The sequence below is a fragment of the Dipodomys ordii genome, unplaced genomic scaffold (genome assembly GCF_000151885.1).
Source record: "Dipodomys ordii isolate 6190 unplaced genomic scaffold, Dord_2.0 Scaffold46, whole genome shotgun sequence".
NCBI lineage: Eukaryota > Metazoa > Chordata > Mammalia > Rodentia > Heteromyidae > Dipodomys > Dipodomys ordii.
This window is the reverse complement of record NW_012267262.1, coordinates 16,169,585-16,241,673: the sequence shown is the minus strand read 5'-3', so window position 1 is coordinate 16,241,673 and position 72,089 is coordinate 16,169,585. Positions and strand designations below refer to the sequence as shown.

Here is a 72,089-nt window from a genome sequence, read left to right as displayed (position 1 = left end):
CCTGTTTGAACTTTTGGTCCTCTGTTGGTAAGGACAAAGGTCGAATGTGAGGTTTGTGTTTCAGTTTGGGCCAGGATAGAGGGCCAGTCAGGAAGAGAGATAGTTTGTAAAAAGGTACAGAATAAGATCCATCTAGTGTTAGTATACTTGGTATTGAGTTATTATGCCATGTAATCCATTTAACGTAGTATTTATTAACTATGTTGTTAACTATGTAGTATTAACTATCTTGTTAATCATTTTTCTTACTCCTTTAGAGACTATCTTAAGTCCTCCAAATTAATAGGCAGAACTAAATTTAAATATTTGGATCTATTGAATCTGACTCAGCCTTTCTAATGAGAGAGAGAAAGCCTCTAGGAATGGAATTTCCCAATGATTGCATTTCCTCACATTAATGAATATTTCAATCGCCCTTATTCCTTTTCCATCACTTGAGGATATGAGAAGGGGCTGGCCACTGAGGCCATTATAAGGGACAAGCTGACTTTGAGTGCTCATGGGCTGTGTTTGAGTAACCAGCTCTGTGTACCGCTGCCCACTGTGGGCAGAGCATCATTTTCCTTCCTTGTCTTTCTCATTGCTCATTTAAGTGCCACCTACACGTTCTCATCTCACTCCTTATTAAGCTCTCTCTTTTCATGGTTGGGTAAGAATGGACCAGAAATGGATTTGTTTAACTATTCAATTACCCACATTATCTTGCTCAGTTGTTAGCAAACAAAGCTGAACTAGCTTAGCTGTCAGATCATGAAGTAAGATAACAAGTCCTCTTAAACTTAGCTTCTTATGACATCTGAGTTTGTCATCTACATGAAAATAAAAAGCTTGTCCCAAAGCACATTCCCTGTATGAGACATTAACCCTACCTAGATCTTATTCTCTCGTGTTTCTAGCTGGCCACATAGGCATGAGGAAGGGAAACAAGCCCTACAATTTGCAGTGTGCCTTTTCTTCAGATAAAGCATAGGTAAAACATGGAACTTAAGTGTCAAATCACTGAAGACAAAGGAGGAAAAGTTCACATAACTATTTTGCCTTTCCTGTCTTTATTACTGTCAGAACAGGTTAGTACTATGATAATAATGAGCCTTCTTAGTTTGAGACACAGACAGAATGTGTTTCAGGATGATCAATCAATACAAAATAAAGTATTATCCATCTTCTAGGACACATCTTCTAGGACATCTTCTAGGATGTGTCTATGTAAACTTACTTGGCCAATCATCCTTTATACATAGGATAAGTATATACCCCCTTTGTGGGAATATTAATGAAAGCACACTAGTAGCTATTAGAAATAAAAACTACCATGAAGGAATAAACTTTCTTTGTCTAGCTATGACAAATAATTGGCTATTGAGTCCTCTCTCCTTGCCTCTTCTCCTCTCACCTTCTTCCCCTCCCCTTCTCATCTCCCTTCTTCCCTTCCTCCTTTAGTCTCCCCTTTCTTTATAATAAACTTATTTCTCTGTTGTATGAACAAGCAAATTAGGAAACTTGGCTCTGGGCCTCCTTGCTATTTCCCACAATCAATCAACCCCTGGCCTCTGGCAGCCTATTGCTTTCCTCTTTAACTTGTGATTGCTTACTTACACAAACATTGCCTTTCAGAGAGCTTGTTAGACATACCAGGGAGGACAGAGATGGGAATCAGATGAGATGAACTTACCTTTGAGGCTTTGAGGCGTGTGTAGTCGAAGGAGACAAGATAAGACAGGTACATATGTCTGAAACGTTCGAGGTAGAAAATGATAAATCTCATTTGAGAATACAGACAAAAGGCTATGTGTATTCAGAAAGAGGGCTTTTTTCTGTTTTTATGATGAAATTACTGAGGGAAATAATAAATTTATACTTTCCAGGTATGGGAAAGGCTGAAAGTCTTAAAGGCCTCTGTTATTTATTTCCAATAAAGAGTATTGTGTAAAGGCTGAAAGTCTTAAAGGCCTCTGTTATTTATTTCCAATAAAGAGTATTGTGTAAAGCCACTGTTAAGCACAGTGGATACCCTCTGCCCTGTCCTAATATTCCTTATCTGGCTCGCTCTCTTCTTCCCTTTCTTCTTCATCTTACTGTAAAATTGGGCTCTTCCAATACTTCATTTTTTAAATTACTTTTATGACTAAACACTCTCTTTTATATTCTATGTTATTCCACAGTACTTATACCACAGAAAATAAAATACATTATCTTATTTTCTTCTCAAAATTATAAAAAAAAATACACTATTTTCACTATCTAGTATTGCTTTTAGAAAGAGAAAGGCTTAGGGAAATGTCAGTGACTTGCCCAAACCTACAGGAGGAGTTTTATCAGAAGCACAGTTTGAATCTATGTCCATCCATGTAAGTTTGTCCTTAAGCACAAAACTTCAGCTCTTATCTGAAATATTGTTCATCGTTGAATTTTCTGTGCTGCTGGTAGTCAGAGGCAAGACACTATCCATGTTTAATCTAACTCTTTTTTTTTAATTTGGCTAATGATGCTATTCAACTAAAATCTACAGAGGCTTTATGAAAAATTCAAAACAAATGTCAGGAAGTCATTTCCATTGAATAAGGTGCACCAAGCTGGACATACATGGTACAGCAAACAGATGAACACATGCACATCCACCCATGCACGTATCATGAAATTCAGTAAAGGAACCACCACTGCAGGGTACACTTTTTGACCATCAGAAGTGAAGTGACAGACACAAAAGGAGATCTACTCTAGGTAAGACGAAAGAGGAAACCAACAGAGATGAGACAGAACTAGGGCTGGCTGAAGTCCAGCAGGAAATTATCCCTAGAAATGGGCTCTGTGGTATAGTCCATCAGTTCTATTGAATTGGTTCGTGACACACATAACAGACTCCTGGCTATGCTGCTAGAATCTCTCCTACTCAACATATGTTACCTCTTACTACAGACCAGTGGATCTCAAGCTGGGAAAGGCTATGGTAAAATCTGGAGGGTTTTAAACTCTACGTGTCTCTCCACCTAAGCAAAATGTAGAAACAGCTAACATCATCATCATAGTCGTTTTTACTTTCTTATTTTCAGATGAAAAGAGTTAAAATTTAAACCAAGTGCTGGTGGCTAACACCTGTTAATCCTAGCAATTCAGAGCCAGCTCAAGCAGAATAGTCCGAGAGAGTCTATTTCCAAAACAATTAAGAAAAACAAAATAAAAGGTGGGAGGGGCGTGGTTGGAGATGTGAAGATGTGGTGGAGATCACCAGTCTACTAAGTTTGGTGGAGGCCCTGAGTTCAAACCTCAGTAGCAACAACAGAACAAAAAAAGAACACGACTTACTTCCATTTCTAATGTGTGCACATGGAAATAGATTCATTTTACCCAATTAAGTAATTCATTGGTATAATTTTTAAATGTAAATGATTTAAAAAATATTAGAAAAGGAATATGTTTCCATAGACTCAACGTGAGTCATCTCTAGGATGAGAATGACAAGGAATTTAATTCTAGCAGAAGTTCTTTCTGACGTATCCTGGAGGGTTAAGTTCAGTACTTGGGGCTGACTCACTGTCCCAAACGGAACTGTGTCATTTAGTTTACTAAATTACATATAATTTCCAGGTCATGGTTTACTGTCCTGGGTGATAAGTTAAAGGTCTATTGTATCAGGAACTGTTCCTTGACTCACCTCAGTCTGCAACAATGCCTATCCTAAGTCCTTAGGTGAATGAGATATTTAGTAAATCCATCTTGCCACGTCAGGGAAGTCTGTGAAACTCTCAGCTCCAATTAAGTACCAGAAAACTGGTAGAACCTTAGCCTTTAGGAAAAGAGCTCAAGGATAACTCCCAGGCTCTAAGTTCAAGCCCCAGGACTGACAAAACAAACAAACAAACACAATAAACCTCATCCTGTGACGTTCTGTGACCTTAGTGGGCTGTGAAGGTTGGTTACAAAATGTAATTACACTATTTTCTCTCAGATAATTGGTTATTCTATTCCCCATTGCTTATGGGGTATCTGCTACTACCTATCATTCCCCCCTTCAAGGACCTAAGACCCTGAAATGTTTAAGGAAAGGGGAAGTGCAATCAGTCTTTGACCACTTCCTGCTGGTGTGAGGCAAAAGCTTTAGTCAGGAATCTCTAGCCCTTGATCTCTGTGGATGAAGATAATCCAGGTATGTGTTCGAGGAGGGGCTGTAGAAGGAGTATATGCTTTGGAGAATCACAGTCAGTGGTAGTTGTGTTTGGGGAGGAAGAGTCAAGCTCTTGAAACAAAGTAGACAACAGATTGGGTCTGGTTTGACACAGCAGTAGATACAGTAGCAGTCAGTGAAGATCCTCAATAGATGATCATAGCCAGAAACCATAGTGAATGAAGCATTGGTGTTTTCTTTCACCCTATGAATGAATGCAGAGGACTAAGCAAACAACACATTCCCCAAGTTCAGACATTGCATTGATCTGGGCTCAGCTATATTGGCTGAACTGTCTGAAATATGAGCACAACAGTTAGTTCTTAACCAGTGCACCAGTGGGGCCTTGTGTGATTGCTAAGATACTAAGGGCCATTCTGTTTCCTCTTGTTGCTGGTCTTTTCCATGTTACCTCCACATGCAGTAGAGTTGGTCCTTAAGCCGCTATCCCTTGAAGTTTTAATTGTACAACTAGTGTTGTTTATAATAGATTTCTATTATTTCGGTCCAACACATGAATTAAAGTTATTTAAAAAACATCTTACTGGATTTAAATAGTCAGACTTAAGCTGCTGAGTTTTAGAAATCATAGGCTCCTTTACTTCAATCTACCCTTTAGTCCATTGAAGTTATGTTTCAGGTTATAAGAAATGGGCACTGGATTGGTATAAGTGTCTATTTAGCTAGTTGTCATTCATTTCCAGAATGTCATCTTTGAGGAAAACGTGACACATAACTGAGTATATCTCTCTTTATCCTCTCTCTGTCTTCATCTGTGTTGACCGATCATATCTGCCCACTCATCAATCTATGTATCATTTATTTATGTTCTAACACACACACAGAGTTTCTTATCTCTGTTGCTAAGCAGATATGACTGAAAATATGAAAGAACTTTGTTTTTCTAATTCAGCTTCTGTATTCTAATGAGAGCATCTTTATCATAATCTTCAAATACTGGGGATGCCTTGTTTGGAGTCCTGTTTCTTTCCTCTCTGCGGCTGGTGTATCACACTTGCTCAGTTATCATTTCACTGACACATCCAGGCCAGCTTCTAGATGCTCAGGTCCTTGTCTTTGTTCCTCTGGTCCTGCCCTTGAGGAGCCCTCAGCTTTTCAGGAGGGGAAGACAAACAAGCAGATGCTTACATTGCACTCTGATAAGTTGCAAGCAAAGCAGGCCAAGAAATTCATACTGTTTGGACATTTTCTTTCAGGTCAGCTACCTACTGCTAGGTACTTTACGAGGGTTTCTCATTTTAATAGCCTCAGTGGCCCTGGGTGGTGGATATAATTTTTACTTACTGGGATGAAAACTAAGCATCAAAGAATTTATTGTTTCAATGAGACCTCCATTGCTAGCATATTCCAGTTAGTATAATTCAAAGAAAGTTAAAGAACAGAACACAGTTTCAAATATGTGGATGGTTTATTGAACCACAAAGGTTAAATAAGTTACTTGGGGCTAGAAAACAAAGAGGTATTACTGTTGCCTGGACAGACTCTAAGGAACCAGGAGCCAGAAGGAAGAAGTTACCTTAAAGCAATGGATTTATATGAAGGTCACAGAGGGCACAGACAGGAAATACATACATGACCTGCCTTGACCTCAGTAACTCCTTCCAAAGTACTGCCTACTCCCTTCTCCTTCCGGCACCCCCCAAACTTAGATAAAAATTATTCCAAACTAGAGGTGGGGTGAGTGGCGCAAAAAAGCTCTTAGATTTTATGGTGCGAATTCTGGAATATAAATTGAGATAGGGAATCAACATAGAAAACTTTGATATGTGCAGAAAGTCATATAGCAGTTTCATTCCTTAAAACTACATGGAAGAAGTTGTCCAAGATCTACCTTATATCTGTCCTAGCTTCCCCTTAACGTAAGCACCAGATGGGTAGATAGGTCTGCTGTTCTTATTACCCAGCAGCTGCAGTTTTACCACAGTACCTAACACTGAGAACCATAGATTATTTCTGCTTCTCTTTTGTCAAGCCACCTTACCTGGCTTAACAAGCAAATCCCACTTCTTGTTTTGTAACTGTCCATGATCTACCTTCATTAATATCTAGCTTTGGTGGGAAGAATTGCCACACTGAGAGTATCTGTCCACATGTGTTCACCAAGGGACTGGTTCCAGGGTTCTTAGAACCTCCTCTTATTCTCCTTTATTCTTTCCTGCCATTGGAGAGCACAGCATTATAAATTCATAGCTACATAGCTCCAGGATCTAGTTTAGGTAGCACACTGGCTGAATTCATGTTTATGATGGTAACAAGTTGGGTAGTGAGGACACATTGTGTCCTTGTTCGAATAATCCAATATTCATTACAACTCAAAAATCAACTATAGGGCTCCTACAGTATATGTAAGGCTCATGATTAAATGTAAGCATTTGAAATAAAAGTAGAAAGATGTCTTATCTTGTTTAGTGAGGGAGGGAAAATGGAAAAACAAAGAGAAGTATGAATAAATCAGATACACACTATATAACAAGGAAAAGTAGAGTTACCTTAGGGAGAATGAAGGTGGGGGAAAGTGTAGTATGAAGTTTTGAACAAAATTCTAGGACAAGGCTTATAAGAAAACAGCCTTTGAGTCCAAACTGGAAAGAGATGAAGATGAAGCCTCAAGGATACCTGGGAAAAGACAGAGTCAGCAGATGTATAACTTGGGCTATTTATGGGGTATCAGGAAAATTGTGTGGCTAGAAGGGAATTAGTAAAAAAGAAATACAAGGATAAGATAGGAAAATCTGAGGTAGCAATGTTGTAAAACAATCAAGGCCACCCATAAACTTTAATTTTTATGTAACATAATCATTCAATAGTAGGCTTTGATCGGAGAAATTGATCAAAACTTTATAACTTAGCTTGTATCTTAAATAATTATCCTTTGTGGTTTGTTAAGAAAAGATTATGACCAGCTAGGTACAGAAAGCATGAAACACTCATAAAACAAGTTGTGAGTGTGTGTGTGTGTGTGTGTGTGTGTGTGTGTATTTACAGCAGTTTTGTTTTTAGATTTTTTTTTTTGCCAGTCCTGGACTTGAACTCTACGTCTGGACATTGTCCCTCAGCTCTTCAGCTCAAGGCAAACACTCTACCACTTGAGCCACAGCGCTACTTTCGGCTTTTTCTGCTTATGTGGTGCTGAGGAATCGAACCCAGGGCCTTATGCATGCAAGGCAAGCGCTCTACCACTGAGCCACCTTCCCAGCCCTTTTACAGCAGTTTTAACCCTGGAGGAAAGAATCAAGGAATCAAATAGATTGTCTTCTAAAACACCAACCTAATCACATTTTCCCTGTTTGATCATCAACTATACTTAAAAAAATTCTCATCATCCATTTTTTATTCATATAGTTATTTGTTAAAGTTTATTAGATAGTTGCCAAGTGTTAGGCACTGTTGTAGATGATGATTTATTAAACTGAACAAAGCAAACTGATGTTATGTTCCATGATCGTACATTTGACAATTTGTAAGGAGTTAGTCCCTTGGCTATGCAGTGACACTCTGTTTTCTCTCATCTGCTTTCCATCTTTTTTTTTTTTTTTTGTCGATTGTGGGACTTGAACTCTGGGCCTGGGTGCTGTCCCTCAGCTCTTCAGTTCAGGGTTAACACTCTACCACTTGAGCCACAGCACCACTTCTGGTTTTCTGGTGGTTTATTGGAGATAAGAATCTCATAGACTTTCCTGCCCGGGCTGGCTTTGAACCATGATCCTCAGATCTTAGCCTACTTAGTAGCTGGGATTACAGGCGTGAGCCACTGGTGCCTAGCTAGTTGCCATCTTAAACCACATGCTGTCCTCAAAACACATCAGGCCTCTTCTTTGAACCTGAGTGGATTTAGTCACGAAGTGTTAACTGACATACTTATATTCCACTGGCTTCTTTCTCTACCTTGGAATACCATGTCAATTATCAGGTCATTTCATTCTCTCCAAGGTATATATTCCTGCCTCTAGCATGGTTTCTATGTCACACTGATGTTAAAAGTAAGAGGGTCTCCATCACCATCTTGGAAACTGGTGAAGGAAAAGGCCTCTTTATTCCAATGATTGCCTAGCTCCAGGATCTAGCTTAGGTAGTACATTGAGAGGGGCGAGTGTTTGGTGAGTTAAAATAAATTAAAATGAGTCAAGACTGTGTTGTTGAAGAGAATGGGAATATTTAAAAGATAGTATATAACAGAAGGATTAAATGTTATATAAATTCTAAAACTCTTTAGAGAAGGCCTTGCATTCTAGATGATCTAGGAGAGGCTCTGGTTATCTGTAAGATCATTTTGGTCCCAAGATCATTTTGGTCCCTGATGCTGACACAGGGCAGGCTGGGCTTTGTATTTAGTTCATCTGTAGCAATGTGAAAGGCTCAGAATCTGCACTACCTGCTATTATCCGGCAGAGGAGCAATTGGTCTCCAGTTTGAAGTTGCTTTGGTGAGATACATCTCCAACATTCCTTAAAATGTTGAATTCTACCTATGATATGTCTTCAGGTGGCCCAGGGGCATGGACTGGACTGTATTTTATCCAGATAGAAGAAAATTCAACTGTGATTGAATTTTCTGGAACATTTCCCAGAGAAAAAGCAATTTGGTATCCCACCGTCATTGGAAAAGCAGAATATTAAAGGAGCAAAACTACTATTTGGTACAAATTTTAAAAAATATTTAGATTATATAGTCAACTTTAATTATATATGACTGAGAGACTCCTGGTGATAAGTTCCTAATACCAGGTAAGTTTAACCCAAGAACTTCTGTTTATATAATTGCTGCAAGTTATAATGGAAGGAAGATCTGCTGTTGAAAAATGCCAGATTTACCAAAACCTGAAGGATAGGGAGGCTCTGTGACTTTAATCAAAACAGTCGATCTTGGATCCTTTTACTTGAAATTGGAAATATTACTTATTATTTTTTTACCTGTCCTCTGGGAGCAGTAAGTGAGATAATGAGTAGGAAAATATTTTATAGAGTATAATGAAATAAAAAAAAAATCAATTGGTTGTTTTCCCCTTGACTCTGTGTATTGTATTTTCATAGGGCCAAATAGGAGGTGGCTGTTATGGAGGTAGAAAGAAAATTCACATATATGTGCATGCATGCATGAGAGTGTGAGCGCACACACACACACACACACACACACATACACACACACAGAGGATTCTGCTTCTGAAAAATGGCTCCATACCGGAAATACACGTACACACATATAAACATACGCAGTATCAAGATAATATCTCTTCAGAATCCTAGCTTTCTAATGGGCTCCAGTTATAGTTTTAAGAATAAATTTCTAATGTTTCTTTAAGACTCTAAGGCAACTCAATTGCATACAAATTAAACAGCTCTGTTGATATGGCTCTCATCTGTTAAAGTGACTTCTATTCTTCAATTCCATTTAGATCAATAAACCTTAATCAGTAGCCAAGGTCAACAGAAACAAAAAATAAGTTTACATTAACATCTGTAATATTTCCTATGTGTGTTAACAAATCCATTTGAAGTTTCTATTCTGCATATACCAGAAATCATCAATCTTTTTAGTGTTTCCTGTGATCAGTAGGCTTTTAACATAATACAGTAATGATGTTGGTGCCTGACATTTATTTCATTTTTTTCTCTATTCCAGGCAGTATGCTCATACCAGGCAGGTATCATTATTAATCTCCTCAACATTTTTAAGGTAGATTCCATTGTTCCTTGTTTTTTTTTTTTTATGGCAAGTAGAGCAATCTGAGGCTTAGGAAAGAATGGAATTTGTAAAAGATCATCAGGTTGTTAACATCAAGTTCCTCAACTTCAGGATTCTCTGCCTTCAGGTCCTTTACTTTGAACTAAAATATTTTTCTGCCCTCCTACTTCTTCCCAGCCCCCGCCTCCAAGGAAGAGATGAAGACAGTAAATCTATTCTTCTTAGCTTTGTTAGAAAGCACTATTTCATTCATGAATGCCATTCTGAGGACTTAATTTCTTCTCAAAAGTCTTCTCTCAAGCCAAGACAATAGGGCTTCAGTTTCAACATGAATACTGAAGAGTACACCTTCAAACCTTAGGACTGGTAAAACCAGTCAAGATCAACTATCTAGTTAGTAGGAGAAGTGAAGCCTACATACAGGATTGTCTGAATCCGGTGGGGAAGCTGGCACTCAGGCCCATGTGGAGATGCTAGGTAACAGAGAACAATGCCTGGTAAGACTAACAGAATGAATGCCCTTGGCTCAGTTGATTAGATCAGAGACAGAGGATTAAAGTAGATTTGCTGGAATGCAAGGCCATTCTGCTACCTATAGTAGAACCACTATAGGAAATTTCTTGTAGGTTTCCTCTCCTTATTTTCAGGAGATAATTTTGGTTATTCTTCTATATCTAAAATATTAATATCAATCATGTATTCAAATAATTGCTACCATTGGTTGCTTAATATGTGACAAGCATAGTGGAAGCCATTTTATTGACTTAAAAGAAATCTTTTAATGGATATCTAGCAAACAACAGCTGTATGTCCACACAGGTCTCTAATTTGTTCTATTTGTTTATAAATATTTTGACACTCTGTCCATGTTTCAACTTAATTTTGTGTGTGTGTGTGTGTGTGTGTGTGTGTGTGCTGGTCCTAGGGATTGAACTCAGGACCTAACACTGTCCCTGAGTTTATTTTGTTCAAGGCTGGCACTCTGTCACTTGGACCACAGCTCCACTTCTAGCTTTTTGGCAGTTAATTGGAGAAAAGAATCTCATAGACTTTCCTAACTGCAATCCTCAGAGCTTAGACTCCTGAACAGCTAGATTTACAGGTGTGAGCTCCAGACACCAACATACTAAATTTTATTTTCATTTCATGTACTTATTTATTTATTTGGGCAGTTAAATATAATTTTATTGTTGTTATTAAGGAGTTAATAAAAACAAATACATTACTTGTTAATACATTTATTAACCAGCATTTAATTACTTTAAAACTCATAAGTTATAAGGAGTAGTCTTTAGTGTAGAGAAGTCTTTTGCTCTATATTCTTAAGATCTATCTATTTTATTGTATTAAATTTTCTCCTTTTTTTGTTTTTGTATTTATGCTGGTCCTGTGGCTTGAACTCAGGACCTGGATGCTGTTCCTGAGCTTTTTTCCTCAAAGCTGGCACTCTACTACTTGAGCTACAGCTCTACTTTTGGCTTTTTTGGTGCTTAATTGGAGATAAAATTCTAGTGGACTTTCCTACCAGGGCTGGCTCTGAAGCATGATTCTCAGATTTCAGCCTTCTGAGTAGCTAGGAATATAGGTGTGAGCCACCAGTGCCAGGAATACATCTTAATTTTTAAAACTAAATGTAGTTCTGAATATCTAAATGATTTCACTGCATAGATTAATAAATCTCAACATACAGAAATGACAAACAGCTAGCCTGAGGAATCAGTTTCTGATCCAGTTTGATTCTTTAATTACTGAACTCAAACACTTTAAAACTTAACCCATAAAGTCATCCTTGAATAACTTTTTCAGAAGTTTTAATAACTTAAAAGTAGCTGTTATTTTAAGCAAAAGATATTGCTAGATGTCTTAAATAGAATACAAACTCAGATTTTCCAAAAATTGCATGATTCCCCTCAATGTATATGCTGTGCATTTCCCAGGTTGAAAATGGTAAGATTCATTAGTTTGTGGAAAAACTTCTAAGTCTTTCAGAAACAGAGTATATTTTAAGGTTTACTCCCTTACCCATTACCCCAAGCAATATGGTCTTGACATTTTCTCTGGGTTATCTATTACAACAAGAAGAGAAATACTTTATTTGTTACTCAAGTACTGGGAAGATAAAATGAGCCTGAAATTTTCAAAGGCAGAACTGTCAATTAGTAGCTAAACTACCACTTTGTGAGCAAATACAACTTGGATTTCCCACAGCATTTATTTACCTTTGGAGACATTCCTGTTTCTTTGCTTTTGTTGGACCTCAGATATGTCTGTGGCATGTCTTCCCTTCTCTTTTATCCCCTCCCTTCACATCTTTTTTTTTTCCTTTCCTCTCTGGTTATTTTTGCATTTTCTTCTCTTTCATTCTTAATGTAGCTTCACACGAGAGCTTAGTTCGCTACAAAGAGTAGCTTACTTTCCCTGAAGGTGTAATTTGGAGGCCTTGATTTAAATTAGGCACTGCAGATGTTTTCTCAGAGTGAGCCCTTTAAAGCATCTCCTTGGGTAAGCAAGGTCCTCCGCCTTCGTGTTTACCAGTGGAGCATAATTAGCATCCAAACCAATGCGCAGCTATGACTGCACTTGAACAAAACAGAACTGTGTGGTGACTCCCTGGGTGAACTGCTTTCTCATTCTTCCAAAGATTCATATGTGTATATTGGGTTACAGGAGGATAGTCACAGATATTCAGAGGGAGAAGGCCACTTAGTTGGACAGGTCCTTTATTTAACATTCTAGCACTGTGATGACCCACAGCCCAGAATAAATCTGTGCTGAATAATTCTCCAAGTTCTGGCTGTCTCTAGGGCTACTATATATTTTATATTAATTTGAAGCCATCGTCCTTGAAAAAATATAAATGTGCCTCATAACTAAAAGTCTAACATTTCTTGATATCTGTGGATGAGAAAGCTGGTTACAAAATTCCAAAATTATTATTCTGGTCATAAAGCAGTAACCAGTGCTCTTCAGAGGCTGGCTGAAATATAATGATTCTATCTATCTATCTATCTATCTATCTATCTATCTATCTATCTATCTATCTATCTATCAGTCATCTATCCATCTATCTACATATCTACATATCTACTTATCTGTCTATCTATTGAGTTCCTATGAAGTAGAAGTCTCATAAGTGATAACACAGTGTATCTTTTCTTTTTTATAAAAATCGTCATGGTCTAGAGTTATAAAAAATGAAAAGAGTTACAAACTACAATTCAAAATAAATGTTAGATTATAATTCTTCACAATAGAAAGTAATAAAGAATATCAAGCAACAAACATGTCTTGTTTATTTTTCCCTAAATATAGATATAGCTCATAGAGACAGTCTTTATCACATCCAAGTATTGTATCAAAATATATGCAAACATAAGTGAACTTTATATGCACTCGTATATATATATTTATATATATATATACACACACACACACACACACACACACACACACACATACATGACTAAAATATACCAGAATGGAGAACTTTGCTTGCTTTGTCATTTAATAAATTTCTTCCAGTTTATCTCAATTCCTTAGGATTGATTTCTTCCCCGCTTAACGCATCTTTTCAATTAGAGATTTTGTAAGCTATAAAAATGGATCCCCTGGGTAGAGTTTTAAGTAGCACTTGCATGAAAGGATTCCTTGAATTTCCTTCTAGGCCAGAACTCCACTCTCATTGAATGTATTGAAATTATTTTTGGTGGAAACAATTTTGCATACTGAGATTGGCAATGAAACTAGCCCACAAGATCTATGAACCATTTGAGAACTCTGAGTTCCTGTTTAGATCTAACCATGTCTTAAATATATCTCAGTGTTGTGTATCTTAACTCCTCATATAGAGGGTACCTAAGTCAATAAACCTGCATACTCCTTCATTTTTATGGGATCTATGAATTAAAAGGCTACATGGCAGAGTTATTTCTATAAAAAGTCAAGGGTTAGTATTGCTTGTACAATAATTAAAAGGATATATATATATATATTATATATATATATGACTTAGGTGGCTTAAGGACATGGTCTTATAAGAAGGAATCTGAAGGTGGTGGCATTAATCACACTGGAGCCACTGCATCTTGGTAGCACTGATTGGATTTTGCCTACCTGCTCTGCTCAGAAATTATAGATTTAAAAGATGTAATTAACAGAAAATTAAAGATTCTCCTTCATTTTTTTTTTAGTTCCCTCTCCTTTTCTTTCCCATCCTGGACTTCTGGCTGATGCAGAGCCTTTTAAGTCTGGTTTTTCACACCACATGAGTCAGTGGCGTTAATTAGCAAAGTGGGGCTGTGATCATTAGCTCTGATAGGAGGTTTCTCTTCCCCATCTGACCCTTCCCAGAGCTGGAGCATCTGGCTGAGTTGAAAGCAGGGAGCCTTTATCCTCTGTGCTCCCAGCTTTAATCAGCCCTAAGCAAAGGCCTTCGGGTATATCCTGGGATGATGTTCAGGTCCATTCCTTCTATTTAATGTGATCAACCACACAGTTGTGAAGTAGGTCACATCTTGAAGCAGCAAGAGGTATAGACACAAACTCATGCAAATCACACACACACACACACACACACACACACACCCTTAGTCAGCTCAAATGTGTCTAATGTATGTATGTCCCTACCCAGAGCACCTTTTCTTGCCAAATAAACCTCCCCTAAAGGACAAAATAGGCAGTCTTTTACCATTCATCAATCACTATAAACCACTTCTGATTCTATATCTTGGTTATTGTGAATACTGCTTCCAGGAACATATCCCTCTGATATGCTGATGCAGTTGCCTTGACTGATATATGCCCAGTAGGGGTACAGTTAAATCACATGGTAGTTCTATTTTCAGGCCTTAAGAAGTCACCCAGAATGTTTTCCATAATGACTCTCCTAGCTGATTTTCCCTCCAATAGATTATATGAAATGTAAGTTCTCCTTTCTCTCTGGTTCAGGGAATAGCATTCTACCATAAAGAGTAAATAAAATTCTTTCATTTTCACCAACTAAGGTAGAACAAGTGGACTGCTCAGAATTTAAGACTTCCAGTAATCATCTATTAAGTAATAAAAGAAAGGTGTAGATATCCAAATGCTGCCTAGACTCACTTTTATGTAGAATCTATATTTCCTAGAAGCAGAGAACTGAATAGTGATTACTAGAATCTGGAAAGTGTAGAAGAGATCTAGGGAGGCTGAATAACGAGAGCTAATACACTGTCAGGTAGGAGGAATGTGTTCTCATGTTCTATATAGCCAAGTGGGATAACCACTTAATTTAAAGTGTGTGTTTATTTTAGGGTTCCCGACACCCAGAAATTATATGTTTAAGGAGATGAAAATGCTAATTTTGATATTCAATGGAATAGATGTAAAAATGGAACTAGGAAACTTCAGGAGATGGGTAGGGTTGGGAGCGATAGGGGAAGAATGATGACACATGCATTGTACTCACAGACTGACATGTTCAATTGTCAACGTACAACTGAAACCCTCTGCACAACTACATACACATCAGTTTTAAAAATGCCAAGGCTCATGACTCTGGCTTGATCTTCACATCTTGTATTACATGTCTTGGATGCTTACACTGTGCCTCACATCTATGCAGGATGAACACAATTAATGTAGTATTTGAATAAACTAACACATCTTGTCTCTCTGGGCAGCCTTTCTTTTTTTTAATTTTATTTTATTTTATTTGTGAACATACTGTACAGAGGGGTTACAATTGCATGGGCAGGATAATGCGTACATTTCTTACCAAGCATTGCAGCCTCCTCCTTTGTTTACCCTTCCCATCCCTTCCCAGCCTCCCCCCTCCCCCCCACCCCCTTCCCCCCCCCTCCCCCGCACCGACGTTGTAAAGCTCGTTTTGGACATGACAACTTGTACTTCTCATTGTTGCATCAGATCCACCTGTATCCTTAAACAACTGGTTTTTCCCCATCTCCTCCACAAGTTATACTGACATCAAATATAGTGAAAGCAGGGGTTATACTGTGGGGGAGGGACATACAAAGCAACAAAGAGATAATCTTATAAATGCGTTAGAAACACATGCATGAAAGAAAAAACATTAAAATACATATCTAAGGGTTCATTTTCCTGACATCACATTATCGGGCAGCCTTTCTTTAGAGCTTGATTTTGCCAAGAGCCTTAGATGACCTCTGACTTAAAGGAAAACATGTATCTTCTCCAGTCACATTACTCTTCAGTTATCCAATTCCAATCTCACCTCCTTAAAAGAGTAGATTAAAGGAGAGGAGGAGTTACACGATCAACTTCACCTCAAATGCTGCCCTTTACTATTCAGGACTAATCTGGATTTGAAGCTGATTCTAGTATTCCTCATTCCTCTTTCCTTAACCCTTTGATCCTCCCATATTGCCTCCCTCTCCCTCTCTCCAAACTGTTTCTGTGATACAGAGATTCTAATGATTTCACTGGGTTGTCCTAATGTGGGAAATTGAGAACTACCTAGGACCCTGCCTTTTGCTGTGGACATTAAAAAATAAATTCTTCCTGAGGGCCTCTTATAGTGACTCATTTTTCACATTGATATAGTTAATGAAACGTAAAATCACATGTTTACAAACATCTAAGCAGGGATTAATTAAATCAAGGGGTATAAATAGAGCTATTAATTATTATCTTCATCCCATTATTCTGGGAATATGCAAATAAGCAATATTTCCATTCCATGTCTTTTCTGGTACACAGTGACACCACTTGCTACATCTGCCTAGAATGTTCTCTAGAAAAAAATAATCATAATTGAAACAGAGATATCTACTTACAATAAAGTTTAGTTTGGAAGATCCCAATTCTCCCTACTGTGGTGCCAATTTTCAGAATTGTAGGCCATGTACTGTGTGTAATGCCATAGGTGTTTGGAGTGACCGATGGTTGGTATTACTGGTAAATAAACAATGGAAAGACAACCTTCCCTTGTAACCTGGGGTTTCCCTACTGAAATGCTTCTGCATTTAATTGATCTAGAATCAAGCTTGGCCTCATAGAAGGCATTAGTCATATGGGTACAGGCTGTATGACCTTTTATCATAAGCCTCATATAGCCACTCTGTTGATCCTGTTTTGATTGTGATCTTGAAAAGTACATATCTTGAATTTCAAATGGTTTGTGTTTATTTTAAAATATTTGATGTATTAATGCAATTTAATATTCTTCTGCTGTTTTCTCTCATTTTAACTGATGCAAGGCATGATCCATAGATTGAATTCATGAGGAGCTATTGGTCTTTACAGGTGGGAGAATGATTTCTTGTAGAGCTGCAGAGCTAAATTTGTTCTAAATCATGTTTATATGCATTATCCTGTGTGTTTGTGGCAACTACCTGACACTATGTTTTTAAAATATGTTAATATCTGAAGAAGAAAAGTACAAATACCAAAGCATGCAAGTCCATGAGATTTTTTGCAAATTAAACCCGCAGGAAATTAGCATTAGCATTAAATGTCTGATTTTTATTTTAAGATTTTTAATATTTCCATGGAAATTGCAGTTTTATTCCATCTTGGTAACATGAGTGAAGTTTAACTACCAGACTGATGTCAGTCTTAAATTTCTCAGACAGGCTTCTGTCCATGTAATTTAGAAAAATACATGGGTTTCATGGGTCTTCTTCCTACTAAAGGTCACTTTCTATTAGGCTTCTGCTAAAGTAGTAAACAAATATACTTTGACTGAAAGCTGAAATGCATACCCTGCAATGACAGAAATTACCTTCTTTTGATGGTTAGTTTTTGATGTTATATTAAAAACATTACAATAAATGTTTTAGACATAGCTATGTTTTCTTCTTATAATCTTAAAAGGCCACAAAGAATGCCCTGGCTTTTTAAGTTAAGGTCAGATTCTTTACTAATCTTAAGAAATTATTATTAGAATTAAGTTCATTATGGTTTAGGATTGAGATGCTAGCTGTCTTGATGGCTCTCTCTGAGGCCATATATTCAGCTCCTAGGGACCACTTATAGCTATTAATTATTATCTTCATCCCATTACTCTGGGAATATGCAAATAAGCAACATTTCCACTCCAAGTCTTTTCTGGTGCACAGTGATACTACTTGCTACATATGCCTAGAATGGTCTCCAGAGGGGGGAAAAAACCATCATAGTTGAAATAGATATCTACTTACAATAAAGTCTAGTTTGGAAGATCCCAATTCTCCCTACTGTGGTGCCAGTTTTCAGAGTTGTAGGCCTTGCCATATGACCCCCTTAAAACTACAAAGCTAGCAAGAGAATCTCTTGCTACAGCATGCTAGGACAGAATTTAGGTAAACTGGCATATTGTTTAACTTATATATACAAATATATTGAGTTTCAGAATATCTACATACCATATGTAGATAATCTGAAATACACACAAACGTATATACATATATATAATCATTATATTTTGCAGGTCCTGGGGCTTGATCTCTGGGCCTAGGTGCTGTCCTTGAGCTTCTTTTGTTCAAGGCTAGCACTCTACCACTTCAGCCATGGCACCACTTCCAGCGTTTATGAGTAGTTTTTATTAGAGATAAGAGTCTCACAGACTTTACTGCTTTCCCTGGCTTTGATCCACGATGCTCAGAGCTCAGCCTCCTGAGTAGCTAGGATTATAGGTGCGAGCCACCAGTGCAGCATTTTTAAAAATTATTTTATTTTATTTTTTGTCAATTGCAGGGCTTGAACTCAGGGCCTGGACACTGTCCCTGAGTGTTTTCTTTTTTCTTTTTTTTTTAACTATATGTATTTTTTATTGTGAAAATACCATACAGAGGGCTTACAATTACATGGGCAAATTAATGAGTACATTTCTTATCAAGCGTTGTTGCCTCCTCGTTTGTTTTCCCTTCCCATCCCTTCCCAACTTCTCCCACCGCTCCCCCCAACTCTCCCCCACCCCTCCCCCCACCCCGCCAAAGTTGTAAAGTTCATTTTTCGACATAACGTCTTGTATATCTCATTATTGCAATGGGTCCACCTGTATCCCTATTTAAACAATTTGTTTTTTCCCTTCCCCTCCACAAAGTATACCAACATCAAATACAGTGAAAACAGGGGTGGGCATTTACCCAAATGATCACAAACAAGACCATACTAAAGCTACCAGCACAACTATGTTTATTGCAGCATTATTTATCATAACTAAGATATGGAACCAACCCAGATGCCTCTCAGTAGATGAATGGATCAAGAAAATGTGGTATATATACACAATGGAATTCTATGCCTCCATCAGAAAGAATGACATTGCCCCATTTGTGCAAAGACTTGGAAAAAATTATATTAAGTGAAGTAAGCCAGGCACAAAGAAACATTGGTCCCATGGTTTCCCTTATTTGCAATAACTAGTGTATGTCTGAGACAAGCAGAAAAGCTCAGATAAGTTGATGTGAGGTGAAATGAACCCCAAGATAAGTATTCAAATGTTTTTTTCTTTCTTGAGATTGAGTGTTTTCATTCAAGCCTAGCACTCTACCACTTTGAGCCATATGCATATTATTTTGAAATTAATATGCATACATATTCTTTTAAAATTATTTTAAATTTATGCATCCTATCATAAAACAGATCAGAGTCTGTTGTAACTAATGTACAATACTTAATTCCTTGTCCCCAGATATCATTATAACAAATATTTTGCAATCTAGCAATTCTATTTTTTTAATGAAGGAGCTTATATTACTTTATTTTCACTTTGCTATGAATCAGGAGAGTCCAGGGGTTCATAGTTTCTAGTATCCTCTTTTGCATTCTTTTACAGTGAAACACACTTTGTTCTAAACCCTCTGAGAAGCAGCTAGTCTTTACTAAGTTCAAACATCAACATAATGCAAAATGATCCTTCTCTCTAGGTTGCATTATAAAATTTGGTTGAAAATTCATCTGAAACTTTTAATGGGCTTGAAAGTTCTTACACATGGCTTAGTAGATGGAGAATGGATGCACTGTGCTTTCTGGGGATAGTGCCAGGAGTGGCTTAAGGGGCCTACTATGGGGACTTTTCTTGCTTGGCTCCCTGACAAATGACATGGCTGCTAAATCAAGACTAGGTGCAATATGGTTGCTGCCCTTTAACAAAACGATAATAGAAGACAAAAGGCAAAAAAGATGGGTAGTGGATGTGACTGGAGGGATAATGAACCTTGTAGATGAGCTTGGATGGCAAATGAGAAACCTTTCATCCAGATAGGCTAAGTGGAAGTCAGGGGTCCATACCATTCCATAAGAATTATTGCAGTAATAATTGTCCCAGACTTTCTTTTTGAGATAAGCACTTAGAAGTACAGATTAAAGTGGCTTCTTTTTGCTTAAATACGAAATTGAATTTGTGCATTTACCAACTATGCTTGCTTATACTATTTCAAAAGTGTTATTAGTAGTAGTAGTAGTAGTAATTTTATTATTTTTTTATACTGGTCCTGGAGCTTGAACTCAGGACTTGGGCTCTGTCCCTGAGTCTGTTTATGTTCAAGGCTAGCATTCTACCACTTGAGCCACAGTGCCACTTCTGGCATTTTTGAGTAGTTTATTGGAGATAAGATTCTCACAGACTTTCCTGCCTGGGCTTTGAACTTGGATCCTCAGATCTCAGCCTCCTGAGCAGCTAGGATTGCATGCATAGCCACCCCCACTCAGCTGAGTTATTTCTTTTAATCCAATCACCATTCTTTTTTTTAATTCTTTATTGTAGTTTTAGATGTGATATACAGCTTAGTTACATTTGTGTATGTCAGCTTAGTTACATTTCTATATGTTAGGTAATAAGTACATTTCTTTTCATACAGTGCCATCTGTTCCCTCATTCTCTCCCATTCCCTCCCTCCCATCCCTACACACCAGTTGCATAGTTCACTTTCATCAATGTCAAGTGTGTTCCTCTGATGCACTTTTTACCCTTTTTCCTTAGATTCTGTGCTTTCCCCTCACCCTTCCTCAGATGTGAATGTGAGTCACTGTATATAAGATAAGAATACAGTCATCAGAAAAAAAAACCATACACACTAAGAAAAAAGTCATTTGTTTCTATATCTTTGGACTTTGTTTCAGTATTATATTATTTTACATGTATATGATGAGGCACTTGGGTATTGCATATTCGTGACTCTCTCCTAAGACTATCCTCATTTGGCCTCACTGTATGTGAGTATCTAGAATTCTGTGTAATTTGTCATATCCCAATGCAATTTTTTTTGGGGGGGTTGGTCATGGGACCTGAACCCTGGGTCTGGGCGCTGTCCCTCAGCTCTTCAGTTCAAGGCTAGCGCTCTACCACTTGAGCCATAGCCCCACTTCTGGCTTTTTCTGCTTATGTGGTGGTGAGGAATCAAACCCAGGGCCTCATTCATTCAAGGCAAGCACTCTAACCACTAAGCCACCTTTCCAGCCTGGGAGGGGAAAGGGGAGGGGAGGAGCAGTGCATTTTAGATCTAACTTCCACATATCAGGGAGAATATGTGCCTTTGGTCTCTATGATCTTGGCTTACCTCACTTAACATGATTTGTCAGTTTCCATTCTTTATCATCAAAGTGATCACAAATGGTATGCTCTCATGCCATAAGGGATTTTGTTGTAGCAATTGGTCCTAATAAAAAACAACAATAATAAAAGAACGTGAGCCAAGGAACCTCAAGCTTATATGTTAAATTATTAAAATTATGAAATCCTCTACCCAAAGGAACTGAAGAGGGCAAATTCATTGTGAATTTTGTCAAATATCTTACCCCTGGGAGGGCTAGGGGAGTGCTATACAAGCAAGAAAATAATGACAGGACCATCTGCTTAATGGCCAGAAGTCTCAGCTTTCAAGTGAGGTCAGAGATAATCAAATAGCTTCTTGCTTGCTCTTTCTCTTTACTAGGGACCCAAGGAAGTGATTTCTTAATCTGTCTGTCAAATCTATATTTCTCTCTCTAATTCTGTATAAAATATTATTAGAGTCCCTTTAGCTTTAACCTTTCCACCAAAGGAAAAATGTCAAAGTTCAGAAACAAGGTGATAAAGAGTTTACAGCTGTGATTCTTGGGAACCAATGAATGTCAAGCTAAGTCCTGGAGAGGAGGAACATGGCTGGGACAGAAATGATCCCTGACATAATATGATGAATAGTTTTTTTTATTTACTTATTTTTAGTTTGGATAATGAGTAAGAGGCTGAAACTGGGAATCTATTTCCTTTCCTATCCTCAACTTATTCTTGAAAGTCTCAGATGCTGAGTTCTTGACCACACCAGTTTTCATGGTCTCAGGGGGAAAAAAAATAAACAAAAACTTTAGGAGAACAATGCCATTTTCTGCTTCTCTGTTCCATTTCTCTTCTTTGTCATAAAAAACTGTTTCTAGGAATATAATGCAATAAAAAAGAAAGGAAGAAAACATTGTGGTATCTCCATTGTTTCTATCTTCCCCTGAAGCTTTGGGCTCAAGCTAGAATTTGTAACAATATTTTCAATTCAGTTGATATTGGGAAATATGAGTTGGAACTCAAGACCTAATTTTTAGGTTCATGTTTGTCTATATAACTTACTTAATAGTGATTTTCTTTTTACTAGTTAGTAACACTTCTAAATTATATATATATATATATATATATATTTTTAGTCTACCAGCTTTTATAGGACCCCCTGGAGAACCATTTCTATTGGAAACACTAAATTGAAAGACACAAACAAAATGGCTGTTTTCTTCAAATTCTTAAACAGACCAGCTGACTATTCTTTATTACATGAGAATAACAATCAAACTTCAAACCCTCCTACAAAACAAAGAACAAGAGAAAGATACAAAGCACCTAAGAGGAAAAATAAACCAACAACAACCAAACAAAAATATTGGAATAATAACCAGGCCCCTCTATGTGAAAAATCATGTCATAATTCTTCGTGGTTGAATATGTTATGAAAAGCAGAAGAGCTCAGAAAAAATCACTGGGGCTACATAGAATAATCTATTGAAGTGAGAAATTACCTAATATGACTTGCTTATTACCATTAATATTTTAATATTTTTGCTTGTTTTAAACTCTGTTATATTACATATACTACTTGCCATGACTTGAATGTGTAGTATGTATTCCCCAAAATTCAAGACTCAGTATAATAGCATTAATGGGAAGAGCTTTGATGAGGGGTTAAGCCACAAAAGCAGAATATATTTAAGTATAGCTAGCCAGTTAATAGGCCAGAGTGGATTGGTTGGACCTTTGTATTTTTCCCCTTCACTCTTTTTCTATATGAGGATTTAGCAACAAAGTACCAACTTGGAGACAGAGACAAGGCCATAACCAAACCAGCTAGTGTCATGATCTTGGGCTTTCCAGGGTCCAGAACTGTGTGAAACAAATTATCTTGGTTCTGTCTGGTAATTATTTATTAAGGCAGCACAAAATGACAAAGATGTACCATGTCTTCTCAGCTTCACAAGCACACACCCATAGCCATCTTGTCTTACTGTTTGAGATTCTTTGGACTGTTCAGCACAGAATTTGTACTCTTTTCAAAAATATATGGCAGAATTTACTATCCTATTCTCCAGTTAGGGTTTGATTTACCTGCCAAGGTCCTCATGAACAGTCATTGTAAAGGAAAAGCCCAGAGAGGGGCAGGGGAAGAGAGAGAGAGACAGAGAGAGAGAGAGAGGGAGAGAGAGAGAGAGAGAGAGAGAGAGAGAGAGAGAGAGAGAATTCCTTGAGGGAAAAGAGAGTAAATCCTCAAGGGAAAATTCTTACCTGGAATTTAACTTTTTGGATTCCACGATTTTTTAAACTCAGTACAACTGTTGCAATTATTACATTCTCTAGTATATAATGAACCTACAGCAACTGTTCTTTTGTATCCTATTTTATTTTTTTAAGGGGGCCTAATTTTAGTTCTGTACTTAGATGCACACTTTCTGGAAATACTATGAGATCATAAAGCCAGTAATTAAATATCCAGATTATATATATCTTAAACTTGTAACCTATTTTCAGATTAAAATTTCTGCCTCCCCTAACACAACCCTGATTGCTTGTATGAAACTTGAAGTCAAAGACTAATAATTATACTTGGAAACAATTAGTTAAATAGCACTCTAAACATGCACACACTGAGAGCAAAGGAGGATATTCTTAGGAGAGGATCACAAGGGCTCAATAGCTATGTGCATATGATCATATAAAATGATGCTTATCAAAATGAACTACAAGAAATGAAAACAAGAGGTTTTTTCATACTACTGTTTGCATATCTTCCCCCTTCCCCTTTGGTTTATTCCTTTTTGTCACTGTTTTCTATTTATGTACCCTTTGGTATGTAAGTTTATCTGAATTGGGTAGGGGAAGGGGAAGCACAGAAATAGTGGAACAAAGCATGAACCAATTCAGCAGTGATACTCACTAGACATTATGTTAGGCATGAACTACACAACTTAGAGGGGAGGGAGTTGGGAGGAGAAAACATGGGGGAAAATGAGGGAAGGGTGACACTGTTTAAAAAGAAATATACTCATTACATAACTTACGTAACTGGACATCACCTTTGCAATAACAGTTTGTTTTTTTTTTTTAAGAGAGTTCTACTACTGAACTACAAGAACACAGGATGATCCATTGCAACAGTGATACTCACAAGACATTACGTTGGAAATTAACTTTACAACTTCTGGGAGTGGGGAGAAGCGAGGGAGAGAAGGGGAAGGGAAGGGATAGTAGGAGAAAAACAAAGGAGGGGGCAACAATGTTCAAAAAGAAATGTAACTGTAACCTCTCTGCACAGCACCTTTACAATAAAATAAAAAAAATTAAATGATAAAATAAAAGAGAGAGATTAGGAACAGGCTGGATTCTTCTCCATAGAAATACTTAGTATCCCATTACTCCTCTTCCCATGTCTATCTGCTCTTGATTCTGATTCCCAGGAATGGATTTTGGCTAGGGGTCATCATTAATAGGTGCACAGAACAAGTTTTTCTTTTTTGAGTTGAGATCATTGCCATTATCTTGGAGTTTAGTAGACACTTGAAACTGACATTCAAGTAGTAGCTTTCCTATGTTTCCTGCTGACCATCTCTGCCTTCTCACTCCTCACTAAATTTGCCTTGATGAGAGCAATGGCCTTTTCCCCAGCACATCAACTATTCCTTCCTCCATCCTACACATCCCGAACTCTCTTCATGTTCCCTGTGGTAAGCTGTTTACTCTTACAGTCAGCTCTTCTGTACAGGATCCAAAAAGCATTCCAGGTTTTCTTGTTCACTCTTTTGAATGTGTGATCAACATTTGGCATCTTGCTTTTGAGATTGTTCAGATTAAATTTAAAAGACCATGCTCCTGTTTTTACTCTACTCTTTCGTATCAACCCTGTATTCAATCTTGAGATGAAGAACAGGATGAAGAACTCCATTGAGTTGGAGATGTTAAATCATAACCCACTGACAGTTCACACATACACACACACACACACACACACACACACACACACACACACATATATAAATATATTTAACATATATTATATATTTATATATATTTAATTTCTATATATATTATAATATAATCTATATAATCTATCTATAATTTGATGTATATATATATATATATGTATAATCTAATGCTGTTCTTGATATCTCTTTTGACTAGGTCCAGAATCAGGGAGGATATAACATCACTTGTTTTTGGAGTGGCACTCATAGTATAACTCTGTCCAAAGAAATTCTCAAAATTCTTTTCCAGTCTTATTTTTGCCATTGTTGTAAGTAAAAGATTATGAGGAATCACTTATGGTGGTCTTTATTGTTATTTTCCACCCTTTTTGGAATGTGCCATTAGCCATGAGCTTAAAATTTTCATATTAACATTCTACTATTCATATAATACCATTGAGGTGAAGTTCTGGTAGTAATCTCTGATTATGTACTGAGTTGTATTTTATTTTTACTTCAATTTTAGTTTGTTATATGATTAGCATACATGTATAACATGAAGGGGCTTTATGCATACAGTATTCTTTGCACAAGTTCATTTCCTTTGTTATATTACCATATTTCCTCTTCTCCTTTTCAAAGTGTTTGGTAGGTTTCCTTATTCTGTATGTGTATTTAGTACTATAATCCTCTTTATTTCTCAATATACTTTCTTTATGCTACTTCTTCTAATAAATTTTCCCTCTTTCTATTCATGACCTATTCATTATTATTATTACTCTTATTGTTACATTTGTTATTATCTTCATTCATCATTTTTAAGTCTAAGATCCGCAAATTAGCAAACATATATGATATTTTCCTTTAAAAAATCTTTAAATAGTTGTTCACAGGGGTATTTACCTTTCTTGAGTTTGGCTGATCTCACTCAATATGTTGATCTTCAGTTCTATCCATTTATAAACGCATGAAAGGTTTGTTGAGCTAGGTGCAGGTGGCTCACGCCTGTAATCCTAGCTACTCAGTAGGCTGAGATCTGAGAATTATGGTTCAAAGCCAGCCCGGGCAGAAAAGTCCAGGAGAATCTGATCTCCAATAAACCACTAGAAAACTGGAAGTAGCTCTGTGGTTCAAGAGGTAGAATGCTCGCCTTGAGCTGAAGAGTGCAGGAACAGCGCCCAGGCCCAGAGTTCAAGCCCCCATGACTGACAAAAAAAGAGAGAAAAGTTTGTTGTTGTTTTTTGTTTTCTTTGTTTACCATAGGTTTAAATAACTTACATGCTAAACATTATTCTAACTTCAAGGAAGCAAGATATCGAATACGCTACATAATATCTATTCACTTTTGAAAGTCCCATTCTACTGAAGGTAGGATAAGATTAACAGGATAAACAGACAAACAAAGGCATAGAGTTCATAAGTTATACATAAGTGTTATTAGAAAGCAATGAGAGTATGTAATGGAAGTTTCTTGTGAAACTTTATAATTCAGATGAAATTGGTGTTTGTGGTTCATCATGTTTTGAGGGGTAGTGAGAATTTCTAACTTCTTCTAGGTGATCTTGATATTTATCTGATCCAATAAGGTTTCTTCATCCTCACCTTCAGTGGGTGCCAAACAACTGGCCTGCACGGGACATTTGTGACCTCATATCAAGGCTCTTATTACATTTGTAGACTATTTTTAGTTTCTACTAATGAGATCGCTCAAGAGTTCGCTATGAGTATCACATCTTAATCACTTGATTTCTGCAGACGTTTCCTTTTTCCAAATAAACTCTTCAAAGTGCCTGCTGCTTTGTGCTCATTAACCTGGGAATGGCTTTTTCTTACTTCAATCTGAACATTCTCTCTAACATACGATACTTCTATCCCCATCTAGTTTCTCTAAGTAAAGACAAAAGCAGGTGGATATTTGATTCTTTCTACTGTGATGAAAACAGCCAGTGATAAGAGATTTTATTTTTCCTTTAAGTCCAAGAATGGACTTCCTTCTATCTTCAGTTACCTATTTTAGAACTTTCCTTCTATCTTCAGTTACCTATTTTAGAATATTCAGTTCTGTTTCAGAATTCAAAACTAATAAGGATTTGAAATAATTTCTTCAAATGATGTGGCTATGAAATTTGGTATTGTTTTGATAAGACAAATCTCTTTCCTTGTTTAGAAGAGAACCCCAATATAGAAAGCAGTACTGTAGAAGTCTGAATACAAAGATCATGCATACCTCTGGGATAATAATTGTGAAGTGTGGGCATGGAACTTGGCTAACTCTATTCCAAGAGTGAAATCAGTTATTCAGACCAGTTTAAAATTCAGAAATCCAGGTCCAACACCTGGGTTCTGGTTTGAATGTCCAAAAAAACTTCATTGGAATGGGAAAGAACTGGAAGAAGTTTGTTCTAAAAACAATTGGGCAAGGAGTAGGGGAAACTCTTGATCTGAAGTTAGAAAAGGTACAACTAGCCACAGGAATTAGGATCAGAGCCAGACCAAAGATCTAAATATAGGTGATTTTTTGGCACACATATTTTTTGCAGGTAAATGGAACATTTCAATGGAGAGTTCAGAAGAAGATGATATTTAGATAACTTGGTAGGTGATAGATGACATTTTTGGGGTATTTCTTGCAACCAACATCTATCTATCTATCTGTCTATCTATCTATCTATCTATCTATCTATCTATCTAATCTATAGATAGATAGATAGATAGATAGATATCTATCTATCCATTCATCCTCGGATCTGTCAATTTAGATTAAATCAATTAGATCAATCCCTTAAACAAATCTTGACTGTACTTCCAAAACAAATTCCTAAATTTCTGCTTCTCTTCATCTTTGTTGTCAGAACAAATAAATCCATCTCTCGCATGCATTGCTGATCTGCTGTTATAATTTCAATCATTTCTCACACCTGGCTACAATGATAGTGTAAATGTGTCAGACTATATCATATACCAATATAAAGTTTCCCAAGAGCTTCCTATTGCATGCAGAATTCAAAGAAATAGTGGTTCCTCCCCTTCCCCCAACCACACACACTGTCTATGTGAATTCAAAGAGGTCATGTGGAATCATTTTCGTGGTCAATGGTATTACATATATCTATAGGTGCTGTGGCACAGAACAGTCACATCATACAGTGGTGAAGAGATGCAGACGCATCATTCCTGGTGATGTCATTATGCAGCTTTTTGCACCTTGTCAACAATACCAGCAGTTGAAGAATCTTGGTGACATTAGTCTACCGAAACACAGAAATTAAGGCAATGCATTTTAAATGAGATGAATAAATATCAACACAGAACAAAATTAATCAGGAAGACTGTGTAGGAGGCTTCTAAAAACTCTTTTGTTAGAACAAACACATTAGTGAATTTTCCACAGGTTGGGGAGTGTGATAGTGTAACATTTGGGGGAATTTTGGGATTCTGCTATGACATTAGCTTAATAATGATAACAGCCAGATACATGAAAATCTGAGGTCTGCAGCCTTTTCAGAGCTTCTAGAGATACAGGAGCTGTTGAAGTCTCCTCTTACAGGGACTAGAGAACTGGTCTTATAGAAGTAGTTTTTGAACTTTTCATCTCCTCTGAATTTCCCTAGGTTCTCTGTTGTTATTGTGGATATATTGAAAAGAAAGCACAACCAGGTCAGGGAAAAGACCTCAGCGTATAGGTACCAGTGGCCATAAATGTGGAATAATTATTTATAATTCATGATGGCATACTTTGGGCCATTTATCTTCACTTCTGAAGAGCATTTGGGTAAGTTACCCATGACTGCTGGTCCTGATTCTTCCTTCAGGACTGCACACATGAAGATGAATGCTGCCTTGTAAAAGATCATAGCTATTGTGTGTCTTTTCAGCCTGGGGATTCAGATTCATTAGAACAGAGGTTGACCTGGCACTATGATTTAGAAATCAACACTTTGTACGTACCATCTGCTACCTTCACACAACTTGTCAAAGTAGCACACCATCAGCCACCATAGAGATGGCTGTGAAGCATTTATCACTTCATCAGTGTTTATAAATACATCTTTATTTAAAAATTTTTATTAATTTTTTTCTGTACCCAGAAATTTTACTTAATTTGTCCAGAGTGCAGTGTGGACAATACTTCATTTTTAATTTATTTATGTACAAATAAATAACAAGTACAGAGCAGTCATGCACCTGTTAATAAGATGTACTCCTTGTCATACACAGTTACAGAATAATGAAGAGAATAGCATGGAAAATATAATAGGCAAATGGTTAATTCTTTTTCTGAGCAAGCCATTTCTCAATTTTTGTAAATGAAATAAGTATTTGAATTGTTGGGAAGAATAGTACATATGTCTTTGCTCTCTATGATATACACATGGCTGTACCAATGGACTTTTTTTTTTTTTTTGGTCCTGGGGCTTGAACTCTGGGCCTGGGTACTGTCTCTGTGCTCTTCAGCTCAAGACAAGTTCTCTACCACTTGAGCTACAGCGCCACTTCTGGTTTTCTGGTGGTTCACTGGAGATAGGAATCTGATGGAGTTTCCTCCTGGGGCTGGCTTTGGACTGTGATCCTCAAATCTCAGCCTCCTGAGTACATAGGATTACAGGCATGAGCCAACGGCACCCAGCCACCACTGGGCTTTTTAAGCTGTAGTAGAGCAAATGGATACTCTCTGTACTCCTAGCTTGTGGATCTTGCTATAGGTAATCAGTTGATAAATCTTTTACTAACTCAGACTTATTTACCAATTCTGCTTTTACTTTATAGTTACTGTGCTGCAGATTGATGTATAAAACAGTGACAAAGGAGAAAAAAGACAAAAAAAAACAAAACAAAAATGAAAAGCAAAATAAAACCCCCTTATTTCCATTTCTTAGAGATTATTTTAATAAAAATAAATGCACATAGCACATAAAGGTTTATATAACTACAAGTAAACTAAAAATTATAAACTTGGTTGACAACTTGGACATTTATTACATGATTGTATCTGATTACTTTTTATTTTATTTATTTATTTTTTTAGGGGTCTGATCGTGGGGCCTGAACTCTGGGTCTGGGCGCTGTCCCTCAGCTCTTCAGCTCAAGGCTAGCGCTCTACTACTTGAGCCACAGCGCCACTTCCGGCTTTTTTTCTTTTTGCTTATGTGGTGCTGAGGAATCGAACCCAAGGCCTCATGCATGCAAGACAAGCACTCTACCACTGAGCCACCTTCCCAGCCCCTTATTACTTTTTAATGCCAAAGCATTGTCAACAATTTTTTGATCTACAAATTGATAATTTTATGAGGTTCTCTCTAATCAATGTTGTGATTTGAGCTAACTGGGTAGTTCAAATTCATCATAAATCAAATTCAGGATGCATTTTCAGTAGTGTTTTTCCCCCTATGATAAGCTTAGTTCACCTAATATGCTATCTCATATATTATGAAAATAAAGCACCATTGACCACACACTACATGGCCGCAGTGGGTTGTTCATGCAATACAATGGAAGACTTGTCTGTTTCAGTGGGTATGTCATCTGCAAGGAGCCAGGACACAAGAGCAAACAAGTACTGTGTGCATTACTAACATAATGGCTGCTGATTGCTCAAGTAAATTTTTTTCATTTTTTCCCACACAGGAGATAATAATGCTTTGTATTTAAGGAACCCAACTATTTAAGTTCTTAAAAATATGTAGAATTTTGGAGATATGTATACAAAAAGAGATACATGAAATGCATTATAAAAAATTGAAAAGAAATAGAAAGGTAATGTGTTAAAAAGTATTAGAGGGTGCAGATATGATCAAAGTGTATTATATACATATATAGAAACATCACACATTGTACACTTAACATGCACTACTGAAAAATGTAGAAAAGAAAAACAATGAAAATTGCAGAAAAGCCAAAGAAAAGGTACCCTCTTCCTTCTTTTAACATGTTAAGGTTAAAAATACCATTTGAAGAAGATAAAGAGTAAAGAGAGGCAGAGGTGTCTAGGATGCATGCACAGGGAAATGAGCAGGTACACTTTCAGCATTTGGCTGTGAGGTGGCACCAAAGTCATGAAGTGCATGCACAGCAAAAGAGTATATATGAACAGGGTTCCTGGCAGGGAAAACATCAATTGCAATGTCATGGTGGAATCAGTGTGTGCATGGCAAAATGGAGGGATGGTAAGAAGCCAGCAAGCCTAGTGGAGCAGTGTTAGGAGATAGGCAGAACCAAAGTTTGACTGGCCTCAGATGCCACTGAAAGAACATTATTATTACTCTAATAATAAGACAGCATTCATCAAGGTACAAAAGAAAGACTCAGCCTTATTTTGATTTCACTAGAATTACCCAATCACTGGGGAAAAAAAAGGCCAGAAGTCTGGAAGAACAGAAGCATGGAGATCAGATGATAGATCAGTTTATAAAAGAGTCCAACTACTCAAAGAAATAAATGAAGGTTTCTAGAAGTGATCAGAATCTTGATACACGAACTTCTACTATTCAGATGTTAGGATGTAAGGCTGAGGTAGAGGTGGTAGGATGTGAAAGTGAGAGACGTGGGGTCAAGGAAAAGGAGACTCAAATGACTGACCTAAGTTATTAGGCCAGGAAGCAGTGCCTACCTATTACACAGTAGATACGTAAATGTTTTGGTGTTCAAAGTCAGTGAATGGAATTTCTATTATTAAAAGTCCTCTTCATGCTGGAAGTTGTATTGGAACCCAGACATCCACTGTGTAGACGAGTTAATTTTGGATTCCTTATGTGAAGGTCTCAAGTAAGTGTTTGTATACCCTAGTTTAAAACGCTGCTAGAGATTTAGGTTTGCCAGTATCCACTTTGTAGAGGATATGCAGAGCCATTGTGGAGGGCCACTTGAGAGTGATTTTTTATTATTATTATTTTAAAAAGCTCATTATCTGAGCTTTCAGACCCTCCAACATTCAGTGGCTCAAGAACTAGAGAGAACCAGAGATAAGGCTGAGCAGAGAAACCTGTGAAATAGGAAGAAAATCAAGACAATGGTTTCCCAGTGTCAAGCACAGTATATATCTCAATAAATACAGAGTACTAAGCTGGGTGCCAGTGGCTCACGCCTGTAATCGTAGCTACTCAGGAGGCTGAGATCTGAGGATTGCAGTTCAAAGCCAGCCCGGGCAGGAAAGTCCGTGAGACTCTTATTTCCAATAAACCACTGGAAAACCAGAAGTGGCGCTGTGGCTCAAGCGGTAGAGCGCTCGCCTTGAGCTGAAGAGCTGAGGGACAGCACCCAAGTCCAGAGTTCAAGCCCCACGACTGACCCCCCCAATACAGAGTACTATGGCAGAGGCTACCAAAATGTACTTAACATGAGAACTAAGAATTGATTACTTGACATATAATAAATGTGAAATATCACCTCTTTCCTTTTATGTATCCCCTGTATGTACATTAATTGTTACTGTTTTGGGTTTTTTTTTTTGTTTTTTTTTTTTTTTTTTTTTTTTAGTTTGTTTCTGTCCTTGGTGGGTCCATCGTGATTAATTATTGTTTCTTTCATTGGTTTTGTTTGGACTCTTTCTATGTTCGTTTTTGTTTTTTTTTATTGCAGTGGATGGCAATCCATCGATCGTTTCTCTCTTATCTTTCTTATATATTTAGTTTTTTTTTACTTACTTATTATTTTTATTTCTTGCTTGCTTCTTTTTTTTTGCTTTCATTGTTTGTTTCAGTCTTGTTTGTCGTTTTTTTTTCGTTGGTTGCTTCTGCGTGTGGCTCTTTGTTTGTTTGAGTCCTCCCTCATGCTTTCTTTCTTCTTGTTCTTTCTTGATTTTTTTTGCTGCGTTCGTTTTTTTTTTTGTCTTTCTTCCTTTCATTGATTGCTTGCTTGTTTCTTTTTTCTTCTGTGTTCGTTGCTTTTTCTTGCTTCTTTCTTCCTTGCGTTCGTTCTGTGTTTTGTTTTTTTTTTCTTTGTGTTTTTTCTGCATTGTTTTTCTTTCTTTCGTTTGTATATTTCTTTCTGGATGTTTTTTTTCTTTGTTTTTTTTCTGCTGATTGCTATGTTTTTTTTTTTCCTGTTTGTTTGCTGTTCTTTCTTGGTTGTCCCTCTTTTTTGTATGCATGCATGCATGTGTGTATGTAATGTAATGTACCGGTCCTGGGGCTTCAACTCAGGATGATCATCAGATCTCAGCCTTTTGAGTAGCTAGGGTTACAGCATGCACCATTTGCAAGAATGATGAGGTGGGATGAGTGGTAGAGAGGGATGGACAGATTATGTGTCTCTCTTGTGTTTGGGATAGAGGTTGGGGCAGTAAAGTACAAATGGAGTTTGTGTTAAATATGTCAAACTCTCATTCCATTTCAATAATTGAATGCTGCATTTAACTACTTCCTGTCCAGATTCACTAATCACATTGTCTGGTTTGATCTCATGATGTGATTATGATCAGGACATAAGATTAGAAAAAAATATGACTTGCCTCAGGCCATGATTCCAATACAAAAGGATCACGTATAGATTACAGATCTTTTCACTCCAAATGCATTTTTATTGGCATTAAAAATTTCATTGTTTAAAAATGTCCAGTGGTTAAAATGGCTGCTTTGGCTTTCTGCCTAGAACAGTGGTGATTCAATAAATATTGTCACCAGTAGTGTCAGTGGTGGTAGTGGTGGTAGCCTATAAAGAAATGTGCTGAATTGTTCTAATGGATATTTTTCTTTTTTTAAGATTGGCAAACACATTGCCCATTTACAGCATAGAGACCCCAATGGGGAGCTAGGTGGGTGATGATTCATGCTAAATTATTCCCACAATATGCTGAATACTACAAGCAGAAGCTAATGTGAAGTGGCTCATTATATGCTGTCAAATCGGATAGCAGCAACGACTGGCTGTGCTAGCACCAGCAATTTGTGGGAAGTCCAGCCACTGCAAAAGCACTACTGAATTTCAAAACATAAGCTGCAGTCTAGTTGAAATGACATACCCACTGAGTCATAGTTGCAAATTTTGGAGGGTACGTGTCTCTTTGCCAATTGAGAAACATCGTTCCTGTTCTTAGCTTGACTCCACAAATGACATTCCCAAGATTCCCTTCTCTTTTCGTATCGCCTTCTTCCATCCATTCTATGGGTTAAAGATTTTGTAAAGATACCGGGGGCTCATGGACATACTTGCAGATGTGCTTGTGCTATGACAATACTCCATCTTCTTTCATCTTTTATTCCTCTCCAACAAATAGCCATGCCATGCACATAAACCCCACTTACCTCTAGGACAGTCTAGCATTCTTAGTAGGCAATTCTGCCAGAGAGAGCTAAGATAAGAGACAGCAGGAAGGAATACTGATGTTTGCCCTGTGAGTGTGTGTACATCTGTCTCCTGTAAAGTCCAGGAAAGTAGACTTCTGCTTTTACCTCTCTTCTTAACCTACTTCCTAGGAAGCTAAGCTGGTTCTTCACAAATATAGAGTGATAGAGTCAGTGCATTCTTTTCAAGAAAATCCACAGTAAAGTAAGGAAGTGACTTTTACTGACCTTTCCTTTCCTATCCCTAACACAGTCCTGACCCAAAGTAGGTGGAATACTACATAGTGGTTTAGACAAAGAACAAATCTGTGAATGGGCCCAACAATTCCCTGGTTCTCTCTGGCTACATGAAAGGCTAAACAAACAAATTGTAAGCATCAGAGACAGAAATTGACGGCTTTGAATCTATTTTTTTCTTTCCCTCCTCAGGCCATGAGAAATGATGCCCTAAAAGTGGTTGTTTATTTTGGAAAGCAAAAGCTAATCTGAAGCTATTTTCTTTATTTTTATATTCAAATGCCTATAAAACAGAAAAGCACTGGAGACCTATTCATTGCTCACAAATGATCTATGGGGTAATAATGTGCTTGCTTTTCCAGCTGTGCTACACTTTGGTGTTGTCTTGGGTTTAATTGAAAATAGGCTGTGACCTTGGTTTTGTTCACTGAGCATGTGGGGGCATAATTGGCATGAAGCCTCTGAAGAACTCTTTTAAATGAATGTCATTTGGCTAATTTGGGGTTCGCCTGAGGGAAATAAGTGTGAAGTCCTATTACTGTAAATATGAGAGAAGTATTTTATTCACATGCCATTCATGTGAGGTTAATGTTGTTGTTTTTTTATCAGATTTTTATTTTGCAATACCTATTTGTTGAATCCTAAATGCTAGCAATATGATAATAGTATTGTCCCTAACAGTCTCATGTTTCATCATAATTAAATAAACAGCTTGTGAATTGCAGTCCCCCCAAAAAAAATGCCTGTGTTTCCACTCTTAACTTAAGGGGTTTCCATAGAAACTGTGTGCAGCAAGTTTAACTGACATTTATTGGACTTGAGGCTATATGCAGCACTGATAGCTCTCTGCTTTTCTCTCTGTCGCTTTGAATATGTGTCTTCTTTTCTCCATTTAACCCTCCCAAGCTTCACTCCCCTTCAGCCCATTCCTCCTCCTTCCCTTCCCTCCTCCTGTCTTTCTCTTATTAACATTGAGGAAGTAATTTGGACTCAGTTAGATTTAACAAATGCAATAATACTAAAACGGGCCCGATACTTAAGTGTAATTGTGTTATTAGCTGGGAATGCTTTTCTTCAAAACTAAGAGAATTGGGAATGAAGTTTGCCAAGGTAGCTCATGCTGGAAAGAAGGAACCTTTGACTGCCAGCTGGAAGTTTGCAATCTGTACATTACAGTCCACCTTCATCTCCAGCTGTGGCTTTTCCATGACTTCTTCAACCCAGCCTGTTTCTCCATAGTCCTATTTTCTGAAGGGTCCACAGCAGCTGTGTGCTAATCATATTCCAAGAGAACAGAGGACCTGAGTCAGGGAATACAAAGCATAATACATAATGAATGCCTACTGTACACGTGCTGTTTGGGAGGTATTTTCTACTTAGGTTGTCTTTAATTCCAAAAGCTTCACTGCCCTACACCAGAAAGAATCTGATACTAGTGCCTTCAGTGCAGGCCCTACTTGAGTTAGTTCTAAAGTCTCTACGAGGTACTTAAATGTACTACCTTGGTTCTCAAGAGCAAAATGAATGTGAGCACTTCTAAGCAATGAGGTTTTGTTGAGATTAGAGATGAGTACATTATAGCAGTGGCATTTCTCTCCATGCTGCATGAATGGTTTCCAGAAGAGTAAATCACTTATCCAAAGCTGACATAGCTTACTGAAAACATACTTAATACAGAAGGGGGAGGATTTAGACAGATCTGGGGGCAGTTATAATTCTGTGGTTTGACAAACTGTCTGACAAACTTACAGCACATGCAATCCCTTCTCTGTACAGCAGGGTAAAGATGGGTATTTCATGGAATTTTGTGAGGAATAAAATTCTATACATAAGTTATTTAGTATTCTATTTAGGATTGCTGTACCTTTTTTTTTAAGATACTCTGACTCTCCCATTCCCCCAAGTCAAAAAAAGTTTAACTTAAAAAAACTATCTAGTACCTGTCATTTGAAATGAGTTCACAATTCATAATTGATTTCTACTTATCATAAGACCAGTGACAAAGGTAGTATCATACCCATTGAATGGTTAGAAAAAGGAGTCTGGAAACTGTTACAGACACTGTCTCATAACAACAAGAAGCTTTGAACTAGTTCCCCAGGGTTCTCTTTATTATTTCAATGCTCAAGATCAGTATTTTCAGTTTATATGTTCTGTTCAAGAGTTTAAGGCTAAATTCCAGAAAATCTGAGTTACTAAAAACTCACTTTTCTAATAAGTTACTAAAGAAAGAAAGGAAGGAAGGGGTAGTTACAACATCTCTGCCCAAGTGAATCATCATGATCCATAGGAACACATGGGAATGAATTTCTCAGTCCCAGAGTTGACATGATCATGATTTTTGCATGACAGCATGTCAAGGCTAGGTGTGGTTCCTTGAAGTAAAGAGGTGACAGGAAGGGGATAAGGAAGTAATATCCAAAAAAATCTAAATACTAGTCAGAGATATTGGTGCTGAATGCAGATACTCAGCAAATGTCTGCATTTGCTGAATAATTACTTCCTTTGGAATCATTAGCAGAAACAAAGAAATCACTGATTCTAGTCATTTCCATTATCTGACATGTCATCACCAATGTTTCCTCATTATGAGTGAATCCAGAAGAGTTACTAGCGTGATAGCATGAGGAGCAGCTAGACAGGGTCTAATGGAACATGATGACAGTTGTCCCTGCATACACACACACACACACACACGCACACACACACACACACACACACACACACACACATCTGCATAAATTCACAGGCACATACAGGTATGTAGGGTTAGTCAAAATGGACATCTCTGTAAAATTAATTATTTTATATCTTTAAGGAGCTTATATTAGAGTGAAAACACTGGTTTATTCTTCCATCTTTATTTTAACTTTTATGTGTTTTTAAAAATATTCTTTTTAGACTTAAAGAGAGTTTTCTCTGACGAGGAAATAAGAATGGCCAATAGACACATGAAGAAATGCTCAACTTCTCTAGTCATAAAAGAAATGCAAATCAAAACAACATTGGGTTCTACCTCACCCCAGTTAGAATGGCTATAATCAAGAAATCTAATAACAACAGATGCTGGAGGGGGGTGGCCAAAGGGAACCCTACTACATTGTTGGTGGGAAGGTAAGGTTGTTCAACCACTTTGGAAAGCAGTATGGAGGTTCCTCAGAGAAATCCCCTATGATCCAGCAATCCCACTTTTGGGCATTTACTCTAATGATCACAAACAAGGCCATACTAAAGCTACCAGCTCAGCTATGTTTATCACAGTATTATTCACCAAAGCTAAGCTATGGAATCAACTCAGATGCCCTTCAGTAGATGAATGGATCAAGAAAATGTGAGATAAGAAGTGGCGCTGTAGCTCAGATGGTAGAGCGCTTGCCTTGAGCTGAAGAGCTGAGGGACAGTGCCCAGGCCCAGAGTTCAAGCCCCATGACTGACAAAAAAAAAAAAGAAAATGTGAGATATAGATAAATAGATAGATAGATAGATAGATAGATAGATAGATAGATAGATAGATAGATATCGGAATTCTATGCCTCCATCAGAAAGAATGACACTGCCCCATTTGTTAGGAATTAGAAAGACTTGGAAAAATTTATATTAACTGAAGTTAGCCAGGCCCAAAGAAACATAGGTCCCATGGTTTTCCTATTTGCAATAACTAGTGTAAGTCTAGGACAAGCAGAAAAGGTCAAAAGTTACATATGACCATATAAGATGATGCTAAGTGAAATGAACCCCAAGATAGGGACCCAAGAGATTTATCTTTGTTGCTGTTATTTTTAATGTACTTATAATGTACTATGTGATTTTTTGTGTTTCTTTTGTATGTTCTTCTCCCATGGTATAACCCCTGTTGTTACTGTATTTGATTCCGGTGTCCTGCATTTTGTATATACATTTTTCTAATTTGGGGAGGGAAACAGAAATAACAAAATGCTGAAATAAGTATACAGGATGACTCATTGTAACAATGAGATGTACAAGACAGTATGTTGAAAACGAACTTTACAACTTTGTGGGAGGGTGGAGGGAGGAGTTGGGGAGGGGATGTGGGAAGGAAGGGATGGTAGGGGAAAAACAAAGGAGAGGGTAACAATGCTTGATAGGAAATGTACTCATTACCTTACTCATATAACTGTAATCCCTCTGTACAGCATCTTTACAATAAAAATATATAAAAGTGTATTGTTTTTAATTTTAGTTTTAATCTTTATTGTAAAGATGATTACAGAGGGGTTACAGTTACATGACAGGTATTGACTATATATCTCTTTGTTACCCTTTCCCTTATTTTCTCCCAGGTTTTCCCCTCCTACCCCCCTCCTTCCCACCCAAGTTGAATAGTTCATTTTCAACATGGTATCTAGTGAGTATCGCTGCTGAATTAGTTCATCCTTTGTCCCACCATTTCTGTGCTGTCCCCTTCCCCTCCCCAAATCAGATAAACTTACCCACAAGACAAAAAGTACAGAAATAGAAATCAGCAACAAAGGGAAGAAAACAGACCAAACAAGAAAGGAAAAGAAAAAGAAAGAAAGGAGAAAGGAATATTCTTATCTTTAGTGGTTATACCAAGGTATTGCCATTCAACAAAGCAATTCATGAGTACAAGGCATCTTGGTCAACCTTCTCCCCTATTCCTCCCATCCCACCTTCTCCCTCACTTTTATTAATTCTGTAGGGTAAACATTACATTTTAATTATCTTTCATTGTCTTCATTATGTTTTCATTATCTACCCGTCTCTCTTTGACTCCATCCTTTTTAAGTTCTCATTTTCTGGTGTTTATTTTGTTGTACTATGATTTTGCCTTTCTAGGGGATGACAGAGTTTTTTCTGTCTGATGCCTTTATGTGCCATATTAGGGTTTTGTATGTTTGACATTTGAAAGATCCATTTTAAGCTGTATTGTCTATTTTGTGGATTAGTCAAAATTAAATGATACATGCCCAAAGCCACTTTGCCAGCCATACGGTCACAGCAGTATAAGCACGTGGAAGAGTCATGGTACACAGGAATTAGAACTTCCTTTTTAGTCAGGGTACTCCATATATGTTGCAGAATGCCTGGTGCCATTGGCAGCTTAGCAAAACTTAATATCTTTCTCCCTAAATGAAAGTTAGATATGAATGGAAAATTTTCACCTTTTTCTTCCATGTTCTGATGAATCAATCACCTTAGCAATCTCTGGGTATGAAGACAATAAGATGCTCTAGGGCAAGGTCATCATCTTTTTCTACTCAGGGCCAGATAATAAACACTTTACAGTTTGCATGCCCTATTCCCTCTCACCACTATTCACTTCTGTACTTCAATATGAGAGAATCCCATACATGATACGCAATTCACAATTGGGTATAGGAATATTCTAATAAATCTTTATTGACAAAAACAACTCATGGGCCAGATTTTACTTGTAACAAAAATTTCCCCAATACCTCTCCTAAGATTTTTGCTTATACCTCTGTCCCTCTTCTTGTTCTGTTGACATGTAAGTTGCAGCTAAAAAGGTGTACAGTCTTGACCACCATATCGCAATGTCCTTTGGCATAGAAAGGACATGGGTTTTTGTCTTCAGATTACCAAATGGTAAAGAAAGCTGATGTGATATACATAAGTGTCACCTAGTATCTATAATATCCACATTAGAATTTGCCTGTCAGCTTGGTGCTTCCAAAAATTGAATGCATCCTTTAGAGAATAAAGACAGATAGTGGGAGAAGAAACTGAAGAAGGATTTTTCACATGTAAGAGTTTCCCTGTTTCTAATCTCTTCCATATTTCAAAGGGCAGGGGACCTGATTGCTTGTTGCCTTTCACGTATATGTTTAATATATATATTTTCCTCTCTCTCTTATTTTTTATGTTGAAACTATGGCTTGAACTTAGGACCTGGGCACAGTTACAGATTTTTTTTTCACTCAAGGATAGGGCTGTACCACTAAAAGCCATGGCTCCACTTCTGGCTTTTTGGTAGTTAGTTGGAGAAAAATGTTTCATGGGCTTTCCTTACCAGGCTAGCTTTGAACAGTAATCCTTAGATCTTAGCCTTCTGAGTAGCTTGGATTGCAGGCATGAGCCACCAGCACCAGGATATATGTCTGTGCATTTCCACTTTTAAAAAGTTAGGTATTGTAGACAAAAAGATCACAGGGGGGGGGGTGTTATTTTGCATGGTATCGTGTTTACCGAAGTTCATTAATATTAGAACAGAGTCTATATTTTGCCAGACTCCATAGCAACTGAGAGCAAACACAGGAGTTGGGCACTGAGGAAATTTGGTTCTCATACATACTACCTATGGTTAATTTGGCACAAAACAAAAAAAGAAGACTACTTTAAGAAAATAAATATGGATCCCATTTCTGAATGGCTGCGTTTGCTGAATAATTCCTTCTTTTGTGGCCATTAGGCAGAAACAAAGGAATCACTGATTCCAGTCATTTCCTTTATCTGCCTTGTCATCACCCAGGTTTCCTCATTATGCAATGTTAACAGTGCTGAGGTTACTTGAAACCAGCTTCCAGTCCCAATTAGGAGGCCATCCCTGCTATCTGCATTCTGATTAAATGACATTGCCTGGAAATCACAGAAAGAGTCTACTCTGTTTCCTCCCCTTGCTTAGATCTCATAAAAACAGACTCAATTAAGGAGAGTTTCCTTATCAGGTTTTTTTGTGGGTCATTTTGGTGAATTTATTCAACTCTTAAGTCATGCTGAAAACTGGAAGGCTGTGACTCTGAGCTATTCAGTAGAAGCCAGGATGAAAGATGCAGGATTTGCTACTCTGTTTTTAGAGACCAAAAGATCCAAAAGTCAGGGCATTCCCCAATGGTCAGGTCAAGAGAGTTGGTAAAAGATAAAGAATATCACCAAATGAGATATGAAAATCATGATGTCACATTAATGAATATTTTAGGAAATGAGAGAGCTTAGTTCTGGCCCTCATTAATGTAGAGCTGGTTTATTGAGATACTTCATTACTTCACTTTTTCTATCCATAGACCATATGAATGCAAATCAGTTTTTCCTTAAATGCTATTTTCATTGACTTATTCCTTTCCATCAAAAAGAAAAATGAAGCCTACCTTCTACTCGTAACTTAAAAGATTCAATTATGTTATTTTTTTTACACTGTGATGTTATTTTATTCCTTCTGCTTCTTACCCTACTACATTTCAGTCTATATTCCTAGTCAGTGCTAGCTTGTCTCTTCCTCTGACTTATGTTTTTGCTTATTTTCATCCCATCTCCATCCACTGGTGCCTATTTCCAAACCCTTTTTCATTTTTAAAAAATTTGTTCCTTTGTATTACTTCTTTTTTGTTGAGCTCCTATGAATTATTTATTAATATTGTTATCATTATCATCATCATTCTCTTTAGGTAGTTGTATAAAAGGGTTTTAATTCAACATGTCAATTGATTAGTAAAATGCTATCTTGATCAATATTACTGCTTCCATTATTCTCCCCCATCTCCCAATCCCACTTTCTATGGATCTTTATTGTGTGCTCCTGAAAACCTGCATTGCTCTCTAGCTCATTTCCTTATATTTTAATCCCTTCCTTACTGATTTGTCACATAAAGTACATTGTGGGCTTCTTAACCAGAGACAGTTGGCCCTAGTGGGCAAGAAGCAAGCTGTCTGGGTGTCTTACATTGAATGTTCAATGAGTATAGCAGGAAAATGTTTTTTCTTTATTTTCTTTGGAATATTACAAGTGTTGTTTCCACATCTCCTACCATATTCAGGTCTACATAACCTTCACTGACTAAACTTTTGTGGCACTCTCTGAACAATGGACTACTTCCACACCTTCAGATAGAGAAACTCGCTCAGGTGGTGCTATGGCAGTGGTTTATCACTGCTGTTTATAATGTGCTGCCTTTAGTACCTTATTTCAAATGATCCATGATGGGGAGTTTGTGAACTGCAGGCACTTCCTCTAGGTGATGTGTTAGTGAGCATACTTAGACTCAGACATTGTTAGAGTTATAATGATGTTAGAGATACATTCTTGGCATCTTACTTTAGAATGAATCCTACTGTTTTGCTTGGGGATATGTGTGTGTGTGTGTGTGTGTGTGTGTGTGTGTGTGTGTGTGTATGATTACTGTCTAAGAAATTCGTGCTTTAAGGCTTTGTATTCTTCAATAATGTACAAAAAAGCAAGAGCTTGGTAAAAACATTGGGAAGCAGTTTGCAAATCTGAATGAGTCTCTACTCTCTTCAGTTTGCCTTGGATGGTAAGTTAAATTGTATCACTCATTACAAAAATCCATATGCCTTTTGGGTATTATTGTTGGTTTGTTTGTTTTCGACCTTCAAAGGCAATGATGACCTTGGCACAGGGCATTTCCTGGGATTAATGAGCAGTTGGGGGTTAATGACTATCAATTCCTCCTAGCCAGTCATCAATCCAAAGCAAGAATGGGAAGCAAGGCCATTGCCAACTTTCTGAAATCAAATGCTTCTCTGCTGGTCTTATTAAGGACTTATACTGCAGTGGAATTTGTTAGAGATTTTAAAAAGCTTCATTATATATTTGCCCTGTTTTAACTTGGATTCGTGTGCACATGTATATGTATGTCTATGTGTTTCTGTCTGTCTGTATACACATATATTTATCCTAATTCCTAAGTCAAACACAAATAAGAGGATAGCAATTAAGGCTGAGCATGATGGCTCACACCTGTGATCACAACTACTTAGGAGGCATAGATTTGAAGGATCATAGTTCTAGGCCAGATTTCTGCAATATATCCTTTCTTCAACCTTAAATTTGAGAGTTTTTCTTGAGGGGGGCAGAGGGTGGTAAATGAAGATTATTATTAGTGTTTGGTTTGTGTTTGTTTTAAATGGAATATTTCCTTCCTTTTATTCCTGGTACATAGTTGGTCCTTATTGATAATGAAATAACATGTTTTCTCTTTTTATCATCAGCCATAGTCGCCATAACACCTTAAAAGATAGATAAATGTTCATGCTATAACAATACACATGTGCTTTGCCTTTGAGAACCAAACAAACAAAACTGTAGCAAAATGGAAGTCAGTTCTGGAACCAAAAAGGTTACATTTTTTTTATTCCTGTTGACAAAGTTGGAGGACTTATTTTATCATTCTGCTTTCTGGATTTGTTGTTGTTGTTAATGGAGTTTGAACTTCAGGCCTTGTGCTCACGTGGCAGATGCTCTTCTACTTTCCACACTCTCCAGCCCATTTGCTTTAGTTATTTTTCATATAGACTCTCTCTTTTGCCCAAGCCAGCCTCTGGCTGTAATACCACATAGCTGGTATTACAGGCAAGATCCAACATGCCCTGCTTGATTCTTTCATTGCTACAAATCCCATACAGTTATGATACGGAGTGAAATATTATTACAAATATTAATTTTAAGGAATATGGATGGCAAAATTCAATCAACAAGATACTCTGCCTCAGAATTTTTCCCAATGAACATTTGCCTTGAAGAATTTACTTTGGTTTGGATGTTTAGTATTTTACACTTAGAAATTTAATTTCGATAGCTTTTCAGATGCTCGTAAGCATATTTTCTGCATCTACACAAGATATATAAAGTGCCAATTCTCTAAAATTTAGAAAACAGGTCCTCAATCATTCTGTCAAACCCTTTTGTACTGAACTTATATTTTACAATATTGATCTCTGTAAGGAAGCAATGATAAAACTGATGACTCTTTCCATATATATACATATATGAACAAAATTTTTCCTTTAATTTAAAGAAATTTATAAATGGTTTGAAATACATTAGTCACTTTCTGAGGAACCCAGTGAATACACTATATACTCTCCTGGAAAATCAAGTAATAAGATTCCTGGTGAGAAATCAGACTAAGAGCATTTTATTATATAATTCACATTGACTAAACACTAGATTATAATATTCAATGGATCAGTAGTTCTCCATACAATACTTCATCTCTCAGCAGGACTCAACAAAGATCTAAAATATTGAACACAACCACCAACATTTCTATAATACTGACTTTATACCAGACACCATTCTAAGACCTTCTTTATATTTTAACTTATTTTCACAATAGTCAAGTGCACAATTCAACACTATGTAAACCCTAGGAAGTGTCATAGATGGCAGCTATCTGTGAGTTTTAACAAGTCTGTATTCCATTAGTGTCTGCTTAGTGGGGAAATACCTGGTAATCTGTGGGAGCCAACCTTTCCCTGAGGACATTGATTCATTCTTCATTTGATACAGATATCTTAAGTTCACAAAGTAGATCTGGGACTCTGGGTGGTTATTTATGATTCAAATAAGGTAAAGCTAGTTTTTAACCATATACCACCCTTTCCAGTCACAATGTACATGTCAGTATCGATACCTTGCTTCTTTCCACTCTTACTTAATTTCTAGGTTTTCCTGTGAGTGGGCTCATGAGGAGCAAATCAATGTGTTTCTTCTTTACCATCTACAACTCCCCAGTTATATCTGTTTGATTCCCATATTTATTTTTAACCCACAGATCTTAATATTCTATCTAATATTGTTAAATTACCCCATCAACTTGACTGCTAGTAAGGAACTGAAATATGAAACATCTTCAGGAATTCAATTCAGCAAATATTTACTGAATGTCTAGATGTCCTCCAATTCTGGTGCTCGAGAAGTGAATGAATTAATAAAATGAACCGTTCCAAACATTTACATTCTCAATCAGATTTGGTTAGGTGTTGTAATTTTGACTACAGACAATTAGGGGAAGGATGATTTGGTGGATGATTTGGTAAGACTACTGAAAGCCTAGCAGAAATGTTCATTGTAAAACTAGCTCTGTTGGGTATAATATTGATGGACAAATCAGAGGGGGAAAGGGAAGTTCCAGACCAAATAAAGAAGGCAATTGTAAAAAGGAGCCATAGGTTGTATAATTTTAGATGAGGAAAAGAATGTGGTCAAGGTTGTGTTGACAGTGTCTGCAGAAAGAACAGAATGGTGTAGCACCGTAGAGTAACTTATTGGCAAGACATGTTTTTTTGAGGGACTAGTTTTGCTCCCCCAGGAGACATTTGGAAGTATCTGAAGATACGTTAGGTTTTCCCAGCTGGAGTTACTACTGGCATCTAGTGGGTGGAGGCAGTAAGGGACTTAGAATATATTCTGTCAGCATTGGAGAACTAAAGTTAGGACTTTTTATTTTTTATTATTTTTAAGTGTGATTTCTGGGTTCCTGTGTGCTTTTTACACTTAGTCTTCCAAGTATTACTTTGAAAGTCTCCTATGGGGAAAACTATGAAAAGACATACCAAATTTAGAAATACACATACATTAATCACATACATTAATCATGTGGTGACCTCTGAACCTGGGGAAAAATAACTTTAAAAAATAGAGCAAAATGAAATACGTAATACAGACTCCAGACATAAACATATTGCTTCAAAGGGAGAGATAAGCTATGTTCTAACAAGGCCTGTTTCTGATTGTTGGAACATTCTAATTTCATAATGTAAAGAGGAAATATCAAGGAGTATTTGGAGCTTGGAAGTTTCAGTATTGCCGTTTTCATTATGCATTTTGCTAAAGCAAATAGCTGTCATAAAAACACAAATATACTTCTGAGCACCTCAAACCCCACCAAGTAATTTGAGAAACAAGTTAGTCATCTATATTTTATATTTTCATAAATAATCAACCTCAAAAAGTGAATAAGATCAAAAGGATTCATAAAGAGCCTGAAACCTCACACCAGGCAAATGTATCTATCCTGCATCATAAGAGGGTAAACAAGCAGGAAAAAAAGACCAATTAATCTTATTTTTAACCCTGCCAAGAGGTAACTGTGTTTTGGGGTCTGATTTTTTTTAAATAGTATTTGAGTTTTTCTTACTAAGGGAAGATTGGAGCTGCTACCACCTCTCCTTTAGATCCTTTCTTCTTCTCATGTGTGGTTTTGGGTCCTGATAGTAGAATTAGGAGACGGTTTGCCTTCATCAATTTTTAAATGGTGCCCAGGAATTCCTGATGCAGGCAGGTGGTTATCAAGAGGCTCTTCCGTTTTAAAGGACATGACTTACTGATCCCAAAGTTTCTTTATTCTGCTTGGAATACTTAGATCCAATGACATGAATGACATACTGCCTTTTAGTCCTGAGGTATGGGTTGGTGTCCCTTGGATGAAGCATATCATGGAAACAACTTAGGCATCCTCCAGGTAGGAAGTTTCTAGACAGTCATGCTATTTTAGGCACATACAGCAGAGGGCATTGTTTGGTCAAACATGACACAGGGCTGCTACTGTTAATAGCAGATGTAAAGGTATGAGGAGGTCAGCCTCCTCCACTATACCTTATCTCCCCCAGAAAAGATACCAGGATTTTTTTTTTTTTAAGGAGACAGGGAAATATGTTCTTTAAATCGTTCAGGTTCCCTCAGCATTTTTTTTTGTACAAAAGACTTCTATAAATGCAACTAGTACAAAGCACTCAAATTTCAATACCCAAGTGGATAAGTGTCTCACTGTGGACACCAGACCTACTAGGTGCTAAGCATCAATTACTGAATATGATATTTTATAAGCTTTCAATCAACAATGGGCTTACAGACTTAACAGTCTCCAACCTCTCTCTGCCTCCTTGATCCTCATACATACATGCATATGCATGCATTTAACAAATATTTGATGTGTGTTATGTCAGGGAAATGTGACTGAGTACAGTAGATTAATCTCTACTCTGCAGAAATCAACATTCTGCTAAAGTGTGACAGGCAGTAAGAAAACAAACATATAGGTAATAGTGATAAATACTTTGGTAAAATTTAAACATGGTGATTTATTATACATGATAGAGTCTTCGTGATCAAAAAGGACTTTCTGAGAAGGTAATATTAAAAAGGAATTCCAAATGACAAGGGAAATCAACCATGTAAAAATCAAAGAATATATACATATATATATATATATATATTACACATATGCACAGAAGAAATCCTATTATAAAGGTTGTAACAATTACACTATTTTAAACCACATGAGGAATGAAAAAAAGTTTAATAGACTTGATGAAAGGAGAATTTGGAATGGCTGCAAGACGGAAAAGGTAATCAGGCACCTGACCATGTGCTGCTCCAAAGCAGTTTGTTTGTGCTCTAAAACAGGTATGAATCCGTAATGGGTATTTCAATTAAAGAATAATGTGAAAATATTTAAACTTGAAAAATTCCAAATGTTCTATGAGGATTGGTATTTAGGTGATTGTGAAATGATAGACTCCGATAAGGCGTTTCAGAGGTTCAAGGTTCGAAATGAAGATGAGTTCAAAAATTGTAGAATTAGGGACAGTAAAATGATTGAATTTATGTTTTAGAAATAAAGTCAGACTGGGTATTAGTGGTTCATGCCTAGTATCTTAGCTACTCAGAAGACTGAGATCTGAGGATTGAAGTTCAAATAAACCTGGATAAAGAAGTCTAACAGACTCTTATCTTCAGTTAACCAGCATAAAAAAGCAAGACATAGAGGCACAGGTCCAGTGGTAGAGCACTGGCTGTGAGGGAAAACAGAAACAAAAACAACAACAACTGGCATCACTCTCCCTTGGGAAGAGATGACTGAGAGTAGAAACGTTTACCAAAGATTAAACAACTGGTCAGAGTAAGCTAACCCTCCAAAATAAACCATTTCAGTCTAAACCTGTTTTTTGTTTTTCCTCCACTAAATTCTGCCAATCTAGATTAGATCTTCTTTTTCTGTTTCAATATTGTTCCAGGTTGGAAAGAGAACCAAACTCAAATGGATGTTGAGTTCATAAAATTTCCTGGACATACAAAAACAGCATTATAGGTCAGGCAGGGATATCTCTTTCCTGAACTGAAGATCTTGGTTTCCACAGTGATATCTTCCTCCTTTTGTGCATACTGTTTTTGCTTGTTTGTTTTTCTTACATGTGACTAGGCATAGAAGCTAAGTTTACTTCCTTAGCATTTTAACTAGGAAAGACTTAGTTGAAACTATGTCTCAGTAGTTCAACAATCACAATTTCCTCTCTCCAATAATTGTTGGCCAAAATTAAGCTACAGTTTTAATATATGTACAAACAAATTTTCATTAAAATTAATCTATGATTTATTTTACACTTCATTAGGAATGGGAAAAATATGCTTTCAAGATTTTCAGTGTTTCAAGAAGAAAATGCCCTTTAGTTCTAGTTTTTGAAGCCAGAATTTTTTACTTACACACATTTATATAATATACAATATATGCAATATAGTATAATAACATTTTTGTTATAGAATACATCATATTAAGTAGATGTACAAAGAGATTTCAATTCTGTTGTCATGATCACAATTCGTATTGTACATGGTCACTCCTTCCATTGTTCTTCATTTTCCTTCCTAACACCTCTTTCTTCAAGTTGCATGATTCAAATTTTTCACAAAGGCAGAAATTCTCTAAAACAATGCTCTTATAAACCCTTTTCCTGCACTGGTGTCTTACGTTTCTCCAATCTCTATTGGGCCAAATATGAACTTTCCAGCTGGGCATGCAGACATTCCTGTTTGAACTAACTTAAGTGTCTAAATTCTGCAATGTAAGTCCGTTTAGTCCATGTGGTCAATGTTTTGTGCCCCTCCTCTATTTTTATCAATAATGTCTTCCCACCTTATCTACCATTACTCTATTTGAATGTAATTTTGTCCCCCTGTTAATGAGCCACATAAATACTCAAGACCCTTGAGTGTGAAAACAGTAGTGTTGCCTACATTGATTTCTGATAGTGATCTATGGCATTTAAATATTACAAAAATTACCCAGGTGTCTGTGTTCTTATATGTGCAGATGTTTGTGTTTCCATGTGAGCATTTTTTATTGTATATATACATCTGAATTTGTATTGTATTGCCAATGAGATTAGACAGTTACAGTTGCTTGAATAAAACAGTTACTCTTTTAAGCCTTGTCATATTCTCCACCAGGTAGCAACATGCTGACTGCAATTATATGGACCTTTTTCTTTCTTTTCTCTCTCTTTTACAGTGCATAGTTTTCTAAGGACACTATTTCTTTTCATTTTATGATACTGCAACATTGTTGCTTCTAAGCAGCATATATATATATATATATATATATATATATATATAGTTTCATTATAAAATATGTCTTCTAAAAGTAAAAATATAGACAACTCAGATTTTTTTCTTCAATCTCAGTTTCTAAAATCAAAATAAATTTTGTTAGAAGCATTTAGAAATGTTAGCCAAGCAATTGTCAATTGACTTAAAAGGTCAAGCCTTTGGGTTACAGCTATTTAAATATTGTAGCATTTTTCTTATGTTTGCCCATGGGGTCTGCCCTAGGCATAGTTATAAAAATTTTCCTTTTCTCTGAGAATCTGAGAACAATCAACTGCTACTTAAAGAGGAGAAATCACTACTTATTTGCAAAATTCGATTTAAAGGGGGAAAATGAGCTACATTAGAAGATGTTTATAAAAATATTTGATTTGAAATGAATCATAAAAAAGTGATGGTGTTATTTTGATTTCTCCCTTTTCCCTTCTGGAATTCTTGAAAACACAAGGGGCTATTGGGAGAAATTATTTTTGAAATAGAAAATGTCCTTAACCTGAGGGTAAAAAGCTTCTTTTTTTTCTTATAAGCAAATCATGTTGCCTTATTCTAATTTTCTTTGTTTAACATCCTCTAATTTATATTGGTATAAAAAATCAGAATTTTTCCAGTGTGCCATTTTTTAAAATTTTGGTATTATACAGAGGATGGAAAGGAGGGAGAGAAAAAAAATGATGGCAGGAAAAGAAAAGGAGTAACAGAGAGAAAGAGAAGGAGATTGAGAGATAAAGAATAGCCACTTGCTACACACAGTCATGAAAGACAGGAGAGGATATGAATGTATTAGGTGTAGCATGTTAGGTTTGACTGCCAAAAAATAGGAAAATGTGCTATTCATAATGAAAGAAATTATGTTTTATGTAACAGGTACGTTTGATAGAGCATACTGTGTTCATTAATTCAACTGATTATCCAATACCTCACAATGTGTGGTTCTTTCCATTAGTTTATTTTATTAGCTCCCATTATTTTTATAAGGGGAGCACTTCCCTTTTACATTCTACACATGTTTACAATGTATTACAAGCAATCTCATTTACTCTGTCACTCTCCCTGCCCCTTCTGTAAACAATTGCAACAGTTTTTGTTCAATTTTTATAGATGCAAATAATCTGTCCGTTAATATTCAAACCTCTTTCATCTCCATACTAGCCCAACCTCATCATGCTAGTATAACTCCCAACAGAGCCTCCCATCCCAATCCTCTATTGGTCAATAGTTTTCATGAGCTTCTTTGTGCTGTTTTCATGTATACTTGGAAACCATGACAAAAATGTTCACCCTCTGTCATTCTTTTTTCCTCATCTTTTAAATAGTCCCTTAATTTGATTCTTGATCTGTTTATACATGAGTAACCGTATCTATGACTATGTAAGCCTTTTAGTTTGAGCTTACACATATGAAAAAGAACATACGATACTTTATTCTTTGGGCTCAGCTTGTCTCCTTAAGATGATGTCTCCATTATATCCATTTTATTTCAAGTGCCATGAGTTCCAGTTTCTTTAGGCTATGCAATATTACATTGTGTGTTTGTGTGAATATATATGTTATATATATATATATATATATGCATCCATTATATGTTATTGTATACCTAGCTAACCAGTGCTGCAACAAACATGCCAGCATCTTCCTAGTATATTGATTTTATTCTCCTTTGAATATATGCAAAATAGCAATATGGTACGGTCATAGGAAGATCTATTTTTAGCCTTCTGAGGAACCTCTTTATTGATTTTTATAGCAGTTGCATTCATTTATATTTCTACCAACAGTGTACAGTGTCTCCTAACCCCACATCCTTTCTAAAATCTGTTCTATGTTTTCTTGATGGGTACTATTCTGACAAGAATATAATAGAATCTTAGTGTGTTTTGATATATGTTTCTTTTTGGCAAAGAATCTTGAGTATTTCCTTATATATTTATCATCCATTTATTTTCTTCTTGGGAAAACTCTTGGTTCAACTTCCTTGACTATTTATCAACTGAATTATTGTCCTCTTGCTATATAATTTTTAAAATGCTTTATATATATATTACATTCATCTTTTATCTATTGAGTAGCTGGTAAAGATTTTTCTCTACTCTGTGGGTTGTCTCTTGGATCTGGAGATTGTTTCTTTTGCTGTGAAGAAACTCTTAATTAGATATAGTTCCATGTATCACATTTTGCTTTCGTACTCTGGCCATCAGGAATCCTATTACAGGTGTCAATACCTTCCAGAGTTTTCCTTACAGTTTCCTGTACAAGATTTAAATTCTGAGTACTTATGTTGAGCTCTTTGATCCAGTGGGAGTCTGTTTATGTATGTACAGGGTGAGAAAGAGAGGTCCAGTTTCAGTCTCTTGCAAGTAGATACTCAGTTTTTCCAGGACCATTTGTTGAAGTGGCTGTCTTCTCTCCCTTTAATGTAAAGTTGGCTATAGATTTGCATATATAACCTTTATTAAGTTCAGTTTTATCCCTTCTATTCTTAGCAGGAAGAACAAATATATTTGAGGTTCCAGCTCATTTTAAATAAACAAACCTCCTTCTGTAGGCGAACGAGTTTAGAAAATTTCTGATTCAGTCTATTGAAAAGATAGCTGTGTTTTATACTCATAAGTGTGATCACCACCTCACAAGCATTTGCAAACTTCTGTGAGTGAAGGTCATAATTTATTGACAAGGAAAATTTGATTTTGAGATTTGTTTTTTCTCAGTGTGGGATCTTGATTATCAGTGCTTAAGACCAGGGTACAAAAATCCAAGATTGGTGAAGTGAGAGATTGGATGGCTCAGCTCATGTGCCTCTGCAGAAACTTTCCAAGGAGAATTTTCTGTAAGATTCAAGGAAACCATTTTCTCTGGCTGGAGATCTCCCAAAGAGAGAAGAGATAATCACAAGGACAGTGAATCAACAAGGATCACATTAATGCAGGTGATGAGGTGTGCTTTGAAGTCTAGGTGCAGTGTAGGTAGATTGACTCTCCGTGTTTCAGCAAGGATTGCTGAGGGTACCTGTGTGTATCTCATGTGGGGTCTTTGTGGGTGACCCAATTAATCTTTCTTGCACCCTTCTTCCAAATGGATTCTAATGTACAGACAGAGACTATGCCAACCCAGCAAGAATATTGTGCCAGATAAAGCACAAAAAAAAAATAAATAGCTAATTCTTCTGCATGCAATTTCTTCAGTCTCTCCATGGCTACCAGTGCACTGAAGCATGGGTAGGAAAGAAAGAGAGGCCTATTGATAAAGTGAAGATATCCTCTGGGACAAGGCTAAAAGTCTCATCACTTAATTCAAAACCCACACCAATCCATTTGTAAGTAAATGCTGTCAGATGGCATTGTAATGGAGAGTGCATACCTTTAAATGGATTTTCTTTTGACGTAATAAAAGTGTCTTCTGAAAGTGATGTTAAAGCAAGGCTTTGATATGAAGTAACGTGATTTAGATTTTAAAATAGAAAACCTTTCATTGATAGAAGTTTATTTGATTGAGTACATTGTTCAAAGTACTATTTGTTGTCAGTAATAAATTAGCTTTGAACTAGCTATAATATACATCATTACTTATAAAGAAACCCCGTTAATTGAAGTAGCACAAAGACCTTGAAGTAAACAAGATTTATATGATAAAATTAGTCCCAGGGATGAGGAAGTAGAGCCATATATACCCTATAACTAATAACACTATGTCATATTTGCATATATTTTAGTAATATGTGTCTGATCATTGCAGACATTACCACAGTACTATTTAAGAGAAATTTATTCCACCATAAAGAAGAAAGAAATGTTATTTGCAGGAAAGTGAGTAGAATGTGAGATCATCATGTTGTGACAAAACAGATTCATGAAGAGAGAAACCACATGTTTTCTCTCATATGGGGAAATCTAGAATTTTTTTTTAAGTCATGAAGGTAGCAGAGTTTCTACTAGACAAGGAAAGGATCCAGTAGAGTAGAGAGGTGAATAGGGATGGGGTAAAGACAGAGTGATGGAGGATGGATATGAGTAAATTGCATACATTTGAAAAATAACATAGTATCTAATTAAAAGTGGCATCATGCTTGAAATATATTAGTGTTACTCAAATAAGAAGAGGAAGAATGGCAATGCCCTTCACTTGGTTTTTATTATGTACTTAAAATATATTTTATGTGACATAGGCATTAATATTATATATACATATATGTATGTGTATGTGTGTGAGTATATATATATATATATACATACATATATACAGAGAGAGAATCTTAGAAAAATAGACCTTTCCTTTCTACTAATTTATTGAAAAATCCTTAAGAGTCTGAGCATCAGGTATAATAGTGGTATTAGGTTGATTTTTCAAAAAATAAAAATTATATTTCATAAGAAATGATTTAGCATATGGCCTGCCTGCTCACAGTCCATGTTTTTGTTTTCTTTTTGTTTGTTTGTTTGTTTAGGACCTGGACACTGTGCCTGAGCTCTTTTGCTAAGGCTATTGCTCTACCACCTTGAACCACTGTGCCACTTCTGGTCTTCTGTTGGTTAATTGGAGATAAGAGTCTCATGGACTTTCCTGCCCTGGCTGGCTTTGAACCTTGATCCTCAGATCTCAGTCTCCTGAGTTGCTGGGATTATAGACATGAGCCACCAAGACCTGGCCAGTGATTTTTTTTTTGGGTCCAGTCATGGGGCCTGAACTCTGGGCCTGGGTGCTGTCCCTCAGCTCTCCAGCTCAAGGCTAGCGCTCTAACACTTGAGCCACAGCGCCACTTCCGGCTTTTTTCTTTTTGCTTATGTGGTGCTGAGGAATCGAACCCAGGGCCTCAGGCATGCAAGGCAAGCACTCTATCACTGAGCCACCTTCCCAGCCCCTGATTTTTTTTTAAGTTATATGTCATATGTGACAATATCGAAAATTTATGCACATTTACACTTATGTTCATTGCACCTTCACAGGTAGCAGAAATTCAATTATCAGTGTTTATCAGTGTTTACAGCTGAAGTCACCCCCCAAGAAAAGATATTTTAAAGCAGTTAACGGTTAAAAATATTTTGCATTTACCTTTGTTTTTGTGGGACCACTTGTTTCTAGTAGTGTTGGGTTTGAACCCAGGGCCTCACACTTATCAAACTTATCAAAAGTGTTGGGTTTGAACCCAGGGCCTCACACTTATCTAACACGTACTTTATTCCCTGCCCTATACCTAGCCCTTTATGGTTTGGTTAATTTTGAGCATCTAGAGTTTTTGCTGGCCAATCCTTGACCACGACAGACCACACCGTCTGAATTACATTTTCTGTCCAGCTGGGATGACAGCCATATACCAAAATGCCTACTTTTTTTTTTAACTTTATCTTGAGATGGGAGTCTCTCTGGATTTTTGTCCAGGCTGCATAACACTATGCTACTTTGATTCTTCTGATCTCTGCCTCCTGAGTACCTGGGGTCATAGGTGTGAGACCCTACTGGGCTTCTTATGAGGACATTATTTGAATTGTACACTTAGAGACAAATCTGCTGAGCCCTAGTTGTGTTCTTACTGGCAAGATAACTTGAGTCTCATGTTACTTCTCTTCTGATTATGTCATCATTTTCCACATGGAGATGACAGTAGTCTCCATGTCAAAGGAATGTTATAAACGTTAGAAAGGAGAGGCAACAGTGATGTGATCACCAGGATTGATCAGGCTGGCTAGGTGTGTGTGTGTGTGTGTGTGTGTGTGTGTGTGTGTGTGTGTGTGTATGCGCTCTTCCTCTATGTCTTCTCCAAGTCATTCCCTGCTGAAGTGGTATGCTTAGCGGAACAGGATGATCAGGTGTGGTCACCCCTCTAATATAGGGGACTGTTCTCACACAGGTGTATGAGTGGCTCTGTTCCTTTGGTAGAACCTGTAGGCAATATTAGGAAGCATTACCAGCCAGAATCATTAAAAACAACCCAGGTTTACAAAAGCCTACTCTTGCTTCATGGGCTACAATCACTGATTTAAAGTTGCTTAGGAACCTTTAAGCACGGCTTGGGACATTTTTATTTTGTACTTCCCCATGAGGCCATAAATGTTTGCTTGTGAATTTTATAGTCCATAGTACTTAGCACAGAGAATAATATTCTAATATCAACCAGATAGTAATCCTATTTTCTGTGCTTTGACAATCTCATATAGACACAGAAGCTGATGATTAATTTTTTTCCCCTTTCTCCCTCCTTTCCTTTCTTCCTCCCTTCCTTCTTTCCTTCCTTCCTTCCTTCCGTCTTCCCTTCCTCTCTTTCGCCCTCCCTACCTTTCATCTTCCCTTCCTTCCTTCCTTTTCTTTTTCCTGTCCTTCTTTCTTTCCTGATTTGAACTCAGGGCCTTAAACTAGCTCTGCTCATGTTTGTGTGTGAGCGTGCATGCATGTGTGCAGATCTTGGATTTTTAACTCAGAGCCTGGGTGCTGTCCCTGAGACTTTTTGCTCTCCACTTGAGCCAAAGCTCAACTTCTTGCTCTTTCATGGTCAGGTAGAAATAAGAGTCTTATGGACTTTTCTGACAAGGATGGCCTTGAGCCTTGATTCTTAGATATTATTAGCCTCTTGAATATCTAGTATTATGTGTGTGAGTGCTTCACAACCTGCTTGGAACTGTACCTCAAGTCATATTTCCATACTAGATAGTTTTGAGATGGAATCTTGTGGACATTTCTGCTGGCTTTGAAGCTTAAACCTCCAGAGCTCAGCTTCTTGAGTAGCTAGGATTATAAACATGGGCCGCTCATGCCTATTGCTGATGATGAATTTTATTGCACATATTCTCATATATTTAGATCATACTTATTTTGTTAATATTGCATCAGGACCATTCCTCCATGATTAAATATTTGATAAATGTGGGTTGTAGATGGCTGGTAATTTAGACTACAGAAATATTTCTCCATAAATTAGCTCAACAAGGGACATTATAGATGAGATCAGGCTCATTCGGAGTGGAATGGCTCTAGACAACAACAGGAATATTACATTTGTTGTCTCTTGGTTTGACAAAGAATGACTTTATCAGATAGAAAATATCACTGGCATTATTCCAGAAAACGATTTAAAGATCTAACACTCACTTTATTTATTTCTTTTCAGATTGTTCAAACTCCAGAAGGACCAACACCAGATAAATTATGAATGTTGAACAAGATGACCTTACATCCACAGCAGATAATGATAGGTCCTAGGTTTAACAGGGCCCTATTTGACCCCCTGCTTGTGGTGCTGCTGGCTCTTCAACTTCTAGTGGTGGCTGGTCTGGTGAGGGCTCAAACCTGCCCTTCCGTGTGTTCCTGCAGCAACCAGTTTAGCAAGGTAATTTGCGTTCGGAAAAACCTGCGCGAGGTCCCAGATGGCATCTCAACCAACACCCGGCTGCTGAACCTTCACGAGAACCAAATCCAGATCATCAAAGTGAATAGCTTCAAGCACTTGAGGCACCTGGAAATCCTCCAGCTGAGTAGGAACCATATTCGAACCATTGAAATCGGGGCCTTCAATGGTCTGGCGAACCTCAACACCCTGGAACTCTTTGACAATCGTCTTACCACCATCCCCAATGGAGCTTTTGTATATTTGTCCAAACTGAAGGAACTTTGGTTGCGAAACAACCCCATCGAAAGCATCCCTTCTTACGCTTTTAACCGGATCCCTTCTTTGCGCCGACTAGACTTAGGGGAACTGAAGAGGCTTTCGTACATCTCAGAAGGTGCCTTTGAAGGCCTGTCCAATTTGAGGTACTTGAACCTGGCCATGTGCAACCTCCGGGAAATCCCTAACCTCACCCCACTCATCAAACTGGATGAGTTAGACCTGTCTGGGAATCATCTGTCTGCCATCAGGCCCGGCTCTTTTCAGGGGTTGATGCACCTTCAAAAACTGTGGATGATCCAGTCTCAGATTCAAGTGATCGAACGGAACGCCTTCGACAACCTGCAGTCGCTGGTGGAGATCAACCTGGCACACAACAATCTCACATTACTGCCTCACGACCTCTTCACACCCTTGCATCACCTAGAGCGGATACACCTGCACCACAACCCTTGGAACTGCAACTGTGACATCCTGTGGCTGAGCTGGTGGATCAAAGACATGGCGCCCTCCAACACGGCTTGCTGCGCCCGGTGCAACACGCCTCCCAATCTGAAAGGGAGATACATCGGCGAGCTGGACCAGAACTACTTCACCTGCTACGCTCCTGTGATCGTGGAACCCCCGGCTGACCTCAACGTCACGGAGGGGATGGCAGCGGAGCTGAAATGCCGGGCTTCGACCTCCTTGACCTCTGTGTCGTGGATCACTCCCAACGGGACAGTCATGACGCACGGGGCCTACAAAGTGCGGATAGCTGTGCTCAGCGACGGGACGTTGAATTTCACCAACGTCACCCTGCAGGACACAGGCATGTACACGTGCATGGTGAGTAATTCTGTGGGGAACACCACGGCTTCGGCCACCCTGAATGTGACCGCGGCCGCCACCACTCCCTTCTCCTACTTCTCCACTGTCACCGTGGAGACGATGGAACCTTCTCAGGATGAAGCGCGGACCACAGATCACAACGTGGGCCCCACTCCAGTGGTCGACTGGGAGACCACCAACGTGACCACCTCTCTCACACCGCAGAGCACAAGGTCCACCGAAAAGACATTCACCATCCCAGTGACAGATCTGAACAGCGGGATTCCAGGAATTGACGAGGTCATGAAGACCACTAAAATCATCATTGGGTGTTTCGTGGCCATCACCCTCATGGCGGCGGTGATGCTGGTCATTTTCTACAAGATGAGGAAGCAGCACCATCGGCAAAACCACCATGCTCCCACGAGGACTGTTGAGATCATTAACGTGGATGACGAGATCACCGGGGATGCCCCGATGGAAAGCCACCTGCCCATGCCTGCCATTGAACATGAGCACCTAAATCACTATAACTCTTACAAATCTCCCTTCAACCACACAACCACAGTGAACACGATAAATTCAATACACAGTTCAGTGCATGAACCGTTATTGATCCGAATGAACTCGAAAGACAATGTACAAGAGACTCAAATCTAAAACATTTACAGAGTTATAGAAAACAATCACAAAAGACAGTTTATTAAAAAAAATGACACAAATGACTGGGCTAAATCTACTGTTTCAAAAAAAAGTGTCTTTACAAAAAAAAACAAAAAAGAAAAGAAATTTATTTATTAAAAATTCTATTGTGATCTAAAGCAGACAAAATTATGTGTATTCCTCAAAACCTGTTTTTGCTGCACTTATTTACTATTTTCCCACATCTCGTCCCTCCCTTCCCCGATTGCCATATTTTTCATAGATCTCAATTCCCTAAAGAACTGGCCTAGGAAATTTTGTAAGAATTCTGTTACACTTTGAGATTTTTATGGTGAATTTTAGTGGTGAGATCCAGTCTATTTTGTCTCCTCTCCCTTTGCTCTCTCTTTTCTTTCTTTTTTTTTCATTTTCTTTCATACCCTTATGAAGTAGTCCAATGGGGAATGCAATATTAGAAACAGATTTTTAAAGAAAGAATGAGGAACAAATGCAAGATCCTATATTTTTTGTGTAATGAGCTGTGCTGTATTTACAAGGAGGACCATTCCGTGGAGAGGGGTGAAAAGAAGTAAGCAAACAACAGATTAATTTACATATGAGCATCTATAAAACCCATGACTTTTAAACAACTCTAGAACCCAATTTGTAGTTCAAAAGCTTAAAATAAGATTATAAATAAAATATTGTTGGTTTTTCTGTACCTGGACACAAGTTATTTGTAGAATGGCTCAAATGTGAGAAGGTAATTAGATTTCCTACTATGAAGATAAAACATGTTATAGTATTCTTTAGTCAAAGTTTCCCTATCTACAAGGTCCTGATTCATTTGTTGACTTGAGTTTCAGAGGAAAATTCAAGGATGGTGTGGTCTATTTTCCTTCTCCTTGTGATTGGCCTTTTAGAATGCTCAGATTTAGAAAAACAAAACACTTGATTTTCTAAATTAAGTTAAATTTAATTGAGGGTATCACTATAATTTATTTAAGTCCCCTGAAATGAAATTCAAGTGGCTAGATGAGACATGATCACCAAAAATAGTAGTCTGGATATCTACAATTGAAAAACAATGTTTGTTTCTGAGTGTTAGCAGCTTCCTTTCAATTCATGGTAATTATTAAGACAATGTGCTAAATGCTATTTTTCATATTATGGGTATATGAATGACTTGACCCAGTTTCTTCCATGATGATTACCAATCTACCATAAAAATGATTAAACAATATGCTTATTGCTAAAAAAAAATCAGCTTTAATTTCACTGCAAGTCTCAGAAGACAATTTTTTAGGATCCTGACATTTCAAACCTCCTGTGGTTTTTGGTTTGTGGTTTCTTTAGTCTTTGTTAGGAGTTGATGTTCTCTTTCCAAATGCAGATTCCTGAGCTTTAAGCATGCATGTGGATTTGCACTGATGGATGGATAGATACCATTAGTTTGTAATGGTAATACAGTGCTGCCATTAGTTTGTAATGGTAATACAGTGCTAACTCACTAAGAGTACTTTGTAAAACTGGAAACATTTTAGGTAAGAGAACTGACACTAGCATCTCAGCATAAAAGGGAACTTGCTGGTTGTACACTTGGACACTCTTTTCATATTTTAATATGTTTTATGTGTGACCTCTGTCTTCACCTGTTACGTATATACATATGTATATACATCCTATTATGTATATACATCTTATTACTTGCAAGCTGACCCCACCATAATGGATCAAGAATTGACTAAACTGAAGAAAATTCAGCTCCTAATGGATAAAGAGCTTGGATACTCACACTTAATTCTGCAGGCTGAATCTCACAGCAGGGTGTTATGTTCTCCAGGTGTGAAAAACCAATCATTACTGGCAAAGTAGGTCAAAAGAATGGGAGGAAAGGATCACAAATGAAGGAGAGCACGCAGATGTCTTGGTTCTATTTTTCCATAATCTCTTTTCTCGCTTTTTTCTTCCTTATCTCTTACATCCCTTTAAGTATACAATTTCTATTTCCTTTTACTGTGGATGGAAGAAACCAAAAAGTATATGTCAGATGTCATTTGTTCATTTATTGAGTATTGAACATATTCAACATGTATTTTCAGTCTTCAGATTATACATAAATATGTGTGCACACACACAAGCAAACACACAACAAGGGACCAAAGTAATTCTATTGACCCAAGAAAGAGTGAGTATGAAGAGTGATATAAATGAAGAGGGAAAAGTATTCTGCCTACTCAACTTGGTTTGTGCTGATAAACCTCTGTCTCTTAGCCAAACTTCTTTTATTTTGAACTCACAATACTAATGAACATGCAGTTTTCTTGTGGCTAAGAAGCTTCACAAATTCTACTAAAAAGGATCACAAGTAAGGAACACTAAATATTAGATCAGAACTTAAAGCACATAATTCAGGCCATCATCAGCTTATAATAGTTCAAAACAATGTATTTTATAATATATTGACAGAAGATTTAAATTATCCATACATAATTTCTATGAAAATTGAGTGAACTTTTGAGCAAAGTGCATCATTTTCAGGCTTGGAAATGATGGGTGGGGTACTATAAAACTATTCAAAGGAAAAGCTGAGCACACTGGATGGTTCATGCTTGTAATCCTAGCCCTTAGGAGGCTGAGAACTGAAGATTGTGGTTCAAAACCAGCCAGGATAGGAAAGCCTGTGAGACTCTTATCTCTGATAAACTAGCAAAAAGTCAGAAGTGGAACTGTGGCTCAATTGGTAGAGTGCTATCCTTGAGCAAATGAAGTTCTCTGACAGCACCCAGCCCTGAGTTCAAGCCCCCAAACTGGTACAAATATGTAAAGGAATGAAAAGCAGATCTGCATCTTTTCTTTTTTTATTAATGATACATCTATTTATCCATTAGTTCAGGAAGTGATCTAATCTGTTTGAGACCTACCAAGGCCTTGTGGACTTGGATTTGCAGAAAGCCTTTATGATTATTTATTTGTCTTATACATACTTGCAACAAAACAAAATTCTTTTTTTTTTTTTTTTTGCCGGTCGTGGACCTGAAGTCTGGGCCTAGGCGCTGTCTCTCAGCTCTTCAGCTCAAGGCAAGCACTCTACCACTTGAGCCACAGCACCACTTCTGGCTTTTTCTGTTTATGTGGTGCTGAGGAATCGAACCCAGGGCCTCATGCATGCAAGGCAAGCACTCTAACACTGAGCCACCTTCCCAGCCCAACAAAACAAAATTCTATCCACACTATTCTCTTTATCCTATGAAAGAAAATAGCTGGTGACACTTTGAAATATACATACCAACGTATTTATAACTATCAAGTAATCAAATGATAAATAGTGGGGTGGAAGCAGAGGAGACACAAAGTTATGACATAAATTTGCTCAGAGAAATGTTAAAAATGGTGATTATTAGATTTAGAAAGATCTTTCAACATTTTTCTTCTGTTTGGGAATTTTAATTTCACATCTTCATAAATTCTTCTGAAATTTCCAAATGCACTTACCTAGGCAAAGTACAAAAAAGATTTGTTAGAGATCACATATAGAGGCCGTGATGTAGATTTCATAACTTTCCTTCATATTGCAAATATTCTGGAATCAGATGCCATGATTTCCAAAGATTGGCATAGCTTATGTTAGAATGCATCAATGATCAATATTATTTTATGAATGAAAATATTGCTAATACCTGATGGCTGTTAGCTTTCTGATTTGAGAATAAAAAAAATGATTTTTATTTGAGATCCGTATAATCTGAAATTGCAAATACAGGTTTGCCAAGAAGTACTTTGACAACGGGAAGGCTGTTACCTCAAAGAAAGAAAGAAAAATTTTTATTATGGGATTTATTTGAAAATGAAAGAATGTCTTACTTTACCATATTAAAAGATTGTCCAGGTTGGGGGAAAAATCCATAGTCTGTTATCCTTTGAGGATAACTTTTGAGGTATTTAGGTGAGTAGAAGCATCAGATGAGCAATTATCAACACAGTATTCCAGATCAATATAATTTTTAAATGAAGGGTTTAATTGTTTAGTTCTTCAGCTTACCAGCTTTAAAAGGACCTTGAAAATAATGCTGTCATTAAATATCATTGACATAATATATGAATGACTCAGTTATGAGTCATAGTCTTCTATGAAGACAATTATAATTTTTTAATTAAATATGCTAGCACAAAGTCAAATCCTTTGTAACTATTCCTTCTAAAACTATGTGTATGTGTGTAAATTTGTGTGTGTGTGTATGTTAGTGTTGTCTAAATATATTATGTATATAATATCTATATACATATATAATATATGCATATTTGCACATATCTATATTTAATATATGCAAGATACATATATCTATATTTAATTAGAATATATAATATCTCTAAGGAGCTATTTTTCTCTCTCTTTTGCCCATCTTCCTGGGGCTTAAACTCTGCCTGGGCACTGTTCCTGAAATTTTGTGCTCAAGGCTATCACTCTGCTACTTGAGCTACAGCTCTACTTTTAGCTATTTGTGGTTAGTTGGAAGTAAGCATCTCAAGGACTTTCTTGCCCAGTTTGGCTTTGAACTATAATCCTCAGATTTCAGCCACCAGAGTAGGTAGGATTATAGGCAGGAGCCACTGGCATCTGTCTACAACTGCTAGTTGCCTTCTCCCAAATTGAGGTTACTTCCGATTTTTTTCCCTCCCATTAAGAAGAAATATGAATTTTCAAAACGCTGTGTTAAATAGAAGGCAGCTGTGATGCTATTGTCTTCCTTGGCTTGATCAGGATACAGAACAAGATACATCTGGCTCTGTGAGACACAAAAGAATCTTCCAGAATTAATACAGCATACTGTCAACTGGGACCTAAATTTAGATCCTGCATGCAGCATTCTCACCACACACACATACCATAGCTCCTGGCATTTCAGTGCTGCTCGCTGGACTCCTGAAATCTTCAGATTCCCTAGTGTTACTGGAGAATTTTATACACATTATAAGCAATATTTTGTGACTACATTTCCTAACAAATTTTTTATCAGTAGTAAATAAAACTACTCACTTTGCTTTTGCTCAGTGTAAATAAAAAGTAAAATAGTCATTTCCATGAGACAGACAGTTACCTAAACTATTGTAAGGAAAGTTCATGACAGTAGAAAACATATTTGCTTGTGGTTCTTGGGTGCAGTCTATACATCTTCATCTATCTCTCAACAAAACCCAGAAACCAAGAACCTATGAAATTTCAGGCTATTAAGTCCTATTTCCCAATTATTTATGCCTCAGTATAGCATATGTTGGATAATGAACTGCTGTATTTGACTTGTCCAAATAACACCAGTTCTGTCCGTTTCTCATCAGAAGTAGTAATATAACGTGTGTTTATTGATTGATTAATCGTCCTTTTGGGATGGGCAATGCAATGATATTTTAAGAGGCGAAACTGGTGAAAGTGGAAGATATTCGGATGATCTCTCACACTGAGTATACTCCCTCAAGTCTAGCTCTAGTTCAGTCTAGCTTTAGTTCATGTGCTATGGCAATACATCAGTAGATATTATTGTTATGGAGAAGAGAGGCCACCACTCAGAGACAGCCTCGCGTAAAAAGATGACTTTATTGGGGAAGGGGATAGCTGACCGGCCAGGGACACAGCACAGACTCGGGGGCTGAAACTGCGACCCCGAACAGCCCGCAAGCTAGGGTTTTTAAAGACAAGATCCATGTGGTCAAGCCTGGCCACAGGCAGGTGGCCAACGGGATTGTAACACACATATAAAGATTGCATATTTATGTCAGTAGCCAGTGGGGTTACAGTCCGTCTCATAGTAACTGTTTGAACTAACCTATCATTTTGGTTTGAACTGGTGCACGAATTTGGGGTCCCCACACAAAGTAGGGGGATATGCTTACTCATGAGGGGCAGGGATAAGACTGCTCCTTTCTGGAAAGTGAAAGGCAAGGTGTCTGGGCTGTTTTACTATTGTTAACCAAACAGGGCTGCAGATCTTATCTGGGCTATTGATAACCAAACAGGGCTTTCCAAGCAGTTTCCAGGGGTCTGAACAAACACAGCACATTTCCTGACTCTGGGAGTTTGTGAGAAAACAGCATTTTGATTCTCAGGTGGAGGAAACTTAAAAATGGAGCTAGTTTTAGGTTCTCTCAACAGTATGAGACCCTTCCCCCTTACGAGTGCCAATTTGCTAATCAACACTCTTCTCAACATTTAAAGAAGTAAAACTAGAGTCCAACCATACCCAGCCATTACTCCTGAGTTGCCATTGTTAGTATTCAAGAGAAATAAATGAAACATCAGTTCTGCTGCATATATTAAAGCACACAATAATGATTATGGTATATTTTATGGTATATGCTTTTAATGGTACCTACCATACAATTTTAAATCAATGTTTTTTTTAAATACTAGGAAATCTTGGATTTCTTGATTAATGAAATCTTCATAAGAAAATGAATGTTAACAAAGCTTGTAAAATGCCTGTCAGTCAAATGCTATCATGGACATAGAGGTCTCCTGGCTAGTTCCATTGCAAATATGAAAGTTTTACCAAACTAGAGAAGGAGATGATACTTACTGTTTTTCTTTCCAACAACACTCTAACAAACTAAATAGTGCCTAAAGATATTTTTCAGTATAAACAGGTTGGTAGAAAATGACCTTCAGTTCATTCTGACCTTAAAAATGTCATGTAGCTATATATTTGCATCTGCAACATTTTCCAGGGTCTTGCAAACAAGTCACTTAAAAAAATAATAGCAATGTTTATGTGCTCAGTTGCATTGTTGGTTTCTAATACGTATCCTTCCTTGTGTGGGAACATATTTTACTCACAGTGTTCATTTCTTGATGCATTTTTCACATTTTCCAAGAAAATGATGCAGATCAGGAACTGTCAGCATTCATTTGTGTGGGTTGATGTTCAATCCTGAACAACACTGGGGCAACTCTTCTACATGAGTGAATTATCTCCTGAACATTGCAGAAGTGAAGATTCTTTCACGTCTATTCTTAAGCCTGTTTGAAAGATCTGTCTGGTTTCTTTTTATGATGAATATACATTCTACCTCCAATATAAAAAATTTCACAAAAACCTAAAAATGATATATATGTATATATGCACTTATATAACTTTATGAACACTAATGTATTTTCTACGAAACACAAATTCTGTTATACATATGTACATATATATATTATCCCATCCACTAGAAATTATCTAATATTGAAATTTTTAAAAAAATCTCATTTATTGGCTAATATAGTTTTCATTTTATCCACATTGTTATTTAAATATTAAAAAACCCAATTTGTAATAAATGCTGAGATTCATTTTAATTATTCTAAAGCTGTTTTAGTAATCATACCAAACATTAATATTAAGGGATAAAAAAATCTTGAAATTCATAGGTTTCATCTTAGAAATAAACTAGCCTCTCAGAATTAGGCATTCAAATAATAATTCAAAATAAAAACTGAATGCCTTATAGATTAAAAAGTAAATTCATTTATTTTCTCATCTGTTGTGCTTTGAAAGACTGATAGGTATTTGAAACCCAAATATAAGCTTCCAATTGAATAGTGATTTTTTTTCTATGTAGAATGACTGGCATTTTCAAGCTATAAACATACAATATAGACAGGATGTTAGGCTAAGCACAGTAGCCAATGTCTGTAGTTCTAAGCTCAGTCAGAACTACGTGAGTTCTAGAAAACATAATGAGATCCTGTCTCTCACAACTATGTTTCTACACAGGTATATGCATATATCACAAAAAAGGAAGGAAAGTAAAAGAAATAAAGTGAAAAAATACAAAAGAGGTGAGATTATTTTTGTATTAGAATAGACTAAAATATGATTATGAGTTACCTACTTTTCACTAGGCAATATTGAGAGTCTGTATTGATATACAAGCGTGAACAAAATCAAGACATACTTTACATGATAGGGTCATCAGTTTGGCTCAATTATCTGAGATGTCCCTGAGTTTGGCACTACAACTTCACCTACCCCTATCCCCCAAAGCACGTTACTTTAGTGAAACCAAAACAGTTCATCACTCTTGAAGAAGGTTTGTTTTCTGATAGTTGACACCTTGATTTCCCAATCCACATAGCTTGTTTATTTCATTGATAAAAGTGTTGCCAGATAATACTGACCACTAATAATCAATGGCGAAGAATGCCTATAACTAACTCGGGTGAGGTCACGGCAAGGCCAAATGTTATTTTTGCATCAATTCTTCCAGAATGGTTTGTAGAAAACACTGTGTGGTCAATGGTCAATCAGCTATAGAGAATGATTTCCCAACTTGCCCTCAGGGATGAGTTGGAATCTGTGGATGTCAACGATACCATTTGCAAGACACCTACATACATCATATTCAGTCCTTACAGAACCAGGTAGGTATCAGGTAGGTAGATATACTCCTTTTCATTTCAGAGATGAAGAAATCGAGAGTGTGTTCTTCAATGCACAAAATCCACAAGGAATAAACCAAGGGTGAAAGATGAGAGTTGAGGCATCTGCATCATGACAGCAGGCCTTGTTTTACAGTGTCATTTATTATTCAGAACAGAAAACTGTTGATGCTGTCTTTGGAATATTTCATTCTTTGTGTTCTATTAGCTCTGATTCTCCTAGGAAACAGGCTTCTCTTTGGGGACATATTTTGGTATTTGATGTTAGTTTTATTCTTGGTTGTTGAGATTTACTATTGAAATCGGTGGAATTGGTAGGTCAACACCTTTGAAGTGTGGGTCTTGGTACATGAGGCAAGGTTTGAATTTTTTTTTGTTTCGACTTTTATTGAATTTTACAGAACTTCAGATGGAAGGCATGGATTAGCTCACATTCAAAGTTGAAAATAAATCAATCAACACTATTTTTATCACAATTATTCAGCTTTAGGCATTTTATTTTTAGGGTTGCATTGTGATTCACTTTTATATTCTAATCAAATGGCATTGATGGATGTCTCTGAATAACTCAGTAGCTTAAGTATCATATTTCAGTGCTTTTCTATTTAAAAAAAATCCTCTTTCTTAGCCTCAATAGTTCTGTAGCATTTCCTTATATAAACTTGCGTCTCGAAACTAATAAAAATTTCCAATTCACACTTCTCATAATATAACATATTTTAAACCAATTAAGAGGTAAACATAAAGAGATTTTTTTAACTTACTGATGTGTGAGAGGAAAAGCTCCGTAGAAGCTAGAGACTTAATTTTTTTAATTAGGGGTTCAAACAATATTATTGTCAAAATTATTTTATCTCAGCCACTTCTTAACAACTGTAACTCCCTATCCTTAAATTTTAGCTTTTATACTCAGTAAAACATTAGTTTTACAACTACTGTGAATATATTATCATGAAACTAATGGAGCCATGAGAGAAACGTTTCGTTGGCATTATTATTTCAAGACAATGGAAAAGGTTTTTCTCCACATGAATTCATGAGTGACAATATGAAGAATGGAACACTAGTTATAGACTAGTCAGTATGGGATGAGTGACTAATTTTAAACCTTTGAGCCAACAACAACCTTTGTGGTTTTATTGTCTTTTCTTTTCACTTTTTATTTTCTGATGGTCATTGGGCTTGAACTCTGGACCTGGGCGCTATCCCTGAGCTCTTCAGCTCAAGGCTAGCACTCTACCACTTGAGCCACAGCTCCACTTCCGGTTTTCTGGTGTTGTTTATCAGACATAAGGGTCTCACTGACTTTCCTGCCTGGGCTGGCTTTGAACCACTATCCTTATATCTCAGCTCCTGAGTAACTAGGATTACAGGTGTGAGCCACCAGCTCTCAGCAAGAGTACAGTTTTGGTAAATTGGATGGAAGAGGTAGCACATAGCATATACACATCATAGAAGAGAAAGGCAACAAGCCTGGGCTTTGTTGTTGGGGAAATGGAATCAGGTTTGTTTCTTCTGTGATACAGTTTTTAAAGTCAGTCTTCATGGATAGATTTGAGTTAGATAGTGGTAGGCAGCATTATCAGCCCAAAGTACAGAAAGTTAAGGAACGACATTAGATATACTAGCACTACAAGTGTTTTGGTGTTTCTAAAGAGACAACATGCAACCGAGAGACTGGTAAGCAACAAATTTAAGACAATATTTGGAAAACCAAGCAAACTGACTGTGCTGAGTTAGCTCATATATGGATAAGTATTATCATTTTCTATGTATGGGTCAGATTAGAGCTTTGGATAAGACCATAGCATGACTGAAGAATGATATAGGGTTAACAAGACAGGAGCAGAGAGAAATCCACCATAGAGGTTGTTTCCTACGACATTAGTAAATAGTGGAAATTATAGTCAGAGTAAGATTAAAAAAAATTGAAAAAAATTATACTAAATCTAGTTATCTGGACTAATTGTCTCATTGGGAAAATGAAAGGAGAGGAAATAAGATTACTTGTATTTGCTCATTAGTAGAAGCATGGGAAGGTGGATGGAAGTAAAACATTTAAAGTCAATAGCTAAAGTAACAAATATTCAAGTATTATTCCTAGTGGGATTAAGAGAAGGAACTGTCTTCACTAGGTTTTATATATGTAAGATTGAAATGCATATGGATAATTCATGAAGAGTAGTCCAGAAAAAGCTATCCTAGGCTGGTAATATTATTTTTGTAGTCCTCAGTGTAAAATTTGTGGTGAAAACAGAGTAGGTGAAACTACCCAAGATGCAGTGCAGGAATTCAGTTGGTAAAAGACAAGTCTGCACAAAATAATATTTGTCAGGCATGAAGAGAGAAAAGAGTTAATTCAGAATCCATTAAAAAAAGCACAACACAACAAACCTTAGTATTTACTGTACGGATGTGTTTTGATAAGCTCTATGGTTACCATTTTATCTTATTATCAGGGTTAGTTTTAACTGACAATTCATAGTTAAATGAGTTTATCACTTTAAAAAGGAGCCCAAGGCTAAAAAAGGAAAAGCAAATGACACAGATAATTATTTAATAGCAGCTGTGGTAACTGGTATCTATATCTGTCCATCTCTATTTATATGTCTATATATTACAGTGTGAATTCCTGGAGAAAGCAGACTAAGGGAATTGTTCTAACCCAAGTGGTTCTTATCCAACTTGTTTTAATCCAAGTAGAACTAGGGAACATTAGCCAAATAGAATAGAAAGCAAAGGAAAGGCTTGGGCTTTACCTATACAAAATCAAGTATTCAGGAAAGGAAAAATATGTGTGGACCAATATTTTACATCACCATCATTAATTGCCGAGGGGAAAGCATGTGAATCCTTGGAATAATTATGAATTCTCATCTAGCTAGCCTTAAAGGAAGGACAAAAAATGCCTCGGTTTTCTCATGTTAAAACTCTGCTCTGTGCTTTCTCATGTTTATTGCACATTGGCTCACCATTATTGGGAGACAAAAAGAATTTCATAAAGAACAATAGTCTCATGTTTTCTGTATTCAGATCAGTTTCTAATTTACAATGGTTTGAAAGAATAGGAAACAAATGCTTTTGATAAGTTTCCTGAATAGCTAATTAATTCGTTTTAGGAGGTGCTTTCATCCATTGATATACAATGAAGTAATAAAATTTGCATTTAATGCAAGAACAATGAAACGTGAAATTCAAAATACTACTGAGTCCATTATGGAGCTGAAATTAGGTTATCATCTATTAAATAACTTATTAATTGATGTCAAAATAGCTCAGACTTAAGGAGTGCCTTTGCAGATTTTTCAATGCAGTCAGATAAGAAATACAATGAATAGAAAATATATGCAGGCTTTTAAACTTATAATTAGAATATGGAAGAGGATTTCAAGAAGAATATTGGATGACCTAATGTGGAACAGATAAAATCTCTGGAGATCAGATGAGAGGCAAGCATTTTCTGTGAATACCCAGGCCTGGACAAGAAGGGAGAGAATATATCTCTTCCATCACTGGGGCCTATGACTAAAAATTTAGTCTTATCCTATGTATTATTAATCCAAGGATCTGGAAGATTTTTAAAATGTCTTGACATACATTTTTTCCTAAGAGAAGGAATATTACGCTGGTAATATTTGTTTTTCCATAAAACATAAAGCTATTGGCTCATGCTGGTATCGCACACATAGATTTATTACACAATAATAAATTTTGTATCAAAATAACTTATCCAGGAATGTTTATCCACTACCTAAATTCTCTACGTGAACTCTACTCCTAACCCCACCTAAGGAGCCAAATAATAATAATAAAATAAATACACACACACACACACACACACACACACACACACACACACACAAAACCTAGACAAAGCAATAGAACTTGGGAACTTGGGATCTTCTTCTTTGGGAGCCGTTCAAAGTAAAACATACTTACTTTGAACATTATGCAAAGTATGAAATCAAGTCTTGAGCAGATGTCACCTGGACCAAATAATTGTTAGAGCTGAGGACATGTTGGAAGCCAAAATAAATTAGTTGCGGGGTGGGGGGGGAGGAGGGGTGTTCTTTTATTGGTGCCAGTTTTTAAACTCAAGACCTCATATCTGTCCAGCTTTTTGCTGGTCCTTTTGGTGATTGAATCTCAAGGACTTTTCTGCCTAGCTGGCTTTTAATACTTGAGTGAATAGATCCTTCTTCTCTGGATAATAAGAAATAAAGCCAGGAAAAAACTTGAACAGATTTTTTTTTTAAACTAAAACTGAAAAAGGAAAACCATGAAAGAAAGTAGAAAGAATTAGCAGACTCTCTGAGTGGGGAGAACATCTCCCTGGCACCCCATAAGAGAAGATAAGAGGCTGCTGCTTCTAATCCCAGTAGATACTTGGTCCTGAGGCTCTGCCCTATTGATACCTTTGCTTTGATTCATTAAGCACTGGACACTCACTGCAGAAGGCTTTTCTAATTGGGTATACATTTCTGTTTGGTTGGACCCCTCCCATCCTGGACTGATGTGGGTGGGCTTGCCTTCTGCTTTTGTACTTCATCTCAACATCAGTGCCAGATCTGCAAACTTTGGCTCCTGACAGGAGCAAGACATATGTCCTTCCTTTAGTTCCTGACATGCGAGTCTTTGTCGCAGTGGCCTTCTATCCCTAACTTCCTATCTAGGGTCAGATGCCCTGTTCCTTCAGCTTCAAATCTCAGTCCTCCACA

General features: G+C 37.0%; 1 protein-coding gene across 1 annotated transcript; it reads left to right on the top strand.

Moving 5' to 3' along the window:
- Positions 1 to 33,975: 33,975 nt before the first annotated feature.
- Positions 33,976 to 59,086, top strand: Lrrc4c (leucine rich repeat containing 4C). Its single transcript, XM_013019601.1, has 2 exons — positions 33,976 to 34,028; positions 57,009 to 59,086. Exon 2 carries the CDS (start codon positions 57,051 to 57,053, stop codon positions 58,971 to 58,973), a length of 1,923 nt encoding a protein of 640 aa, XP_012875055.1. The 5' UTR covers positions 33,976 to 34,028; positions 57,009 to 57,050; the 3' UTR covers positions 58,974 to 59,086.
- The last annotated feature ends 13,003 nt before the right edge of the window (positions 59,087 to 72,089 follow it).

Bases quoted from the DNA above. Each gene is read 5' to 3' on its own strand.
- Lrrc4c (XM_013019601.1), top strand. From the start codon at position 57,051: ATGTTGAACAAGATGACCTTACATCCACAGCAGATAATGATAGGTCCT.